Below are 72089 nucleotides of genomic sequence, written 5' to 3' on the forward strand. Positions count from 1 at the left end.
TCTGGTGACAATGTAGTTTTTTTTGTCAATTACCATTTTAATAATAGGGTAAAGAAAATTAAGTGGATTTTTGAAAGAAAACTATACTGTCAATATACTATTAAAACAAATTAAAATGGTAAAAGTTATTGTACTTTAAGTAAAAATAAAAGAGCAAAAATATCAATCCCAGTTTTGATTACTTAAATTAACAAAAAAAAATGCATATAGCAAAGGATAGTTTCAATCTGCCTACCTCTGGGTTATGGGCCCAGCATGCTTCCATTGCAGTACTCTGCTGCACATGTAAGTTCAAGAGATCCTGAAGCACTCACTCATCATGGGAAAGTACCAATGTGTTTCTTCGTTGGTTGATGGAAGAAACATCTTACAAAAACTCTCCAGATTATTGACTTTTTAAAGTTTTTCTAGGAAACGTTTTAGATGAATGCTTATTAGCCTTTGTCAGTACGGACTTTTGCAAAGTGTCTCTGTGGCGCAATCAGTTAGTATGTACGGCTATTAACCAAAAGGTTGGTGGTTCAATCCCACCCAGGGACCTAATTGACCTTGTTATCAGATTTTGGTGATCTTTAAGTAGACAAGTCAAATTTCATACCCCCTGTTATGGTGTAGGGTACCTGGCCTTCTCTGATGTAATCAGAGTTAGATTTGATTCAGTGATTTTATAAAAACATCTAGGAAGCACAATTTAGCAGTGGGTTGCAGAGAAAAAGAAATATGCTGGCAAAAAAATCAAATTGCGTGATTAAACAGCTCTTTATTTTCTGGCTTTATTTTTATGCTAACAAATTTGTTCTCTGAAAAGTGTCCACAAAGCCAAGTCTCTGATTAACACCTTTGTAGGGATGGTTTTTCACCTATTACTAAATTAAACTTGCTTCATTGGAAAGGCAGCAAGATGCATCCTCATTTCAATGTCTACTGAAATAATACAGGTTGACACCAGGAAACATTAACGCCACTGCATCCTTGCTGCTTTCTCATGTGGAAGTCTGTTTAATGTGAAAACAAGGTGATATCTAATTAGCACACAGGTAAGGAATTAAGAAAATCTTTATTTAAGGGTGAAGATGTTTCTCACAAAATTGTTGACCCAATGCATCATTGAAATTCAAGCTGGAAAGATGATTTTAATATATCACTTGTACATTTTGTATTGCTCTTCTGGTGACAATGTAGTTTTTTTTGTCAATTACCATTTTAATAATAGGGTAAAGAAAATTAAGTGGATTTTTGAAAGAAAACTATACTGTCAATATACTATTAAAACAAATTAAAATGGTAAAAGTTATTGTACTTTAAGTAAAAATAAAAGAGCAAAAATATCAATCCCAGTTTTGATTACTTAAATTAACAAAAAAAAATGCATATAGCAAAGGATAGTTTCAATCTGCCTACCTCTGGGTTATGGGTCCAGCATGCTTCCATTGCAGTACTCTGCTGCACATGTAAGTGCAAGAGATCCTGAAGCACTCACTCATCATGGGAAAGTACCAATGTGTTTATTCATTGGTTGATGGAAGAAACATCTTACAAAAACTCTCCAGATTATTGATTATTTAATGTTTTTCTAGGAAACGTTCTAGATGTATGCTTATTAGCCTTTGTCAGTATGTACTGTTTGCAAAGTGTCTCGGTGGCGCAATCGGTTAGTGTGTTCGGCTATTAACCAAAAGGTTGGTGGTTCAATACCACCCAGGGACATAATTGACCTTGTGATCACATTTTGGTGATATTTAAGTAGACAAGTCAAAATTTCAAACCCCCTCTTATTGTGTAGGGTACCTGGCCTTCTCTGATGTAATCAGAGTTAGATTTGATTCAGTGATTTTATAAAAAACAGCTAGGAAGCACAATTTAGCAGTGGGTTGCAGAGAAAAAAAATATGCTGGCAGAAAAATCCAATTGAGTGATTAAACAGCTCTTCATTTTCTGGCTTTATTTTTATGCTAACAAATTTGTTCTCTGAAATGTGTCCACAAAGCCAAGTCTCTGATTAACACCTTTGTAAGGATGGTTTTTCACCTATTACTAAATTAAACTTGCTTCATTGGAAAGGCAGCAAGATGCATCCTCATTTCAATGTCTACTGAAATAATACAGGTTGACACCAGGAAACATTAACGCCACTGCATGCTTGCTGCTTTCTCATGTGGAAGTCTGTTTAATGTGAAAACAAGGTGATATCTAATTAGCACACAGGTAAGGAATTACGAAAATCTTTATTTAAGGGTGAAGATGTTTCTCACAAAATTGTTGCCCCAATGCATCATTGAAATTCAAGCTGGAAAGATGATTTTAATATATCACTTGTACATTTTGTATTGCTCTTCTGGTGACAATGTAGTTTTTTTGTCAATTACCATTTTAATAACAGGGTAAAGAAAATTAAGTGGATTTTTGAAAGAAAACTATACTGTCAATATACTATTAAAACAAATTAAAATGGTAAAAGTTATTGTACTTTAAGTAAAAATAAAAGAGCAAAATATCAATCCCAGTTTTGATTACTTAAATTAACAAAAAAAATGCATATAGCAAAGGATAGTTTCAATCTGCCTACCTCTGGGTTATGGGTCCAGCATGCTTCCATTGCAGTACTCTGCTGCCCATGTAAGTGCAAGAGATCCTGAAGCACTCACTCATCATGGGAAAGTACCAATGTGTTTATTCGTTGGTTGATGGAAGAAACATCTTACAAAAACTCTCCAGATTATTGATTTTTTAATGTTTTTCTAGGAAACGTTCTAGATGTATGCTTATTAGCCTTTGTCAGTATATACTTTTCGCAAAGTGTCTCTGTGTCGCAATCGGTTAGTGTGTTTGGCTATTAACCAAAAGGTTGGTGGTTCAATCCCACCCAGGGACGTAATTAACCTTGTGATCAGATTTTGGTGATATTTAAGTAGACAAGTCAAAATTTCAAACCTCCTCTTATGGTTTAGGGTACATGGCCTTCTCTGATGTAATCAGAGTTAGATTTGATTCAGTGATTTTATAAAAAACAGCTAGGAAGCACAATTTAGCAGTGGGTTGCAGAGAAAAAAAATATGCTGGCAAAAAAAATCCAATTGAGTGATTAAACAGCTCTTCATTTTCTGGCTTTATTTTTATGCTAACAAATTTGTTCTCTGAAAAGTGTCCACAAAGCCAAGTCTCTGATTAACACCTTTGTAAGGATGGTTTTTCACCTATTACTAAATTAAACTTGCTTCATTGGAAAGGCAGCAAGATGCATCCTCATTTCAATGTCTACTGAAATAATACAGGTTGACACCAGGAAACATTAACGCCACTGCATCCTTGCTGCTTTCTCATGTGGAAGTCTGTTTAATGTGAAAACAAGGTGATATCTAATTAGCACACAGGTAAGGAATTACGAAAATCTTTATTTAAGGGTGAAGATGTTTCTCACAAAATCGTTGCCCCAATGCATCATTGAAATTCAAGCTGGAAAGATGATTTTAATATATCACTTGTACATTTTGTATTGCTCTTCTGGTGACAATGTAGTTTGTTTTTGTCAATTACCATTTTAATAATAGGGTAAAGAAAATGAAGTGGATTTTTGAAAGAAAACAATACTGTCAATATACTATTAAAACAAATTAAAATGGTAAAAGTTATTGTACTTTAAGTTAAAATAAAAGAGACAAAATATCAATCCCAGTTTTGGATTACTTTAATTAACAAAAAAAAATGCATATAGCAGAGGATAGTTTCAATCTGCCTACCTCTGGGTTATGGGCCCAGCATGCTTCCATTGCAGTACTCTGCTGCACATGTAAGTGCAAGAGATCCTGAAGCACTCACTCATCATGGGAAAGTACCAATGTGTTTCTTCGTTGGTTGATGGAAGAAACATCTTACAAAAACTCTCCAGATTATTGACTTTTTAAAGTTTTGCTAGGAAACGTTTTAGATGAATGCTTATTAGCCTTTGCAGTATGAACTTTTGCATAGTGTCTCTGTGGCGCAATCAGTTAGTATGTACAGCTATTAACCAAAAGGTTGGTGGTTCAATCCCACCCAGGGACCTAATTGACCTTGTTATCAGATTTTGGTGATCTTTAAGTAGACAAGTCAAATTTCATACCCCCTGTTATGGTGTAGGGTACCTGGCCTTCTCTGATGTAATCAGAGTTAGATTTGATTCAGTGATTTTATAAAAACATCTAGGAAGCACAATTTAGCAGTGGGTTGCAGAGAAAAAGAAATATGCTGGCAAAAAAATCAAATTGCGTGATTAAACAGCTCTTTATTTTCTGGCTTTATTTTTATGCTAACAAATTTGTTCTCTGAAAAGTGTCCACAAAGCCAAGTCTCTGATTAACACCTTTGTAGGGATGGTTTTTCACCTATTACTAAATTAAACTTGCTTCATTGGAAAGGCAGCAAGATGCATCCTCATTTCAATGTCTTCTGAAATAATACAGGTTGACACCAGGAAACATTAACGCCACTGCATCCTTGCTGCTTTCTCATGTGGAAGTCTGTTTAATGTGAAAACAAGGTGATATCTAATTAGCACACAGGTAAGGAATTAAGAAAATCTTTATTTAAGGGTGAAGATGTTTCTCACAAAATTGTTGACCCAATGCATCATTGAAATTCAAGCTGGAAAGATGATTTTAATATATCACTTGTACATTTTGTATTGCTCTTCTGGTGACAATGTAGTTTTTTTTGTCAATTACCATTTTAATAATAGGGTAAAGAAAATTAAGTGGATTTTTGAAAGAAAACTATACTGTCAATATACTATTAAAACAAATTAAAATGGTAAAAGTTATTGTACTTTAAGTAAAAATAAAAGAGCAAAAATATCAATCCCAGTTTTGATTACTTAAATTAACAAAAAAAAAATGCATATAGCAAAGGATAGTTTCAATCTGCCTACCTCTGGGTTATGGGCCCAGCATGCTTCCATTGCAGTACTCTGCTGCACATGTAAGTTCAAGAGATCCTGAAGCACTCACTCATCATGGGAAAGTACCAATGTGTTTCTTCGTTGGTTGATGGAAGAAACATCTTACAAAAACTCTCCAGATTATTGACTTTTTAAAGTTTTTCTAGGAAACGTTTTAGATGAATGCTTATTAGCCTTTGTCAGTACGGACTTTTGCAAAGTGTCTCTGTGGCGCAATCAGTTAGTATGTACGGCTAGTAACCAAAAGGTTGGTGGTTCAATCCCACCCAGGGACCTAATTGACCTTGTTATCAGATTTTGGTGATCTTTAAGTAGACAAGTCAAAATTTCAAACCCCCTGTTATGGTGTAGGGTACCTGGCCTTCTCTGATGTAATCAGAGTTAGATTTGATTCAGTGATTTTATAAAAACAGCTAGGAAGCACAATTTAGCAGTGGGTTGCAGAGAAAAAAAATATGCTGGCAGAAAAATCCTATTGAGTGATTAAACAGCTCTTTATTTTCTGGCTTTATTTTTATGCTAACAAATTTGTTCTCTGAAAAGTGTCCACAAAGCCAAGTCTCTGATTAACACCTTTGTAAGGATGGTTTTTCACCTATTACTAAATTAAACTTGCTTCATTGGAAAGGCAGCAAGATGCATCCTCATTTCAATGTCTACTGAAATAATACAGGTTGACACCAGGAAACATTAACGCCACTGCATCCTTGCTGCTTTCTCATGTGGAAGTCTGTTTAATGTGAAAACAAGGTGATATCTAATTAGCACACAGGTAAGGAATTAAGAAAATCTTTATTTAAGGGTGAAGATGTTTCTCACAAAATCGTTGCCCCAATGCATCATTGAAATTCAAGCTGGAAAGATGATTTTAATATATCACTTGTACATTTTGTATTGCTCTTCTGGTGACAATGTAGTTTGTTTTTGTCAATTACAATTTTAATAATAGGGTAAAGAAAATGAAGTGGATTTTTGAAAGAAAACAATACTGTCAATATACTATTAAAACAAATTAAAATGGTAAAAGTTATTGTACTTTAAGTAAAAATAAAAGAGACAAAATATCAATCCCAGTTTTGGATTACTTTAATTAACAAAAAAAATGCATATAGCAGAGGATAGTTTCAATCTGCCTACCTCTGGGTTATGGGCCCAGCATGCTTCCATTGCAGTACTCTGCTGCACATGTAAGTGCAAGAGATCCTGAAGCACTCACTCATCATGGGAAAGTACCAATGTGTTTCTTCGTTGGTTGATGGAAGAAACATCTTACAAAAACTCTCCAGATTATTGATTTTTTAATGTTTTTCTAGGAAACGTTCTAGATGTATGCTTATTAGCCTTTGTCAGTATGGACTTTTCGCAAAGTGTCTCTGTGGCGCAATCGGTTAGTGTGTTTGGCTATTAACCAAAAGTTTGGTGGTTCAATCCCACCCAGGGACCTAATTGACCTTGTTATCAGATTTTGGTGATCTTTAAGTAGACAAGTCAAAATTTCAAACCCCCTGTTATGGTGTAGGGTACCTGGCCTTCTCTGATGTAATCAGAGTTAGATTTGATTCAGTGATTTTATAAAAATAGCTAGGAAGCACAATTTAGCAGTGGGTTGCAGAGAAAAAAAATATGCTGGCAGAAAAATCCAATTGAGTGATTAAACAGCTCTTTATTTTCTGGCTTTATTTTTATGCTAACAAATTTGTTCTCTGAAAAGTGTCCACAAAGCCAAGTCTCTGATTAACACCTTTGTAAGGATGGTTTTTCACCTATTACTAAATTAAACTTGCTTCATTGGAAAGGCAGCAAGATGCATCCTCATTTCAATGTCTACTGAAATAATACAAGTTGACACCAGGAAACATTAACGCCACTGCATCCTTGCTGCTTTCTCATGTGGAAGTCTGTTTAATGTGAAAACAAGGTGATATCTAATTAGCACACATGTAAGGAATTAAGAAAATCTTTATTTAAGGGTGAAGATGTTTCTCACAAAATCGTTGCCCCAATGCATCATTGAAATTCAAGCTGGAAAGATGATTTTAATATATCACTTGTACATTTTGTATTGCTCTTCTGGTGACAATGTAGTTTGTTTTTGTCAATTACCATTTAATAATAGGGTAAAGAAAATTAAGTGGATTTTTGAAAGAAAACAATACTGTCAATATACTATTAAAACAAATTAAAATGGTAAAAGTTATTGTACTTTAAGTAAAAATAAAAGAGACAAAATATCAATCCCAGTTTTGGATTACTTTAATTAACAAAAAAAAAAAGCATACAGCAGAGGATAGTTTCAATCTGCCTACCTCTGGGTTATGGGTCCAGCATGCTTCCATTGCTGTACTCTGCTGCACATGTAAGTGCAAGAGATCCTGAAGCACTCACTCATCATGGGAAAGTACCAATGTGTTTCTTCGTTGGTTGATGGAAGAAACATCTTACAAAAACTCTCCAGATTATTGACTTTTTAAAGTTTTGCTAGGAAACGTTTTAGATGAATGCTTATTAGCCTTTGTCAGTATGGACTTTTGCAAAGTGTCTCTGTGGCGCAATCAGTTAGTATGTACGGCTATTAACCAAAAGGTTGGTGGTTCAATCCCACCCAGGGACCTAATTGACCTTGTTATCAGATTTTGCTGATCTTTAAGTAGACAAGTCAAAATTTCAAACCCCCTGTTATGGTGTAGGGTACTTGGCCTTCTCTGATGTAATCAGAGTTAGATTTGATTCAGTGATTTTATAAAAACAGCTAGGAAGCACAATTTAGCAGTGGGTTGCAGAGAAAAAAAATATGCTGGCAGAAAAATCCAATTGAGTGATTAAACAGCTCTTTATTTTCTGGCTTTATTTTTATGCTAACAAATTTGTTCTCTGAAAAGTGTCCACAAAGCCAAGTCTCTGATTAACACCTTTGTAAGGATGGTTTTTCACCTATTACTAAATTAAACTTGCTTCATTGGAAAGGCAGCAAGATGCATCCTCATTTCAATGTCTACTGAAATAATACAGGTTGACACCAGGAAACATTAACGCCACTGCATCCTTGCTGCTTTCTCATGTGGAAGTCTGTTTAATATGAAAACAAGGTGATATCTAATTAGCACACAGGTAAGGAATTAAGAAAATCTTTATTTAAGGGTGAAGATGTTTCTCACAAAATTGTTGCCCCAATGCATCATTGAAATTCAAGCTGAAAGGTGATTTTAATATATCACTTGTACATTTTGTATTGCTCTTCTGGTGACAATGTAGTTTGTTTTTGTCAATTACCATTTTAATAATAGGGTAAAGAAAATGAAGTGGATTTTTGAAAGAAAACAATACTGTCAATATACTATTAAAACAAATTAAAATGGTAAAAGTTATTGTACTTTAAGTAAAAATAAAAGAGACAAAATATCAATCCCAGTTTTGGATTACTTTAATTAACAAAAAAAAAATGCATATAGCAGAGGATAGTTTCAATCTGCCTACCTCTGGGTTATGGGCCCAGCATGCTTCCATTGCAGTACTCTGCTGCACATGTAAGTGCAAGAGATCCTGAAGCACTCACTCATCATGGGAAAGTACCAATGTGTTTCTTCGTTGGTTGATGGAAGAAACATCTTACAAAAACTCTCCAGATTATTGACTTTTTAAAGTTTTTCTAGGAAACGTTTTAGATGAATGCTAATTAGCCTTTGCAGTATGAACTTTTGCAAAGTGTCTCTGTGGCGCAATCAGTTAGTATGTACGGCTATTAACCAAAAGGTTGGTGGTTCAATCCCACCCAGGGACCTAATTGACCTTTTTATCAGATTTTGGTGATCTTTAAGTAGACAAGTCAAATTTCATACCCCCTGTTATGGTGTAGGGTACCTGGCCTTCTCTGATGTAATCAGAGTTAGATTTGATTCAGTGATTTTATAAAAACATCTAGGAAGCACAATTTAGCAGTGGGTTGCAGAGAAAAAGAAATATGCTGGCAAAAAAATCAAATTGCGTGATTAAACAGCTCTTTATTTTCTGGCTTTATTTTTATGCTAACAAATTTGTTCTCTGAAAAGTGTCCACAAAGCCAAGTCTCTGATTAACACCTTTGTAGGGATGGTTTTTCACCTATTACTAAATTAAACTTGCTTCATTGGAAAGGCAGCAAGATGCATCCTCATTTCAATGTCTACTGAAATAATACAGGTTGACACCAGGAAACATTAACGCCACTGCATCCTTGCTGCTTTCTCATGTGGAAGTCTGTTTAATGTGAAAACAAGGTGATATCTAATTAGCACCCAGGTAAGGAATTAAGAAAATCTTTATTTAAGGGTGAAGATGTTTCTCACAAAATTGTTGACCCAATGCATCATTGAAATTCAAGCTGGAAAGATGATTTTAATATATCACTTGTACATTTTGTATTGCTCTTCTGGTGACAATGTAGTTTTTTTTGTCAATTACCATTTTAATAATAGGGTAAAGAAAATTAAGTGGATTTTTGAAAGAAAACTATACTGTCAATATACTATTAAAACAAATTAAAAATGGTAAAAGTTATTGTACTTTAAGTAAAAATAAAAGAGAAAAAATATCAATCCCAGTTTTGATTACTTAAATTAACAAAAAAAAATGCATATAGCAAAGGATAGTTTCAATCTGCCTACCTCTGGGTTATGGGTCCAGCATGCTTCCATTGCAGTACTCTGCTGCACATGTAAGTGCAAGAGATCCTGAAGCACTCACTCATCATGGGAAAGTACCAATGTGTTTATTCATTGGTTGATGGAAGAAACATCTTACAAAAACTCTCCAGATTATTGATTTTTTAATGTTTTTCTAGGAAACGTTCTAGATGTATGCTTATTAGCCTTTGTCAGTATGTACTGTTTGCAAAGTGTCTCGGTGGCGCAATCGGTTAGTGTGTTCGGCTATTAACCAAAAGTTTGGTGGTTCAATCCCACCCAGGGACATAATTGACCTTGTGATCACATTTTGGTGATATTTAAGTAGACAAGTCAAAATTTCAAACCCCCTCTTATTGTGTAGGGTACCTGGCCTTCTCTGATGTAATCAGAGTTAGATTTGATTCAGTGATTTTATAAAAAACAGCTAGGAAGCACAATTTTACAGTGGGTTGCAGAGAAAAAAAATATGCTGGCAGAAAAATCCAATTGAGTGATTAAACAGCTCTTCATTTTCTGGCTTTATTTTTATGCTAACAAATTTGTTCTCTGAAAAGTGTCCACAAAGCCAAGTCTCTGATTAACACCTTTGTAAGGATGGTTTTTCACCTATTACTAAATTAAACTTGCTTCATTGGAAAGGCAGCAAGATGCATCCTCATTTCAATGTCTACTGAAATAATACAGGTTGACACCAGGAAACATTAACGCCACTGCATCCTTGCTGCTTTCTCGTGTGGAAGTCTGTTTAATGTGAAAACAAGGTGATATCTAATTAGCACACAGGTAAGGAATTACGAAAATCTTTATTTAAGGGTGAAGATGTTTCTCACAAAATTGTTGCCCCAATGCATCATTGAAATTCAAGCTGGAAAGATGATTTTAATATATCACTTGTACATTTTGTATTGCTCTTCTGGTGACAATGTAGTTTTTTTGTCAATTACCATTTTAATAACAGGGTAAAGAAAATTAAGTGGATTTTTGAAAGAAAACTATACTGTCAATATACTATTAAAACAAATTAAAATGGTAAAAGTTATTGTACTTTAAGTAAAAATAAAAGAGCAAAAATATCAATCCCAGTTTTGATTACTTAAATTAACAAAAAAAAATGCATATAGCAAAGGATAGTTTCAATCTGCCTACCTCTGGGTTATGGGTCCAGCATGCTTCCATTGCAGTACTCTGCTGCACATGTAAGTGCATGAGATCCTGAAGCACTCACTCATCATGGGAAAGTACCAATGTGTTTCTTCGTTGGTTGATGGAAGAAACATCTTACAAAAACTCTCCAGATTATTGACTTTTTAAAGTTTTGCTAGGAAACGTTTTAGATGAATGCTTATTAGCCTTTGTCAGTATGGACTTTTGCAAAGTGTCTCTGTGGCGCAATCAGTTAGTATGTACGGCTATTAACCAAAAGCACTGTTTGCAAAGTGTCTCGGTGGCGCAATCGGTTAGTGTGTTCGGCTATTAACCAAAAGGTTGGTGGTTCAATCCCACCCAGGGACGTAATTGACCTTGTGATCAGATTTTGGTGATATTAAAGTAGACAAGTCAAAATTTCAAACCCCCTCTTATTGTGTAGGGTACCTGGCCTTCTCTGATGTAATCAGAGTTAGATTTGATTCAGTGATTTTATAAAAAACAGCTAGGAAGCACAATTTAGCAGTGGGTTGCAGAGAAAAAAAATATGCTGGCAGAAAAATCCAATTGAGTGATTAAACAGCTCTTCATTTTCTGGCTTTATTTTTATGCTAACAAATTTGTTCTCTGAAAAGTGTCCACAAAGCCAAGTCTCTGATTAACACCTTTGTAAGGATGGTTTTTCACCTATTACTAAATTAAACTTGCTTCATTGGAAAGGCAGCAAGATGCATCCTCATTTCAATGTCTACTGAAATAATACAAGTTGACACCAGGAAACATTAACGCCACTGCATCCTTGCTGCTTTCTCATGTGGAAGTCTGTTTAATGTGAAAACAAGGTGATATATAATTAGCACACAGGTAAGGAATTAAGAAAATCTTTATTTAAGGGTGAAGATGTTTCTCACAAAATTGTTGACCCAATGCATCATTGAAATTCAAGCTGGAAAGATGATTTTAATATATCACTTGTACATTTTGTATTGCTCTTCTGGTGACAATGTAGTTTGTTTTTGTCAATTACCATTTTAATAATAGGGTAAAGAAAATGAAGTGGATTTTTGAAAGAAAACAATACTGTCAATATACTATTAAAACAAATTAAAATGGTAAAAGTTATTGTACTTTAAGTAAAAATAAAAGAGACAAAATATCAATCCCAGTTTTGGATTACTTTAATTAACAAAAAAAAAATGCATATAGCAGAGGATAGTTTCAATCTGCTTACCTCTGGGTTATGGGCCCAGCATGCTTCCATTGCAGTACTCTGCTGCACATGTAAGTTCAAGAGATCCTGAAGCACTCACTCATCATGGGAAAGTACCAATGTGTTTCTTCGTTGGTTGATGGAAGAAACATCTTACAAAAACTCTCCAGATTATTGACTTTTTAAAGTTTTTCTAGGAAACGTTTTAGATGAATGCTAATTAGCCTTTGCAGTATGAACTTTTGCAAAGTGTCTCTGTGGCGCAATCAGTTAGTATGTACGGCTATTAACCAAAAGGTTGGTGGTTCAATCCTACCCAGGGACCTAATTGACCTTGTTATCAGATTTTGGTGATCTTTAAGTAGACAAGTCAAATTTCATACCCCCTGTTATGGTGTAGGGTACCTGGCCTTCTCTGATGTAATCAGAGTTAGATTTGATTCAGAGATTTTATAAAAACATCTAGGAAGCACAATTTAGCAGTGGGTTGCAGAGAAAAAGAAATATGCTGGCAAAAAAATCAAATTGCGTGATTAAACAGCTCTTTATTTTCTGGCTTTATTTTTATGCTAACAAATTTGTTCTCTGAAAAGTGTCCACAAAGCCAAGTCTCTGATTAACACCTTTGTAGGGATGGTTTTTCACCTATTACTAAATTAAACTTGCTTCATTGGAAAGGCAGCAAGATGCATCCTCATTTCAATGTCTACTGAAATAATACAGGTTGACACCAGGAAACATTAACGCCACTGCATCCTTGCTGCTTTCTCATGTGGAAGTCTGTTTAATGTGAAAACAAGGTGATATCTAATTAGCACACAGGTAAGGAATTAAGAAAATCTTTATTTAAGGGTGAAGATGTTTCTCACAAAATTGTTGACCCAATGCATCATTGAAATTCAAGCTGGAAAGATGATTTTAATATATCACTTGTACATTTTGTATTGCTCTTCTGGTGACAATGTAGTTTTTTTTGTCAATTACCATTTTAATAATAGGGTAAAGAAAATTAAGTGGATTTTTGAAAGAAAACTATACTGTCAATATACTATTAAAACAAATTAAAAATGGTAAAAGTTATTGTACTTTAAGTAAAAATAAAAGAGAAAAAATATCAATCCCAGTTTTGATTACTTAAATTAACAAAAAAAAATGCATATAGCAAAGGATAGTTTCAATCTGCCTACCTCTGGGTTATGGGTCCAGCATGCTTCCATTGCAGTACTCTGCTGCACATGTAAGTGCAAGAGATCCTGAAGCACTCACTCATCATGGGAAAGTACCAATGTGTTTATTCATTGGTTGATGGAAGAAACATCTTACAAAAACTCTCCAGATTATTGATTTTTTAATGTTTTTCTAGGAAACGTTCTAGATGTATGCTTATTAGCCTTTGTCAGTATGTACTGTTTGCAAAGTGTCTCGGTGGCGCAATCGGTTAGTGTGTTCGGCTAATAACCAAAAGTTTGGTGGTTCAATCCCACCCAGGGACATAATTAACCTTGTGATCACATTTTGGTGATATTTAAGTAGACAAGTCAAAATTTCAAACCCCCTCTTATTGTGTAGGGTACCTGGCCTTCTCTGATGTAATCAGAGTTAGATTTGATTCAGTGATTTTATAAAAAACAGCTAGGAAGCACAATTTAGCAGTGGGTTGCAGAGAAAAAAAAATATGCTGGCAGAAAAATCCAATTGAGTGATTAAACAGCTCTTCATTTTCTGGCTTTATTTTTATGCTAACAAATTTGTTCTCTGAAAAGTGTCCACAAAGCCAAGTCTCTGATTAACACCTTTGTAAGGATGGTTTTTCACCTATTACTAAATTAAACTTGCTTCATTGGAAAGGCAGCAAGATGCATCCTCATTTCAATGTCTACTGAAATAATACAGGTTGACACCAGGAAACATTAACGCCACTGCATCCTTGCTGCTTTCTCGTGTGGAAGTCTGTTTAATGTGAAAACAAGGTGATATCTAATTAGCACACAGGTAAGGAATTACGAAAATCTTTATTTAAGGGTGAAGATGTTTCTCACAAAATTGTTGCCCCAATGCATCATTGAAATTCAAGCTGGAAAGATGATTTTAATATATCACTTGTACATTTTGTATTGCTCTTCTGGTGACAATGTAGTTTTTTTGTCAATTACCATTTTAATAACAGGGTAAAGAAAATTAAGTGGATTTTTGAAAGAAAACTATACTGTCAATATACTATTAAAACAAATTAAAATGGTAAAAGTTATTGTACTTTAAGTAAAAATAAAAGAGCAAAAATATCAATCCCAGTTTTGATTACTTAAATTAACAAAAAAAATGCATATAGCAAAGGATAGTTTCAATCTGCCTACCTCTGGGTTATGGGTCCAGCATGCTTCCATTGCAGTACTCTGCTGCCCATGTAAGTGCAAGAGATCCTGAAGCACTCACTCATCATGGGAAAGTACCAATGTGTTTATTCGTTGGTTGATGGAAGAAACATCTTACAAAAACTCTCCAGATTATTGATTTTTTAATGTTTTTCTAGGAAACGTTCTAGATGTATGCTTATTAGCCTTTGTCAGGATGTACTTTTTGCAAAGTGTCTCTGTGGCGCAATCGGTTAGTGTGTTTGGCTATTAACCAAAAGGTTGGTGGTTCAATCCCACCCAGGGATGTAATTAACTTTGTGATCAGATTTTGGTGATATTTAAGTAGACAAGTCAAAATTTCAAACCTCCTCTTATGGTGTAGGGTACATGGCCTTCTCTGATGTAATCAGAGTTAGATTTGATTCAGTGATTTTATAAAAAACAGCTAGGAAGCACAATTTAGCAGTGGGTTGCAGAGAAAAAAAATATGCTGGCAGAAAAATCCAATCGAGTGATTAAACAGCTCATCATTTTCTGGCTTTATTTTTATGCTAACAAATTTGTTCTCTGAAAAGTGTCCACAAAGCCAAGTCTCTGATTAACACCTTTGTAAGGATGGTTTTTCACCTATTACTAAATTAAACTTGCTTCATTGGAAAGGCAGCAAGATGCATCCTCATTTCAATGTCTACTGAAATAATACAAGTTGACACCAGGAAACATTAACGCCACTGCATCCTTGCTGCTTTCTCATGTGGAAGTCTGTTTAATGTGAAAACAAGGTGATATATTATTAGCACACAGGTAAGGAATTAAGAAAATCTTTATTTAAGGGTGAAGATGTTTCTCACAAAATTGTTGACCCAATGCATCATTGAAATTCAAGCTGGAAAGATGATTTTAATATATCACTTGTACATTTTGTATTGCTCTTCTGGTGACAATGTAGTTTGTTTTTGTCAATTACCATTTTAATAATAGGGTAAAGAAAATTAAGTGGATTTTTGAAAGAAAACAATACTGTCAATATACTATTAAAACAAATTAAAATGGTAAAAGTTATTGTACTTTAAGTAAAAATAAAAGAGACAAAATATCAATCCCAGTTTTGGATTACTTTAATTAACAAAAAAAAATGCATATAGCAGAGGATAGTTTCAATCTGCTTACCTCTGGGTTATGGGCCCAGCATGCTTCCATTGCAGTACTCTGCTGCACATGTAAGTTCAAGAGATCCTGAAGCACTCACTCATCATGGGAAAGTACCAATGTGTTTCTTCGTTGGTTGATGGAAGAAACATCTTACAAAAACTCTCCAGATTATTGACTTTTTAAAGTTTTTCTAGGAAACGTTTTAGATGAATGCTTATTAGCCTTTGTCAGTATGGACTTTTGCAAAGTGTCTCTGTGGCGCAATCAGTTAGTATGTACGGCTATTAACCAAAAGGTTGGTGGTTCAATCCCACCCAGGGACCTAATTGACCTTGTTATCAGATTTTGGTGATCTTTAAGTAGACAAGTCAAAATTTCAAACCCCCTGTTATGGTGTAGGGTACCTGGCCTTCTCTGATGTAATCAGAGTTAGATTTGATTCAGTGATTTTATAAAAACAGCTAGGAAGCACAATTTAGCAGTGGGTTGCAGAGAAAAAAAATATGCTGGCAGAAAAATCCAATTGAGTGATTAAACAGCTCTTTATTTTCTGGCTTTATTTTTATGCTAACAAATTTGTTCTCTGAAAAGTGTCCACAAAGCCAAGTCTCTGATTAACACCTTTGTAAGGATGGTTTTTCACCTATTACTAAATTAAACTTGCTTCATTGGAAAGGCAGCAAGATGCATCCTCATTTCAATGTCTACTGAAATAATACAGGTTGACACCAGGAAACATTAACGCCACTGCATCCTTGCTGCTTTCTCATGTGGAAGTCTGTTTAATGTGAAAACAAGGTGATATCTAATTAGCACACAGGTAAGGAATTAAGAAAATCTTTATTTAAGGGTGAAGGTGTTTCTCACAAAATCGTTGCCCCAATGCATCATTGAAATTCAAGCTGGAAAGATGATTTTAATATATCACTTGTACATTTTGTATTGCTCTTCTGGTGACAATGTAGTTTGTTTTTGTCAATTACCATTTTAATAATAGGGTAAAGAAAATTAAGTGGATTTTTGAAAGAAAACAATACTGTCAATATACTATTAAAACAAATTAAAATGGTAAAAGTTATTGTACTTTAAGTAAAAATAAAAGAGCCAAAATATCAATCCCAGTTTTGGATTACTTTAATTAACAAACAAAAAAATGCATATAGCAGAGGATAGTTTCAATCTGCCTACCTCTGGGTTATGGGCCCAGCATGCTTCCATTGCTGTACTCTGCTGCACATGTAAGTGCAAGAGATCCTGAAGCACTCACTCATCATGGGAAAGTACCAATGTGTTTCTTCATTGGTTGATAGAAGAAACATCTTACAAAAACTCTCCAGATTATTGACTTTTTTAAGTTTTTCTAGGAAACGTTTTAGATGAATGCTTATTAGCATTTGTCAGTATGTACTTTTAGCAAAGTGTCTCTGTGGCGCAATCAGTTAGTGTGTACGGCTATTAACCAAAAGGTTGGTGGTTCAATCCCACCCAGGGACGTAATTGACCTTGTTATCAGATTTTGGTGATCTTTAAGTAGACAAGTCAAATTTCATACCCCCTGTTATGGTGTAGGGTACCTGGCCTTCTCTGATGTAATCAGAGTTAGATTTGATTCAGTGATTTTATAAAAACATCTAGGAAGCACAATTTAGCAGTGGGTTGCAGAGAAAAAGAAATATGCTGGCAAAAAAACCAAATTGCGTGATTAAACAGCTCTTCATTTTCTTGCTTTATTTTTATGCTAACAAATTTGTTCTCTGAAAAGTGTCCACAAAGCCAAGTCTCTGATTAACACCTTTGTAAGGATGGTTTTTCACCTATTACTAAATTAAACTTGCTTCATTGGAAAGGCAGCAAGATGCATCCTCATTTCAATGTCTACTGAAATAATACAAGTTGACACCAGGAAACATTAACGCCACTGCATCCTTGCTGCTTTCTCATGTGGAAGTCTGTTTAATATGAAAACAAGGTGATATCTAATTAGCACACAGGTAAGGAATTAAGAAAATCTTTATTTAAGGGTGAAGATGTTTCTCACAAAATCGTTGCCCCAATGCATCATTGAAATTCAAGCTGGAAAGATGATTTTAATATATCACTTGTACATTTTGTATTGCTCTTCTGGTGACAATGTAGTTTGTTTTTGTCAATTACCATTTTAATAATAGGGTAAAGAAAATGAAGTGGATTTTTGAAAGAAAACAATACTGTCAATATACTATTAAAACAAATTAAAATGGTAAAAGTTATTGTACTTTAAGTAAAAATAAAAGAGACAAAATATCAATCCCAGTTTTGGATTACTTTAATTAACAAAAAAAATGCATATAGCAGAGGATAGTTTCAATCTGCCTACCTCTGGGTTATGGGCCCAGCATGCTTCCATTGCAGTACTCTGCTGCACATGTAAGTGCAAGAGATCCTGAAGCACTCACTCATCATGGGAAAGTACCAATGTGTTTCTTCGTTGGTTGATGGAAGAAACATCTTACAAAAACTCTCCAGATTATTGACTTTTTAAAGTTTTTCTAGGAAACGTTTTAGATGAATGCTTATTAGCCTTTGTCAGTATGGACTTTTGCAAAGTGTCTCTGTGGCGCAATCAGTTAGTATGTACGGCTATTAACCATAAGGTTGGTGGTTCAATCCCACCCAGGGACCTAATTGACCTTGTTATCAGATTTTGGTGATCTTTAAGTAGACAAGTCAAAATTTCAAACTCCCTGTTATGGTGTAGGGTACCTGGCCTTCTCTGATGTAATCAGAGTTAGATTTGATTCAGTGATTTCATAAAAACAGCTAGGAAGCACAATTTAGCAGTGGGTTGCAGAGAAAAAAAATATGCTGGCAGAAAAATCCAATCGAGTGATTAAACAGCTCTTCATTTTCTGGCTTTATTTTTATGCTAACAAATTTGTTCTCTGAAAAGTGTCCACAAAGCCAAGTCTCTGATTAACACCTTTGTAAGGATGGTTTTTCACCTATTACTAAATTAAACTTGCTTCATTGGAAAGGCAGCAAGATGCATCCTCATTTCAATGTCTACTGAAATAATACAGGTTGACACCAGGAAACATTAACGCCACTGCATCCTTGCTGCTTTCTCATGTGGAAGTCTGTTTAATATGAAAACAAGGTGATATCTAATTAGCACACAGGTAAGGAATTAAGAAAATCTTTATTTAAGGGTGAAGATGTTTCTCACAAAATCGTTGCCCCAATGCATCATTGAAATTCAAGCTGGAAAGATGATTTTAATATATCACTTGTACATTTTGTATTGCTCTTCTGGTGACAATGTCGTTTTTTTGTCAATTACCATTTTAATAACAGGGTAAAGAAAATTAAGTGGATTTTTGAAAGAAAACTATACTGTCAATATACTATTAAAACAAATTAAAATGGTAAAAGTTATTGTACTTTAAGTAAAAATAAAAGAGCAAAAATATCAATCCCAGTTTTGATTACTTAAATTAACAAAAAAAATGCATATAGCAAAGGATAGTTTCAATCTGCCTACCTCTGGGTTATGGGTCCAGCATGCTTCCATTGCAGTACTCTGCTGCCCATGTAAGTGCAAGAGATCCTGAAGCACTCACTCATCATGGGAAAGTACCAATGTGTTTATTCGTTGGTTGATGGAAGAAACATCTTACAAAAACTCTCCAGATTATTGATTTTTTAATGTTTTTCTAGGAAACGTTCTAGATGTATGCTTATTAGCCTTTGTCAGTATGTACTTTTTGCAAAGTGTCTCTGTGGCGCAATCGGTTAGTGTGTTTGGCTATTAACCAAAAGGTTGGTGGTTCAATCCCACCCAGGGACGTAATTAACCTTGTGATCAGATTTTGGTGATATTTAAGTAGACAAGTCAAAATTTCAAACCTCCTCTTATGGTGTAGGGTACATGGCCTTCTCTGATGTAATCAGAGTTAGATTTGATTCAGTGATTTTATAAAAAACAGCTAGGAAGCACAATTTAGCAGTGGGTTGCAGAGAAAAAAAATATGCTGGCAGAAAAATCCAATTGAGTGATTAAACAGCTCTTCATTTTCTGGCTTTATTTTTATGCTAACAAATTTGTTCTCTGAAAAGTGTCCACAAAGCCAAGTCTCTGATTAACACCTTTGTAAGGATGGTTTTTCACCTATTACTAAATTAAACTTGCTTCATTGGAAAGGCAGCAAGATGCATCCTCATTTCAATGTCTACTGAAATAATACAAGTTGACACCAGGAAACATTAACGCCACTGCATCCTTGCTGCTTTCTCATGTGGAAGTCTGTTTAATGTGAAAACAAGGTGATATCTAATTAGCACACAGGTAAGGAATTAAGAAAATCTTTATTTAAGGGTGAAGATGTTTCTCACAAAATCGTTGCCCCAATGCATCATTGAAATTCAAGCTGGAAAGATGATTTTAATATATCACTTGTACATTTTGTATTGCTCTTCTGGTGACAATGTAGTTTGTTTTTGTCAATTACCATTTAATAATAGGGTAAAGAAAATTAAGTGGATTTTTGAAAGACAACAATACTGTCAATATACTATTAAAACAAATTAAAATGGTAAAAGTTATTGTACTTTAAGTAAAAATAAAAGAGCCAAAATATCAATCCCAGTTTTGGATTACTTTAATTAACAAAAAAAAAAAGCATACAGCAGAGGATAGTTTCAATCTGCCTACCTCTGGGTTATGGGTCCAGCATGCTTCCATTGCTGTACTCTGCTGCACATGTAAGTGCAAGAGATCCTGAAGCACTCACTCATCACGGGAAAGTACCAATGTGTTTCTTCGTTGGTTGATGGAAGAAACATCTTACAAAAATTCTCCAGATTATTGACTTTTTAAAGTTTTGCTAGGAAACGTTTTAGATGAATGCTTATTAGCCTTTGTCAGTATGGACTTTTGCAAAGTGTCTCTGTGGCGCAATCAGTTAGTATGTACGGCTATTAACCAAAAGGTTGGTGGTTCAATCCCACCCAGGGACCTAATTGACCTTGTTATCAGATTTTGGTGATCTTTAAGTAGACAAGTCAAAATTTCAAACCCCCTGTTATGGTGTAGGGTACTTGGCCTTCTCTGATGTAAACAGAGTTAGATTTGATTCAGTGATTTTATAAAAACATCTAGGAAGCACAATTTAGCAGTGGGTTGCAGAGAAAAAAAATATGCTGGCAGAAAAATCCAATTGAGTGATTAAACAGCTCTTTATTTTCTGGCTTTATTTTTATGCTAACAAATTTGTTCTCTGAAAAGTGTCCACAAAGCCAAGTCTCTGATTAACACCTTTGTAAGGATGGTTTTTCACCTATTACTAAATTAAACTTGCTTCATTGGAAAGGCAGCAAGATGCATCCTCATTTCAATGTCTACTGAAATAATACAGGTTGACACCAGGAAACATTAACGCCACTGCATCCTTGCTGCTTTCTCATGTGGAAGTCTGTTTAATATGAAAACAAGGTGATATCTAATTAGCACACAGGTAAGGAATTAAGAAAATCTTTATTTAAGGGTGAAGATGTTTCTCACAAAATCGTTGCCCCAATGCATCATTGAAATTCAAGCTGGAAAGATGATTTTAATATATCACTTGTACATTTTGTATTGCTCTTCTGGTGACAATGTAGTTTGTTTTTGTCAATTACCATTTTAATAATAGGGTAAAGAAAATGAAGTGGATTTTTGAAAGAAAACAATACTGTCAATATACTATTAAAACAAATTAAAATGGTAAAAGTTATTGTACTTTAAGTAAAAATAAAAGAGACAAAATATCAATCCCAGTTTTGGATTACTTTAATTAACAAAAAAAAAATGCATATAGCAGAGGATAGTTTCAATCTGCTTACCTCTGGGTTATGGGCCCAGCATGCTTCCATTGCAGTACTCTGCTGCACATGTAAGTTCAAGAGATCCTGAAGCACTCACTCATCATGGGAAAGTACCAATGTGTTTCTTCGTTGGTTGATGGAAGAAACATCTTACAAAAACTCTCCAGATTATTGACTTTTTAAAGTTTTTCTAGGAAACGTTTTAGATGAATGCTTATTAGCCTTTGTCAGTATGGACTTTTGCAAAGTGTCTCTGTGGCGCAATCAGTTAGTATGTACGGCTATTAACCAAAAGGTTGGTGGTTCAATCCCACCCAGGGACCTAATTGACCTTGTTATCAGATTTTGGTGATCTTTAAGTAGACAAGTCAAAATTTCAAACCCCCTGTTATGGTGTAGGGTACCTGGCCTTCTCTGATGTAATCAGAGTTAGATTTGATTCAGTGATTTTATAAAAACAGCTAGGAAGCACAATTTAGCAGTGGGTTGCAGAGAAAAAAAATATGCTGGCAGAAAAATCCAATTGAGTGATTAAACAGCTCTTTATTTTCTGGCTTTATTTTTATGCTAACAAATTTGTTCTCTGAAAAGTGTCCACAAAGCCAAGTCTCTGATTAACACCTTTGTAAGGATGGTTTTTCACCTATTACTAAATTAAACTTGCTTCATTGGAAAGGCAGCAAGATGCATCCTCATTTCAATGTTTACTGAAATAATACAGGTTGACACCAGGAAACATTAACGCCACTGCATCCTTGCTGCTTTCTCATGTGGAAGTCTGTTTAATGTGAAAACAAGGTGATATCTAATTAGCACACAGGTAAGGAATTAAGAAAATCTTTATTTAAGGGTGAAGGTGTTTCTCACAAAATCGTTGCCCCAATGCATCATTGAAATTCAAGCTGGAAAGATGATTTTAATATATCACTTGTACATTTTGTATTGCTCTTCTGGTGACAATGTAGTTTGTTTTTGTCAATTACCATTTTAATAATAGGGTAAAGAAAATTAAGTGGATTTTTGAAAGAAAACAATACTGTCAATATACTATTAAAACAAATTAAAATGGTAAAAGTTATTGTACTTTAAGTAAAAATAAAAGAGCCAAAATATCAATCCCAGTTTTGGATTACTTTAATTAACAAACAAAAAAATGCATATAGCAGAGGATAGTTTCAATCTGCCTACCTCTGGGTTATGGGCCCAGCATGCTTCCATTGCTGTACTCTGCTGCCCATGTAAGTGCAAGAGATCCTGAAGCACTCACTCATCATGGGAAAGTACCAATGTGTTTCTTCGTTGGTTGATAGAAGAAACATCTTACAAAAACTCTCCAGATTATTGACTTTTTTAAGTTTTTCTAGGAAACGTTTTAGATGAATGCTTATTAGCATTTGTCAGTATGTACTTTTAGCAAAGTGTCTCTGTGGCGCAATCAGTTAGTGTGTACGGCTATTAACCAAAAGGTTGGTGGTTCAATCCCACCCAGGGACGTAATTGACCTTGTTATCAGATTTTGGTGATCTTTAAGTAGACAAGTTAAATTTCATACCCCCTGTTATGGTGTAGGGTACCTGGCCTTCTCTGATGTAATCAGAGTTAGATTTGATTCAGTGATTTTATAAAAACATCTAGGAAGCACAATTTAGCAGTGGGTTGCAGAGAAAAAGAAATATGCTGGCAAAAAAACCAAATTGCGTGATTAAACAGCTCTTCATTTTCTGGCTTTATTTTTATGCTAACAAATTTGTTCTCTGAAAAGTGTCCACAAAGCCAAGTCTCTGATTAACACCTTTGTAGGGATGGTTTTTCACCTATTACTAAATTAAACTTGCTTCATTGGAAAGGCAGCAAGATGTATCCTCATTTCAATGTCTACAGAAATAATACAGGTTGACACCAGGAAACATTAATGCCACTGCACCCTTGCTGCTTTCTCATGTGGAAGTCTGTTTAATGTGAAAACAAGGTGATATCTAATTAGCACACAGGTAAGGAATTAAGAAAATCTTTATTTAAGGGTGAAGATGTTTCTCACAAAATCGTTGCCCCAATGCATCATTGAAATTCAAGCTGGAAAGATGATTTTAATATATCACTTGTACATTTTGTATTGCTCTTCTGGTGACAATGTAGTTTGTTTTTGTCAATTACCATTTTAATAATAGGGTAAAGAAAATGAAGTGGATTTTTGAAAGAAAACAATACTGTCAATATACTATTAAAACAAATTAAAATGGTAAAAGTTATTGTACTTTAAGTAAAAATAAAATAGACAAAATATCAATCCCAGTTTTGGATTACTTTAATTAACAAAAAAAAATGCATATAGCAGAGGATAGTTTCAATCTGCCTACCTCTGGGTTATGGGCCCAGCATGCTTCCATTGTAGTACTCTGCTGCACATGTAAGTGCAAGAGATCCTGAAGCACTCACTCATCATGGGAAAGTACCAATGTGTTTCTTCGTTGGTTGATGGAAGAAACATCTTACAAAAACTCTCCAGATTATTGACTTTTTAAAGTTTTTCTAGGAAACGTTTTAGATGAATGCTTATTAGCCTTTGTCAGTATGGACTTTTGCAAAGTGTTTCTGTGGCGCAATCAGTTAGTATGTACGGCTATTAACCATAAGGTTGGTGGTTCAATCCCACCCAGGGACCTAATTGACCTTGTTATCAGATTTTGGTGATCTTTAAGTAGACAAGTCAAAATTTCAAACCCCCTGTTATGGTGTAGGGTACCTGGCCTTCTCTGATGTAATCAGAGTTAGATTTGATTCAGTGATTTTATAAAAACAGCTAGGAAGCACAATTTAGCAGTGGGTTGCAGAGAAAAAAAATATGCTGGCAGAAAAATCCAATTGAGTGATTAAATAGCTCTTCATTTTCTGGCTTTATTTTTATGCTAACAAATTTGTTCTCTGAAAAGTGTCCACAAAGCCAAGTCTCTGATTAACACCTTTGTAAGGATGGTTTTTCACCTATTACTAAATTAAACTTGCTTCATTGGAAAGGCAGCAAGATGCATCCTCATTTCAATGTCTACTGAAATAATACAGGTTGACACCAGGAAACATTAACGCCACTGCATCCTTGCTGCTTTCTCATGTGGAAGTCTGTTTAATATGAAAACAAGGTGATATCTAATTAGCACACAGGTAAGGAATTAAGAAAATCTTTATTTAAGGGTGAAGGTGTTTCTCACAAAATCGTTGCCCCAATGCATCATTGAAATTCAAGCTGGAAAGATGATTTTAATATATCACTTGTACATTTTGTATTGCTCTTCTGGTGACAATGTAGTTTGTTTTTGTCAATTACCATTTTAATAATAGGGTAAAGAAAATGAAGTGGATTTTTGAAAGAAAACAATACTGTCAATATACTATTAAAACAAATTAAAATGGTAAAAGTTATTGTACTTTAAGTAAAAATAAAAGAGACAAAATATCAATCCCAGTTTTGGATTACTTTAATTAACAAAAAAAAAATGCATATAGCAGAGGATAGTTTCAATCTGCTTACCTCTGGGTTATGGGCCCAGCATGCTTCCATTGCAGTACTCTGCTGCACATGTAAGTTCAAGAGATCCTGAAGCACTCACTCATCATGGGAAAGTACCAATGTGTTTCTTCGTTGGTTGATGGAAGAAACATCTTACAAAAACTCTCCAGATTATTGACTTTTTAAAGTTTTTCTAGGAAACGTTTTAGATGAATGCTTATTAGCCTTTGTCAGTATGGACTTTTGTAAAGTGTCTCTGTGGCGCAATCAGTTAGTATGTAAGGCTATTAACCAAAAGGTTGGTGGTTCAATCCCACCCAGGGACCTAATTGACCTTGTTATCAGATTTTGGTGATCTTTAAGTAGACAAGTCAAAATTTCAAACCCCCTGTTATGGTGTAGGGTACCTGGCCTTCTCTGATGTAATCAGAGTTAGATTTGATTCAGTGATTTTATAAAAACAGCTAGGAAGCACAATTTAGCAGTGGGTTGCAGAGAAAAAAAATATGCTGGCAGAAAAATCCAATTGAGTGATTAAACAGCTCTTTATTTTCTGGCTTTATTTTTATGCTAACAAATTTGTTCTCTGAAAAGTGTCCACAAAGCCAAGTCTCTGATTAACACCTTTGTAAGGATGGTTTTTCACCTATTACTAAATTAAACTTGCTTCATTGGAAAGGCAGCAAGATGCATCCTCATTTCAATGTCTACTGAAATAATACAAGTTGACACCAGGAAACATTAACGCCACTGCATCCTTGCTGCTTTCTCATGTGGAAGTCTGTTTAATATGAAAACAAGGTGATATCTAATTAGCACACAGGTAAGGAATTAAGAAAATCTTTATTTAAGGGTGAAGGTGTTTCTCACAAAATCGTTGCCCCAATGCATCATTGAAATTCAAGATGGAAAGATGATTTTAATATATCACTTGTACATTTTGTATTGCTCTTCTGGTGACAATGTAGTTTGTTTTTGTCAATTACCATTTTAATAATAGGGTAAAGAAAATGAAGTGGATTTTTGAAAGAAAACAATACTGTCAATATACTATTAAAACAAATTAAAATGGTAAAAGTTATTGTACTTTAAGTAAAAATAAAAGAGCCAAAATATCAATCCCAGTTTTGGATTACTTAAATTAACAAAAAAAAAATGCATATAGCAGAGGATAGTTTCAATCTGCTTACCTCTGGGTTATGGGCCCAGCATGCTTCCATTGCAGTACTCTGCTGCACATGTAAGTTCAAGAGATCCTGAAGCACTCACTCATCATGGGAAAGTACCAATGTGTTTCTTCGTTGGTTGATAGAAGAAACATCTTACAAAAACTCTCCAGATTATTGACTTTTTTAAGTTTTTCTAGGAAACGTTTTAGATGAATGCTTATTAGCATTTGTCAGTATGTACTTTTAGCAAAGTGTCTCTGTGGCGCAATCAGTTAGTGTGTACGGCTATTAACCAAAAGGTTGGTGGTTCAATCCCACCCAGGGACGTAATTGACCTTGTTATCAGATTTTGGTGATCTTTAAGTAGACAAGTCAAATTTCATACCCCCTGTTATGGTGTAGGGTACCTGGCCTTCTCTGATGTAATCAGAGTTAGATTTGATTCAGTGATTTTATAAAAAACAGCTAGGAAGCACAATTTTACAGTGGGTTGCAGAGAAAAAAAATATGCTGGCAGAAAAATCCAATTGAGTGATTAAACAGCTCTTCATTTTCTGGCTTTATTTTTATGCTAACAAATTTGTTCTCTGAAAAGTGTCCACAAAGCCAAGTCTCTGATTAACACCTTTGTAAGGATGGTTTTTCACCTATTACTAAATTAAACTTGCTTCATTGGAAAGGCAGCAAGATGCATCCTCATTTCAATGTCTACTGAAATAATACAGGTTGACACCAGGAAACATTAACGCCACTGCATCCTTGCTGCTTTCTCGTGTGGAAGTCTGTTTAATGTGAAAACAAGGTGATATCTAATTAGCACACAGGTAAGGAATTACGAAAATCTTTATTTAAGGGTGAAGATGTTTCTCACAAAATTGTTGCCCCAATGCATCATTGAAATTCAAGCTGGAAAGATGATTTTAATATATCACTTGTACATTTTGTATTGCTCTTCTGGTGACAATGTAGTTTTTTTGTCAATTACCATTTTAATAACAGGGTAAAGAAAATTAAGTGGATTTTTGAAAGAAAACTATACTGTCAATATACTATTAAAACAAATTAAAATGGTAAAAGTTATTGTACTTTAAGTAAAAATAAAAGAGCAAAAATATCAATCCCAGTTTTGATTACTTAAATTAACAAAAAAAATGCATATAGCAAAGGATAGTTTCAATCTGCCTACCTCTGGGTTATGGGTCCAGCATGCTTCCATTGCAGTACTCTGCTGCCCATGTAAGTGCAAGAGATCCTGAAGCACTCACTCATCATGGGAAAGTACCAATGTGTTTATTCGTTGGTTGATGGAAGAAACATCTTACAAAAACTCTCCAGATTATTGATTTTTTAATGTTTTTCTAGGAAACGTTCTAGATGTATGCTTATTAGCCTTTGTCAGGATGTACTTTTTGCAAAGTGTCTCTGTGGCGCAATCGGTTAGTGTGTTTGGCTATTAACCAAAAGGTTGGTGGTTCAATCCCACCCAGGGATGTAATTAACCTTGTGATCAGATTTTGGTGATATTTAAGTAGACAAGTCAAAATTTCAAACCTCCTCTTATGGTGTAGGGTACATGGCCTTCTCTGATGTAATCAGAGTTAGATTTGATTCAGTGATTTTATAAAAAACAGCTAGGAAGCACAATTTAGCAGTGGGTTGCAGAGAAAAAAAATATGCTGGCAGAAAAATCCAATCGAGTGATTAAACAGCTCATCATTTTCTGGCTTTATTTTTATGCTAACAAATTTGTTCTCTGAAAAGTGTCCACAAAGCCAAGTCTCTGATTAACACCTTTGTAAGGATGGTTTTTCACCTATTACTAAATTAAACTTGCTTCATTGGAAAGGCAGCAAGATGCATCCTCATTTCAATGTCTACTGAAATAATACAAGTTGACACCAGGAAACATTAACGCCACTGCATCCTTGCTGCTTTCTCATGTGGAAGTCTGTTTAATGTGAAAACAAGGTGATATATAATTAGCACACAGGTAAGGAATTAAGAAAATCTTTATTTAAGGGTGAAGATGTTTCTCACAAAATTGTTGACCCAATGCATCATTGAAATTCAAGCTGGAAAGATGATTTTAATATATCACTTGTACATTTTGTATTGCTCTTCTGGTGACAATGTAGTTTGTTTTTGTCAATTACCATTTTAATAATAGGGTAAAGAAAATTAAGTGGATTTTTGAAAGAAAACAATACTGTCAATATACTATTAAAACAAATTAAAATGGTAAAAGTTATTGTACTTTAAGTAAAAATAAAAGAGACAAAATATCAATCCCAGTTTTGGATTACTTTAATTAACAAAAAAAAATGCATATAGCAGAGGATAGTTTCAATCTGCTTACCTCTGGGTTATGGGCCCAGCATGCTTCCATTGCAGTACTCTGCTGCACATGTAAGTTCAAGAGATCCTGAAGCACTCACTCATCATGGGAAAGTACCAATGTGTTTCTTCGTTGGTTGATGGAAGAAACATCTTACAAAAACTCTCCAGATTATTGACTTTTTAAAGTTTTTCTAGGAAACGTTTTAGATGAATGCTTATTAGCCTTTGTCAGTATGGACTTTTGCAAAGTGTCTCTGTGGCGCAATCAGTTAGTATGTACGGCTATTAACCAAAAGGTTGGTGGTTCAATCCCACCCAGGGACCTAATTGACCTTGTTATCAGATTTTGGTGATCTTTAAGTAGACAAGTCAAAATTTCAAACCCCCTGTTATGGTGTAGGGTACCTGGCCTTCTCTGATGTAATCAGAGTTAGATTTGATTCAGTGATTTTATAAAAACAGCTAGGAAGCACAATTTAGCAGTGGGTTGCAGAGAAAAAAAATATGCTGGCAGAAAAATCCAATTGAGTGATTAAACAGCTCTTTATTTTCTGGCTTTATTTTTATGCTAACAAATTTGTTCTCTGAAAAGTGTCCACAAAGCCAAGTCTCTGATTAACACCTTTGTAAGGATGGTTTTTCACCTATTACTAAATTAAACTTGCTTCATTGGAAAGGCAGCAAGATGCATCCTCATTTCAATGTCTACTGAAATAATACAGGTTGACACCAGGAAACATTAACGCCACTGCATCCTTGCTGCTTTCTCATGTGGAAGTCTGTTTAATGTGAAAACAAGGTGATATCTAATTAGCACACAGGTAAGGAATTAAGAAAATCTTTATTTAAGGGTGAAGGTGTTTCTCACAAAATCGTTGCCCCAATGCATCATTGAAATTCAAGCTGGAAAGATGATTTTAATATATCACTTGTACATTTTGTATTGCTCTTCTGGTGACAATGTAGTTTGTTTTTGTCAATTACCATTTTAATAATAGGGTAAAGAAAATTAAGTGGATTTTTGAAAGAAAACAATACTGTCAATATACTATTAAAACAAATTAAAATGGTAAAAGTTATTGTACTTTAAGTAAAAATAAAAGAGCCAAAATATCAATCCCAGTTTTGGATTACTTTAATTAACAAACAAAAAAATGCATATAGCAGAGGATAGTTTCAATCTGCCTACCTCTGGGTTATGGGCCCAGCATGCTTCCATTGCTGTACTCTGCTGCACATGTAAGTGCAAGAGATCCTGAAGCACTCACTCATCATGGGAAAGTACCAATGTGTTTCTTCGTTGGTTGATAGAAGAAACATCTTACAAAAACTCTCCAGATTATTGACTTTTTTAAGTTTTTCTAGGAAACGTTTTAGATGAATGCTTATTAGCATTTGTCAGTATGTACTTTTAGCAAAGTGTCTCTGTGGCGCAATCAGTTAGTGTGTACGGCTATTAACCAAAAGGTTGGTGGTTCAATCCCACCCAGGGACGTAATTGACCTTGTTATCAGATTTTGGTGATCTTTAAGTAGACAAGTCAAATTTCATACCCCCTGTTATGGTGTAGGGTACCTGGCCTTCTCTGATGTAATCAGAGTTAGATTTGATTCAGTGATTTTATAAAAACATCTAGGAAGCACAATTTAGCAGTGGGTTGCAGAGAAAAAGAAATATGCTGGCAAAAAAACAAAATTGCGTGATTAAACAGCTCTTCATTTTCTGGCTTTATTTTTATGCTAACAAATTTGTTCTCTGAAAAGTGTCCACAAAGCCAAGTCTCTGATTAACACCTTTGTAAGGATGGTTTTTCACCTATTACTAAATTAAACTTGCTTCATTGGAAAGGCAGCAAGATGCATCCTCATTTCAATGTCTACTGAAATAATACAAGTTGACACCAGGAAACATTAACGCCACTGCATCCTTGCTGCTTTCTCATGTGGAAGTCTGTTTAATATGAAAACAAGGTGATATCTAATTAGCACACAGGTAAGGAATTAAGAAAATCTTTATTTAAGGGTGAAGATGTTTCTCACAAAATCGTTGCCCCAATGCATCATTGAAATTCAAGCTGGAAAGATGATTTTAATATATCACTTGTACATTTTGTATTGCTCTTCTGGTGACAATGTAGTTTGTTTTTGTCAATTACCATTTTAATAATAGGGTAAAGAAAATGAAGTGGATTTTTGAAAGAAAACAATACTGTCAATATACTATTAAAACAAATTAAAATGGTAAAAGTTATTGTACTTTAAGTAAAAATAAAAGAGACAAAATATCAATCCCAGTTTTGGATTACTTTAATTAACAAAAAAAATGCATATAGCAGAGGATAGTTTCAATCTGCCTACCTCTGGGTTATGGGCCCAGCATGCTTCCATTGCAGTACTCTGCTGCACATGTAAGTGCAAGAGATCCTGAAGCACTCACTCATCATGGGAAAGTACCAATGTGTTTCTTCGTTGGTTGATGGAAGAAACATCTTACAAAAACTCTCCAGATTATTGACTTTTTAAAGTTTTTCTAGGAAACGTTTTAGATGAATGCTTATTAGCCTTTGTCAGTATGGACTTTTGCAAAGTGTCTCTGTGGCGCAATCAGTTAGTTTGTACGGCTATTAACCATAAGGTTGGTGGTTCAATCCCACCCAGGGACCTAATTGACCTTGTTATCAGATTTTGGTGATCTTTAAGTAGACAAGTCAAAATTTCAAACTCCCTGTTATGGTGTAGGGTACCTGGCCTTCTCTGATGTAATCAGAGTTAGATTTGATTCAGTGATTTCATAAAAACAGCTAGGAAGCACAATTTAGCAGTGGGTTGCAGAGAAAAAAAATATGCTGGCAGAAAAATCCAATCGAGTGATTAAACAGCTCTTCATTTTCTGGCTTTATTTTTATGCTAACAAATTTGTTCTCTGAAAAGTGTCCACAAAGCCAAGTCTCTGATTAACACCTTTGTAAGGATGGTTTTTCACCTATTACTAAATTAAACTTGCTTCATTGGAAAGGCAGCAAGATGCATCCTCATTTCAATGTCTACTGAAATAATACAAGTTGACACCAGGAAACATTAACGCCACTGCATCCTTGCTGCTTTCTCATGTGGAAGTCTGTTTAATGTGAAAACAAGGTGATATATAATTAGCACACAGGTAAGGAATAAAGAAAATCTTTATTTAAGGGTGAAGATGTTTCTCACAAAATTGTTGACCCAATGCATCATTGAAATTCAAGCTGGAAAGATGATTTTAATATATCACTTGTACATTTTGTATTGCTCTTCTGGTGACAATGTAGTTTGTTTTTGTCAATTACCATTTTAATAATAGGGTAAAGAAAATGAAGTGGATTTTTGAAAGAAAACAATACTGTCAATATACTATTAAAACAAATTAAAATGGTAAAAGTTATTGTACTTTAAGTAAAAATAAAAGAGACAACATATCAATCCCAGTTTTGGATTACTTTAATTAACAAAAAAAAATGCATATAGCAGAGGATAGTTTCAATCTGCTTACCTCTGGGTTATGGGTCCAGCATGCTTCCATTGCAGTACTCTGCTGCACATGTAAGTGCAAGAGATCCTGAAGCACTCACTCATCATGGGAAAGTACCAATGTGTTTATTCATTGGTTGATGGAAGAAACATCTTACAAAAACTCTCCAGATTATTGATTTTTTAATGTTTTTCTAGGAAACGTTCTAGATGTATGCTTATTAGCCTTTGTCAGTATGTACTGTTTGCAAAGTGTCTCGGTGGCGCAATCGGTTAGTGTGTTCGGCTATTAACCAAAAGTTTGGTGGTTCAATCCCACACAGGGACATAATTGACCTTGTGATCACATTTTGGTGATATTTAAGTAGACAAGTCAAAATTTCAAACCCCCTCTTATTGTGTAGGGTACCTGGCCTTCTCTGATGTAATCAGAGTTAGATTTGATTCAGTGATTTTATAAAAAACAGCTAGGAAGCACAATTTAGCAGTGGGTTGCAGAGAAAAAAAATATGCTGGCAGAAAAATCCAATTGAGTGATTAAACAGCTCTTCATTTTCTGGCTTTATTTTTATGCTAACAAATTTGTTCTCTGAAAAGTGTCCACAAAGCCAAGTCTCTGATTAACACCTTTGTAAGGATGGTTTTTCACCTATTACTAAATTAAACTTGCTTCATTGGAAAGGCAGCAAGATGCATCCTCATTTCAATGTCTACTGAAATAATACAGGTTGACACCAGGAAACATTAACGCCACTGCATCCTTGCTGCTTTCTCGTGTGGAAGTCTGTTTAATGTGAAAACAAGGTGATATCTAATTAGCACACAGGTAAGGAATTACGAAAATCTTTATTTAAGGGTGAAGATGTTTCTCACAAAATTGTTGCCCCAATGCATCATTGAAATTCAAGCTGGAAAGATGATTTTAATATATCACTTGTACATTTTGTATTGCTCTTCTGGTGACAATGTAGTTTTTTTGTCAATTACCATTTTAATAACAGGGTAAAGAAAATTAAGTGGATTTTTGAAAGAAAACTATACTGTCAATATACTATTAAAACAAATTAAAATGGTAAAAGTTATTGTACTTTAAGTAAAAATAAAAGAGCAAAAATATCAATCCCAGTTTTGATTACTTAAATTAACAAAAAAAATGCATATAGCAAAGGATAGTTTCAATCTGCCTACCTCTGGGTTATGGGTCCAGCATGCTTCCATTGCAGTACTCTGCTGCCCATGTAAGTGCAAGAGATCCTGAAGCACTCACTCATCATGGGAAAGTACCAATGTGTTTATTCGTTGGTTGATGGAAGAAACATCTTACAAAAACTCTCCAGATTATTGATTTTTTAATGTTTTTCTAGGAAACGTTCTAGATGTATGCTTATTAGCCTTTGTCAGGATGTACTTTTTGCAAAGTGTCTCTGTGGCGCAATCGGTTAGTGTGTTTGGCTATTAACCAAAAGGTTGGTGGTTCAATCCCACCAAGGGATGTAATTAACCTTGTGATCAGATTTTGGTGATATTTAAGTAGACAAGTCAAAATTTCAAACCTCCTCTTATGGTGTAGGGTACATGGCCTTCTCTGATGTAATCAGAGTTAGATTTGATTCAGTGATTTTATAAAAAACAGCTAGGAAGCACAATTTAGCAGTGGGTTGCAGAGAAAAAAAATATGCTGGCAGAAAAATCCAATCGAGTGATTAAACAGCTCATCATTTTCTGGCTTTATTTTTATGCTAACAAATTTGTTCTCTGAAAAGTGTCCACAAAGCCAAGTCTCTGATTAACACCTTTGTAAGGATGGTTTTTCACCTATTACTAAATTAAACTTGCTTCATTGGAAAGGCAGCAAGATGCATCCTCATTTCAATGTCTACTGAAATAATACAAGTTGACACCAGGAAACATTAACGCCACTGCATCCTTGCTGCTTTCTCATGTGGAAGTCTGTTTAATGTGAAAACAAGGTGATATATAATTAGCACACAGGTAAGGAATTAAGAAAATCTTTATTTAAGGGTGAAGATGTTTCTCACAAAATTGTTGACCCAATGCATCATTGAAATTCAAGCTGGAAAGATGATTTTAATATATCACTTGTACATTTTGTATTGCTCTTCTGGTGACAATGTAGTTTGTTTTTGTCAATTACCATTTTAATAATAGGGTAAAGAAAATGAAGTGGATTTTTGAAAGAAAACAATACTGTCAATATACTATTAAAACAAATTAAAATGGTAAAAGTTATTGTACTTTAAGTAAAAATAAAAGAGACAAAATATCAATCCCAGTTTTGGATTACTTTAATTAACAAAAAAAAAATGCATATAGCAGAGGATAGTTTCAATCTGCTTACCTCTGGGTTATGGGCCCAGCATGCTTCCATTGCAGTACTCTGCTGCACATGTAAGTTCAAGAGATCCTGAAGCACTCACTCATCATGGGAAAGTACCAATGTGTTTCTTCGTTGGTTGATGGAAGAAACATCTTACAAAAACTCTCCAGATTATTGACTTTTTAAAGTTTTTCTAGGAAACGTTTTAGATGAATGCTTATTAGCCTTTGTCAGTATGGACTTTTGCAAAGTGTCTCTGTGGCGCAATCAGTTAGTATGTACGGCTATTAACCAAAAGGTTGGTGGTTCAATCCCACCCAGGGACCTAATTGACCTTGTTATCAGATTTTGGTGATCTTTAAGTAGACAAGTCAAAATTTCAAACCCCCTGTTATGGTGTAGGGTACCTGGCCTTCTCTGATGTAATCAGAGTTAGATTTGATTCAGTGATTTTATAAAAACAGCTAGGAAGCACAATTTAGCAGTGGGTTGCAGAGAAAAAAAATATGCTGGCAGAAAAATCCAATTGAGTGATTAAACAGCTCTTTATTTTCTGGCTTTATTTTTATGCTAACAAATTTGTTCTCTGAAAAGTGTCCACAAAGCCAAGTCTCTGATTAACGCCTTTGTAAGGATGGTTTTTCACCTATTACTAAATTAAACTTGCTTCATTGGAAAGGCAGCAAGATGCATCCTCATTTCAATGTCTACTGAAATAATACAGGTTGACACCAGGAAACATTAACGCCACTGCATCCTTGCTGCTTTCTCATGTGGAAGTCTGTTTAATGTGAAAACAAGGTGATATCTAATTAGCACACAGGTAAGGAATTAAGAAAATCTTTATTTAAGGGTGAAGGTGTTTCTCACAAAATCGTTGCCCCAATGCATCATTGAAATTCAAGCTGGAAAGATGATTTTAATATATCACTTGTACATTTTGTATTGCTCTTCTGGTGACAATGTAGTTTGTTTTTGTCAATTACCATTTTAATAATAGGGTAAAGAAAATTAAGTGGATTTTTGAAAGAAAACAATACTGTCAATATACTATTAAAACAAATTAAAATGGTAAAAGTTATTGTACTTTAAGTAAAAATAAAAGAGACAAAATATCAATCCCAGTTTTGGATTACTTTAATTAACAAAAAAAATGCATATAGCAGAGGATAGTTTCAATCTGCCTACCTCTGGGTTATGGGCCCAGCATGCTTCCATTGCAGTACTCTGCTGCACATGTAAGTGCAAGAGATCCTGAAGCACTCACTCATCATGGGAAAGTACCAATGTGTTTCTTCGTTGGTTGATGGAAGAAACATCTTACAAAAACTCTCCAGATTATTGACTTTTTAAAGTTTTTCTAGGAAACGTTTTAGATGAATGCTTATTAGCCTTTGTCAGTATGGACTTTTGCAAAGTGTCTCTGTGGCGCAATCAGTTAGTTTGTACGGCTATTAACCATAAGGTTGGTGGTTCAATCCCACCCAGGGACCTAATTGACCTTGTTATCAGATTTTGGTGATCTTTAAGTAGACAAGTCAAAATTTCAAACTCCCTGTTATGGTGTAGGGTACCTGGCCTTCTCTGATGTAATCAGAGTTAGATTTGATTCAGTGATTTCATAAAAACAGCTAGGAAGCACAATTTAGCAGTGGGTTGCAGAGAAAAAAAATATGCTGGCAGAAAAATCCAATCGAGTGATTAAACAGCTCTTCATTTTCTGGCTTTATTTTTATGCTAACAAATTTGTTCTCTGAAAAGTGTCCACAAAGCCAAGTCTCTGATTAACACCTTTGTAAGGATGGTTTTTCACCTATTACTAAATTAAACTTGCTTCATTGGAAAGGCAGCAAGATGCATCCTCATTTCAATGTCTACTGAAATAATACAGGTTGACACCAGGAAACATTAACGCCACTGCATCCTTGCTGCTTTCTCATGTGGAAGTCTGTTTAATATGAAAACAAGGTGATATCTAATTAGCACACAGGTAAGGAATTAAGAAAATCTTTATTTAAGGGTGAAGATGTTTCTCACAAAATCGTTGCCCCAATGCATCATTGAAATTCAAGCTGGAAAGATGATTTTAATATATCACTTGTACATTTTGTATTGCTCTTCTGGTGACAATGTAGTTTGTTTTTGTCAATTACCATTTTAATAATAGGGTAAAGAAAATGAAGTGGATTTTTGAAAGAAAACAATACTGTCAATATACTATTAAAACAAATTAAAATGGTAAAAGTTATTGTACTTTAAGTAAAAATAAAAGAGACAAAATATCAATCCCAGTTTTGGATTACTTTAACAAAAAAAAAATGCATATAGCAGAGGATAGTTTCAATCTGCTTACCTCTGGGTTATGGGTCCAGCATACTTCCATTGCAGTACTCTGCTGCACATGTAAGTTCAAGAGATCCTGAAGCACTCACTCATCATGGGAAAGTACCAATGTGTTTCTTCGTTGGTTGATGGAAGAAACATCTTACAAAAACTCTCCAGATTATTGATTTTTTAAAGTTTTTCTAGGAAACGTTTTAGATGAATGCTTATTAGCCTTTGTCAGTATGGACTTTTGCAAAGTGTCTCTGTGGCGCAATCAGTTAGTATGTATGGCTATTAACCAAAAGGTTGGTGGTTCAATCCCACCCAGGGACCTAATTGACCTTGTTATCAGATTTTGGTGATCTTTAAGTAGACAAGTCAAAATTTCAAACCCCCTGTTATGGTGTAGGGTACCTGGCCTTCTCTGATGTAATCAGAGTTAGATTTGATTCAGTTATTTTATAAAAACAGCTAGGAAGCACAATTTAGCAGTGGGTTGCAGAGAAAAAAAATATGCTGTCAGAAAAATCCAATTGAGTGATTAAACAGCTCTTTATTTTCTGGCTTTATTTTTATGCTAACAAATTTGTTCTCTGAAAAGTGTCCACAAAGCCTAGTCTCTGATTAACACCTTTGTAAGGATGGTTTTTCACCTATTACTAAATTAAACTTGCTTCATTGGAAAGGCAGCAAGATGCATCCTCATTTCAATGTTTACTGAAATAATACAGGTTGACACCAGGAAACATTAACGCCACTGCATCCTTGCTGCTTTCTCATGTGGAAGTCTGTTTAATGTGAAAACAAGGTGATATCTAATTAGCACACAGGTAAGGAATTAAGAAAATCTTTATTTAAGGGTGAAGGTGTTTCTCACAAAATCGTTGCCCCAATGCATCATTGAAATTCAAGCTGGAAAGATGATTTTAATATATCACTTGTACATTTTGTATTGCTCTTCTGGTGACAATGTAGTTTGTTTTTGTCAATTACCATTTTAATAATAGGGTAAAGAAAATGAAGTGGATTTTTGAAAGAAAACAATACTGTCAATATACTATTAAAACAAATTAAAATGGTAAAAGTTATTGTACTTTAAGTAAAAATAAAAGAGCCAAAATATCAATCCCAGTTTTGGATTACTTTAATTAACAAAAAAAAAAAGCATACAGCAGAGGATAGTTTCAATCTGCCTACCTCTGGGTTATGGGTCCAGCATGCTTCCATTGCTGTACTCTGCTGCACATGTAAGTGCAAGAGATCCTGAAGCACTCACTCATCACGGGAAAGTACCAATGTGTTTCTTCGTTGGTTGATGGAAGAAACATCTTACAAAAATTCTCCAGATTATTGACTTTTTAAAGTTTTGCTAGGAAACGTTTTAGATGAATGCTTATTAGCCTTTGTCAGTATGGACTTTTGCAAAGTGTCTCTGTGGCGCAATCAGTTAGTATGTACGGCTATTAACCAAAAGGTTGGTGGTTCAATCCCACCCAGGGACCTAATTGACCTTGTTATCAGATTTTGGTGATCTTTAAGTAGACAAGTCAAAATTTCAAACCCCCTGTTATGGTGTAGGGTACTTGGCCTTCTCTGATGTAAACAGAGTTAGATTTGATTCAGTGATTTTATAAAAACATCTAGGAAGCACAATTTAGCAGTGGGTTGCAGAGAAAAAAAATATGCTGGCAGAAAAATCCAATTGAGTGATTAAACAGCTCTTTATTTTCTGGCTTTATTTTTATGCTAACAAATTTGTTCTCTGAAAAGTGTCCACAAAGCCAAGTCTCTGATTAACACCTTTGTAAGGATGGTTTTTCACCTATTACTAAATTAAACTTGCTTCATTGGAAAGGCAGCAAGATGCATCCTCATTTCAATGTCTACTGAAATAATACAGGTTGACACCAGGAAACATTAACACCACTGCATCCTTGCTGCTTTCTCATGTGGAAGTCTGTTTAATATGAAAACAAGGTGATATCTAATTAGCACACAGGTAAGGAATTAAGAAAATCTTTATTTAAGGGTGAAGATGTTTCTCACAAAATCGTTGCCCCAATGCATCATTGAAATTCAAGCTGGAAAGATGATTTTAATATATCACTTGTACATTTTGTATTGCTCTTCTGGTGACAATGTAGTTTGTTTTTGTCAATTACCATTTTAATAATAGGGTAAAGAAAATGAAGTGGATTTTTGAAAGAAAACAATACTGTCAATATACTATTAAAACAAATTAAAATGGTAAAAGTTATTGTACTTTAAGTAAAAATAAAAGAGACAAAATATCAATCCCAGTTTTGGATTACTTTAACAAAAAAAAAATGCATATAGCAGAGGATAGTTTCAATCTGCTTACCTCTGGGTTATGGGTCCAGCATACTTCCATTGCAGTACTCTGCTGCACATGTAAGTTCAAGAGATCCTGAAGCACTCACTCATCATGGGAAAGTACCAATGTGTTTCTTCGTTGGTTGATGGAAGAAACATCTTACAAAAACTCTCCAGATTATTGATTTTTTAAAGTTTTTCTAGGAAACGTTTTAGATGAATGCTTATTAGCCTTTGTCAGTATGGACTTTTGCAAAGTGTCTCTGTGGCGCAATCAGTTAGTATGTATGGCTATTAACCAAAAGGTTGGTGGTTCAATCCCACCCAGGGACCTAATTGACCTTGTTATCAGATTTTGGTGATCTTTAAGTAGACAAGTCAAAATTTCAAACCCCCTGTTATGGTGTAGGGTACCTGGCCTTCTCTGATGTAATCAGAGTTAGATTTGATTCAGTTATTTTATAAAAACAGCTAGGAAGCACAATTTAGCAGTGGGTTGCAGAGAAAAAAAATATGCTGTCAGAAAAATCCAATTGAGTGATTAAACAGCTCTTTATTTTCTGGCTTTATTTTTATGCTAACAAATTTGTTCTCTGAAAAGTGTCCACAAAGCCTAGTCTCTGATTAACACCTTTGTAAGGATGGTTTTTCACCTATTACTAAATTAAACTTGCTTCATTGGAAAGGCAGCAAGATGCATCCTCATTTCAATGTTTACTGAAATAATACAGGTTGACACCAGGAAACATTAACGCCACTGCATCCTTGCTGCTTTCTCATGTGGAAGTCTGTTTAATGTGAAAACAAGGTGATATCTAATTAGCACACAGGTAAGGAATTAAGAAAATCTTTATTTAAGGGTGAAGGTGTTTCTCACAAAATCGTTGCCCCAATGCATCATTGAAATTCAAGCTGGAAAGATGATTTTAATATATCACTTGTACATTTTGTATTGCTCTTCTGGTGACAATGTAGTTTGTTTTTGTCAATTACCATTTTAATAATAGGGTAAAGAAAATTAAGTGGATTTTTGAAAGAAAACAATACTGTCAATATACTATTAAAACAAATTAAAATGGTAAAAGTTATTGTACTTTAAGTAAAAATAAAAGAGCCAAAATATCAATCCCAGTTTTGGATTACTTTAATTAACAAACAAAAAAATGCATATAGCAGAGGATAGTTTCAATCTGCCTACCTCTGGGTTATGGGCCCAGCATGCTTCCATTGCTGTACTCTGCTGCACATGTAAGTGCAAGAGATCCTGAAGCACTCACTCATCATGGGAAAGTACCAATGTGTTTCTTCGTTGGTTGATAGAAGAAACATCTTACAAAAACTCTCCAGATTATTGACTTTTTTAAGTTTTTCTAGGAAACGTTTTAGATGAATGCTTATTAGCATTTGTCAGTATGTACTTTTAGCAAAGTGTCTCTGTGGCGCAATCAGTTAGTGTGTACGGCTATTAACCAAAAGGTTGGTGGTTCAATCCCACCCAGGGACGTAATTGACCTTGTTATCAGATTTTGGTGATCTTTAAGTAGACAAGTCAAATTTCATACCCCCTGTTATGGTGTAGGGTACCTGGCCTTCTCTGATGTAATCAGAGTTAGATTTGATTCAGTGATTTTATAAAAACATCTAGGAAGCACAATTTAGCAGTGGGTTGCAGAGAAAAAGAAATATGCTGGCAAAAAAACCAAATTGCGTGATTAAACAGCTCTTCATTTTCTGGCTTTATTTTTATGCTAACAAATTTGTTCTCTGAAAAGTGTCCACAAAGCCAAGTCTCTGATTAACACCTTTGTAGGGATGGTTTTTCACCTATTACTAAATTAAACTTGCTTCATTGGAAAGGCAGCAAGATGTATCCTCATTTCAATGTCTACAGAAATAATACAGGTTGACACCAGGAAACATTAATGCCACTGCACCCTTGCTGCTTTCTCATGTGGAAGTCTGTTTAATGTGAAAACAAGGTGATATCTAATTAGCACACAGGTAAGGAATTAAGAAAATCTTTATTTAAGGGTGAAGATGTTTCTCACAAAATCGTTGCCCCAATGCATCATTGAAATTCAAGCTGGAAAGATGATTTTAATATATCACTTGTACATTTTGTATTGCTCTTCTGGTGACAATGTAGTTTGTTTTTGTCAATTACCATTTTAATAATAGGGTAAAGAAAATGAAGTGGATTTTTGAAAGAAAACAATACTGTCAATATACTATTAAAACAAATTAAAATGGTAAAAGTTATTGTACTTTAAGTAAAAATAAAAGAGACAAAATATCAATCCCAGTTTTGGATTACTTTAATTAACAAAAAAAAATGCATATAGCAGAGGATAGTTTCAATCTGCCTACCTCTGGGTTATGGGCCCAGCATGCTTCCATTGTAGTACTCTGCTGCACATGTAAGTGCAAGAGATCCTGAAGCACTCACTCATCATGGGAAAGTACCAATGTGTTTCTTCGTTGGTTGATGGAAGAAACATCTTACAAAAACTCTCCAGATTATTGACTTTTTAAAGTTTTTCTAGGAAACGTTTTAGATGAATGCTTATTAGCCTTTGTCAGTATGGACTTTTGCAAAGTGTCTCTGTGGCGCAATCAGTTAGTATGTACGGCTATTAACCATAAGGTTGGTGGTTCAATCCCACCCAGGGACCTAATTGACCTTGTTATCAGATTTTGGTGATCTTTAAGTAGACAAGTCAAAATTTCAAACCCCCTGTTATGGTGTAGGGTACCTGGCCTTCTCTGATGTAATCAGAGTTAGATTTGATTCAGTGATTTTATAAAAACAGCTAGGAAGCACAATTTAGCAGTGGGTTGCAGAGAAAAAAAATATGCTGGCAGAAAAATCCAATTGAGTGATTAAATAGCTCTTCATTTTCTGGCTTTATTTTTATGCTAACAAATTTGTTCTCTGAAAAGTGTCCACAAAGCCAAGTCTCTGATTAACACCTTTGTAAGGATGGTTTTTCACCTATTACTAAATTAAACTTGCTTCATTGGAAAGGCAGCAAGATGCATCCTCATTTCAATGTCTACTGAAATAATACAGGTTGACACCAGGAAACATTAACGCCACTGCATCCTTGCTGCTTTCTCATGTGGAAGTCTGTTTAATATGAAAACAAGGTGATATCTAATTAGCACACAGGTAAGGAATTAAGAAAATCTTTATTTAAGGGTGAAGATGTTTCTCACAAAATCGTTGCCCCAATGCATCATTGAAATTCAAGCTGGAAAGATGATTTTAATATATCACTTGTACATTTTGTATTGCTCTTCTGGTGACAATGTAGTTTGTTTTTGTCAATTACCATTTTAATAATAGGGTAAAGAAAATGAAGTGGATTTTTGAAAGAAAACAATACTGTCAATATACTATTAAAACAAATTAAAATGGTAAAAGTTATTGTACTTTAAGTAAAAATAAAAGAGCCAAAATATCAATCCCAGTTTTGGATTACTTTAATTAACAAACAAAAAAATGCATATAGCAGAGGATAGTTTCAATCTGCCTACCTCTGGGTTATGGGCCCAGCATGCTTCCATTGCTGTACTCTGCTGCACATGTAAGTGCAAGAGATCCTGAAGCACTCACTCATCATGGGAAAGTACCAATGTGTTTCTTCGTTGGTTGATAGAAGAAACATCTTACAAAAACTCTCCAGATTATTGACTTTTTTAAGTTTTTCTAGGAAACGTTTTAGATGAATGCTTATTAGCATTTGTCAGTATGTACTTTTAGCAAAGTGTCTCTGTGGCGCAATCAGTTAGTGTGTACGGCTATTAACCAAAAGGTTGGTGGTTCAATCCCACCCAGGGACGTAATTGACCTTGTTATCAGATTTTGGTGATCTTTAAGTAGACAAGTCAAAATTTCAAACCCCCTGTTATGGTGTAGGGTACCTGGCCTTCTCTGATGTAATCAGAGTTAGATTTGATTCAGTGATTTTATAAAAACAGCTAGGAAGCACAATTTAGCAGTGGGTTGCAGAGAAAAAAAATATGCTGGCAGAAAAATCCAATTGAGTGATTAAATAGCTCTTCATTTTCTGGCTTTATTTTTATGCTAACAAATTTGTTCTCTGAAAAGTGTCCACAAAGCCAAGTCTCTGATTAACACCTTTGTAAGGATGGTTTTTCACCTATTACTAAATTAAACTTGCTTCATTGGAAAGGCAGCAAGATGCATCCTCATTTCAATGTCTACTGAAATAATACAAGTTGACACCAGGAAACATTAACGCCACTGCATCCTTGCTGCTTTCTCATGTGGAAGTCTGTTTAATATGAAAACAAGGTGATATCTAATTAGCACACAGGTAAGGAATTAAGAAAATCTTTATTTAAGGGTGAAGATGTTTCTCACAAAATCGTTGCCCCAATGCATCATTGAAATTCAAGCTGGAAAGATGATTTTAATATATCACTTGTACATTTTGTATTGCTCTTCTGGTGACAATGTAGTTTGTTTTTGTCAATTACCATTTTAATAATAGGGTAAAGAAAATGAAGTGGATTTTTGAAAGAAAACAATACTGTCAATATACTATTAAAACAAATTAAAATGGTAAAAGTTATTGTACTTTAAGTAAAAATAAAAGAGCAATAATATCAATCCCAGTTTTGGATTACTTTAATTAACAAAAAAAATGCATATAGCAGAGGATAGTTTCAATCTGCCTACCTCTGGGTTATGGGCCCAGCATGCTTCCATTGCAGTACTCTGCTGCCCATGTAAGTGCAAGAGATCCTGAAGCACTCACTCATCATGGGAAAGTACCAATGTGTTTATTCGTTGGTTGATGGAAGAAACATCTTACAAAAACTCTCCAGATTATTGATTTTTTAATGTTTTTCTAGGAAACGTTCTAGATGTATGCTTATTAGCCTTTGTCAGTATGTACTTTTTGCAAAGTGTCTCTGTGGCGCAATCGGTTAGTGTGTTTGGCTATTAACCAAAAGGTTGGTGGTTCAATCCCACCCAGGGACGTAATTAACCTTGTGATCAGATTTTGGTGATATTTAAGTAGACAAGTCAAAATTTCAAACCTCCTCTTATGGTGTAGGGTACATGGCCTTCTCTGATGTAATCAGAGTTAGATTTGATTCAGTGATTTTATAAAAAACAGCTAGGAAGCACAATTTAGCAGTGGGTTGCAGAGAAAAAAAATATGCTGGCAGAAAAATCCAATTGAGTGATTAAACAGCTCTTCATTTTCTGGCTTTATTTTTATGCTAACAAATTTGTTCTCTGAAAAGTGTCCACAAAGCCAAGTCTCTGATTAACACCTTTGTAAGGATGGTTTTTCACCTATTACTAAATTAAACTTGCTTCATTGGAAAGGCAGCAAGATGCATCCTCATTTCAATGTCTACTGAAATAATACAAGTTGACACCAGGAAACATTAACGCCACTGCATCCTTGCTGCTTTCTCATGTGGAAGTCTGTTTAATGTGAAAACAAGGTGATATCTAATTAGCACACAGGTAAGGAATTAAGAAAATCTTTATTTAAGGGTGAAGATGTTTCTCACAAAATCGTTGCCCCAATGCATCATTGAAATTCAAGCTGGAAAGATGATTTTAATATATCACTTGTACATTTTGTATTGCTCTTCTGGTGACAATGTAGTTTGTTTTTGTCAATTACCATTTAATAATAGGGTAAAGAAAATTAAGTGGATTTTTGAAAGACAACAATACTGTCAATATACTATTAAAACAAATTAAAATGGTAAAAGTTATTGTACTTTAAGTAAAAATAAAAGAGCCAAAATATCAATCCCAGTTTTGGATTACTTTAATTAACAACAAAAAAAGCATACAGCAGAGGATAGTTTCAATCTGTCTACCTCTGGGTTATGGGTCCAGCATGCTTCCATTGCTGTACTCTGCTGCACATGTAAGTGCAAGAGATCCTGAAGCACTCACTCATCACGGGAAAGTACCAATGTGTTTCTTCGTTGGTTGATGGAAGAAACATCTTACAAAAACTCTCCAGATTATTGACTTTTTAAAGTTTTGCTAGGAAACGTTTTAGATGAATGCTTATTAGCCTTTGTCAGTATGGACTTTTGCAAAGTGTCTCTGTGGCGCAATCAGTTAGTATGTACGGCTATTAACCAAAAGGTTGGTGGTTCAATCCCACCCAGGGACCTAATTGACCTTGTTATCAGATTTTGGTGATCTTTAAGTAGACAAGTCAAAATTTCAAACCCCCTGTTATGGTGTAGGGTACTTGGCCTTCTCTGATGTAATCAGAGTTAGATTTGATTCAGTGATTTTATAAAAACAGCTAGGAAGCACAATTTAGCAGTGGGTTGCAGAGAAAAAAAACATGCTGGCAGAAAAATCCAATTGAGTGATTAAACAGCTCTTTATTTTCTGGCTTTATTTTTATGCTAACAAATTTGTTCTCTGAAAAGTGTCCACAAAGCCAAGTCTCTGATTAACACCTTTGTAAGGATGGTTTTTCACCTATTACTAAATTAAACTTGCTTCATTGGAAAGGCAGCAAGATGCATCCTCATTTCAATGTCTACTGAAATAATACAGGTTGACACCAGGAAACATTAACGCCACTGCATCCTTGCTGCTTTCTCATGTGGAAGTCTGTTTAATATGAAAACAAGGTGATATCTAATTAGCACACAGGTAAGGAATTAAGAAAATCTTTATTTAAGGGTGAAGATGTTTCTCACAAAATCGTTGCCCCAATGCATCATTGAAATTCAAGCTGGAAAGATGATTTTAATATATCACTTGTACATTTTGTATTGCTCTTCTGGTGACAATGTAGTTTGTTTTTGTCAATTACCATTTTAATAATAGGGTAAAGAAAATGAAGTGGATTTTTGAAAGAAAACAATACTGTCAATATACTATTAAAACAAATTAAAATGGTAAAAGTTATTGTACTTTAAGTAAAAATAAAAGAGCCAAAATATCAATCCCAGTTTTGGATTACTTTAATTAACAAAAAAAAATGCATATAGCAGAGGATAGTTTCAATCTGCCTACCTCTGGGTTATGGGCCCAGCATGCTTCCATTGCAGTACTCTGCTGCACATGTAAGTGCAAGAGATCCTGAAGCACTCACTCATCATGGGAAAGTACCAATGTGTTTCTTCGTTGGTTGATGGAAGAAACATCTTACAAAAACTCTCCAGATTATTGACTTTTTAAAGTTTTTCTAGGAAACGTTTTAGATGAATGCTTATTAGCCTTTGTCAGTATGAACTTTTGCAAAGTGTCTCTGTGGCGCAATCAGTTAGTATGTACGGCTATTAACTAAAAGGTTGGTGGTTCAATCCCACCCAGGGACCTAATTGACCTTGTTATCAGATTTTGGTGATCTTTAAGTAGACAAGTCAAATTTCATACCCCCTGTTATGGTGTAGGGTACCTGGCCTTCTCTGATGTAATCAGAGTTAGATTTGATTCAGTGATTTTATAAAAACATCTAGGAAGCACAATTTAGCAGTGGGTTGCAGAGAAAAAGAAATATGCTGGCAAAAAAATCAAATTGCGTGATTAAACAGCTCTTTATTTTCTGGCTTTATTTTTATGCTAACAAATTTGTTCTCTGAAAAGTGTCCACAAAGCCAAGTCTCTGATTAACACCTTTGTAGGGATGGTTTTTCACCTATTACTAAATTAAACTTGCTTCATTGGAAAGGCAGCAAGATGCATCCTCATTTCAATGTCTACTGAAATAATACAGGTTGACACCAGGAAACATTAACGCCACTGCATCCTTGCTGCTTTCTCATGTGGAAGTCTGTTTAATGTGAAAACAAGGTGATATCTAATTAGCACACAGGTAAGGAATTAAGAAAATCTTTATTTAAGGGTGAAGATGTTTCTCACAAAATTGTTGACCCAATGCATCATTGAAATTCAAGCTGGAAAGATGATTTTAATATATCACTTGTACATTTTGTATTGCTCTTCTGGTGACAATGTAGTTTTTTTTGTCAATTACCATTTTAATAATAGGGTAAAGAAAATTAAGTGGATTTTTGAAAGAAAACTATACTGTCAATATACTATTAAAACAAATTAAAATGGTAAAAGTTATTGTACTTTAAGTAAAAATAAAAGAGCAAAAATATCAATCCCAGTTTTGATTACTTAAATTAACAAAAAAAAATGCATATAGCAAAGGATAGTTTCAATCTGCCTACCTCTGGGTTATGGGTCCAGCATGCTTCCATTGCAGTACTCTGCTGCACATGTAAGTGCAAGAGATCCTGAAGCACTCACTCATCATGGGAAAGTACCAATGTGTTTATTCATTGGTTGATGGAAGAAACATCTTACAAAAACTCTCCAGATTATTGATTTTTTAATGTTTTTCTAGGAAACGTTCTAGATGTATGCTTATTAGCCTTTGTCAGTATGTACTGTTTGCAAAGTGTCTCGGTGGCGCAATCGGTTAGTGTGTTCGGCTATTAACCAAAAGGTTGGTGGTTCAATCCCACCCAGGGACATAATTGACCTTGTGATCACATTTTGGTGATATTTAAGTAGACAAGTCAAAATTTCAAACCCCCTCTTATTGTGTAGGGTACCTGGCCTTCTCTGATGTAATCAGAGTTAGATTTGATTCAGTGATTTTATAAAAAACAGCTAGGAAGCACAATTTAGCAGTGGGTTGCAGAGAAAAAAAATATGCTGGCAGAAAAATCCAATTGAGTGATTAAACAGCTCTTCATTTTCTGGCTTTATTTTTATGCTAACAAATTTGTTCTCTGAAAAGTGTCCACAAAGCCAAGTCTCTGATTAACACCTTTGTAAGGATGGTTTTTCACCTATTACTAAATTAAACTTGCTTCATTGGAAAGGCAGCAAGATGCATCCTCATTTCAATGTCTACTGAAATAATACAGGTTGACACCAGGAAACATAAACGCCACTGCATCCTTGCTGCTTTCTCATGTGGAAGTCTGTTTAATGTGAAAACAAGGTGATATCTAATTAGCACACAGGTAAGGAATTACGAAAATCTTTATTTAAGGGTGAAGATGTTTCTCACAAAATTGTTGCCCCAATGCATCATTGAAATTCAAGCTGGAAAGATGATTTTAATATATCACTTGTACATTTTGTATTGCTCTTCTGGTGACAATGTAGTTTTTTTGTCAATTACCATTTTAATAACAGGGTAAAGAAAATTAAGTGGATTTTTGAAAGAAAACTATACTGTCAATATACTATTAAAACAAATTAAAATGGTAAAAGTTATTGTACTTTAAGTAAAAATAAAAGAGCCAAAATATCAATCCCAGTTTTGGATTACTTTAATTAACAAACAAAAAAATGCATATAGCAGAGGATAGTTTCAATCTGCCTACCTCTGGGTTATGGGCCCAGCATGCTTCCATTGCTGTACTCTGCTGCACATGTAAGTGCAAGAGATCCTGAAGCACTCACTCATCATGGGAAAGTACCAATGTGTTTCTTCGTTGGTTGATAGAAGAAACATCTTACAAAAACTCTCCAGATTATTGACTTTTTTAAGTTTTTCTAGGAAACGTTTTAGATGAATGCTTATTAGCATTTGTCAGTATGTACTTTTAGCAAAGTGTCTCTGTGGCGCAATCAGTTAGTGTGTACGGCTATTAACCAAAAGGTTGGTGGTTCAATCCCACCCAGGGACGTAATTGACCTTGTTATCAGATTTTGGTGATCTTTAAGTAGACAAGTCAAAATTTCAAACCCCCTGTTATGGTGTAGGGTACCTGGCCTTCTCTGATGTAATCAGAGTTAGATTTGATTCAGTGATTTTATAAAAACAGCTAGGAAGCACAATTTAGCAGTGGGTTGCAGAGAAAAAAAATATGCTGGCAGAAAAATCCAATTGAGTGATTAAATAGCTCTTCATTTTCTGGCTTTATTTTTATGCTAACAAATTTGTTCTCTGAAAAGTGTCCACAAAGCCAAGTCTCTGATTAACACCTTTGTAAGGATGGTTTTTCACCTATTACTAAATTAAACTTGCTTCATTGGAAAGGCAGCAAGATGCATCCTCATTTCAATGTCTACTGAAATAATACAAGTTGACACCAGGAAACATTAACGCCACTGCATCCTTGCTGCTTTCTCATGTGGAAGTCTGTTTAATATGAAAACAAGGTGATATCTAATTAGCACACAGGTAAGGAATTAAGAAAATCTTTATTTAAGGGTGAAGATGTTTCTCACAAAATCGTTGCCCCAATGCATCATTGAAATTCAAGCTGGAAAGATGATTTTAATATATCACTTGTACATTTTGTATTGCTCTTCTGGTGACAATGTAGTTTGTTTTTGTCAATTACCATTTTAATAATAGGGTAAAGAAAATGAAGTGGATTTTTGAAAGAAAACAATACTGTCAATATACTATTAAAACAAATTAAAATGGTAAAAGTTATTGTACTTTAAGTAAAAATAAAAGAGCAATAATATCAATCCCAGTTTTGGATTACTTTAATTAACAAAAAAAATGCATATAGCAGAGGATAGTTTCAATCTGCCTACCTCTGGGTTATGGGCCCAGCATGCTTCCATTGCAGTACTCTGCTGCCCATGTAAGTGCAAGAGATCCTGAAGCACTCACTCATCATGGGAAAGTACCAATGTGTTTATTCGTTGGTTGATGGAAGAAACATCTTACAAAAACTCTCCAGATTATTGATTTTTTAATGTTTTTCTAGGAAACGTTCTAGATGTATGCTTATTAGCCTTTGTCAGTATGTACTTTTTGCAAAGTGTCTCTGTGGCGCAATCGGTTAGTGTGTTTGGCTATTAACCAAAAGGTTGGTGGTTCAATCCCACCCAGGGACGTAATTAACCTTGTGATCAGATTTTGGTGATATTTAAGTAGACAAGTCAAAATTTCAAACCTCCTCTTATGGTGTAGGGTACATGGCCTTCTCTGATGTAATCAGAGTTAGATTTGATTCAGTGATTTTATAAAAAACAGCTAGGAAGCACAATTTAGCAGTGGGTTGCAGAGAAAAAAAATATGCTGGCAGAAAAATCCAATTGAGTGATTAAACAGCTCTTCATTTTCTGGCTTTATTTTTATGCTAACAAATTTGTTCTCTGAAAAGTGTCCACAAAGCCAAGTCTCTGATTAACACCTTTGTAAGGATGGTTTTTCACCTATTACTAAATTAAACTTGCTTCATTGGAAAGGCAGCAAGATGCATCCTCATTTCAATGTCTACTGAAATAATACAAGTTGACACCAGGAAACATTAACGCCACTGCATCCTTGCTGCTTTCTCATGTGGAAGTCTGTTTAATGTGAAAACAAGGTGATATCTAATTAGCACACAGGTAAGGAATTAAGAAAATCTTTATTTAAGGGTGAAGATGTTTCTCACAAAATCGTTGCCCCAATGCATCATTGAAATTCAAGCTGGAAAGATGATTTTAATATATCACTTGTACATTTTGTATTGCTCTTCTGGTGACAATGTAGTTTGTTTTTGTCAATTACCATTTAATAATAGGGTAAAGAAAATTAAGTGGATTTTTGAAAGACAACAATACTGTCAATATACTATTAAAACAAATTAAAATGGTAAAAGTTATTGTACTTTAAGTAAAAATAAAAGAGCCAAAATATCAATCCCAGTTTTGGATTACTTTAATTAACAACAAAAAAAGCATACAGCAGAGGATAGTTTCAATCTGTCTACCTCTGGGTTATGGGTCCAGCATGCTTCCATTGCTGTACTCTGCTGCACATGTAAGTGCAAGAGATCCTGAAGCACTCACTCATCACGGGAAAGTACCAATGTGTTTCTTCGTTGGTTGATGGAAGAAACATCTTACAAAAACTCTCCAGATTATTGACTTTTTAAAGTTTTGCTAGGAAACGTTTTAGATGAATGCTTATTAGCCTTTGTCAGTATGGACTTTTGCAAAGTGTCTCTGTGGCGCAATCAGTTAGTATGTACGGCTATTAACCAAAAGGTTGGTGGTTCAATCCCACCCAGGGACCTAATTGACCTTGTTATCAGATTTTGGTGATCTTTAAGTAGACAAGTCAAAATTTCAAACCCCCTGTTATGGTGTAGGGTACTTGGCCTTCTCTGATGTAATCAGAGTTAGATTTGATTCAGTGATTTTATAAAAACAGCTAGGAAGCACAATTTAGCAGTGGGTTGCAGAGAAAAAAAACATGCTGGCAGAAAAATCCAATTGAGTGATTAAACAGCTCTTTATTTTCTGGCTTTATTTTTATGCTAACAAATTTGTTCTCTGAAAAGTGTCCACAAAGCCAAGTCTCTGATTAACACCTTTGTAAGGATGGTTTTTCACCTATTACTAAATTAAACTTGCTTCATTGGAAAGGCAGCAAGATGCATCCTCATTTCAATGTCTACTGAAATAATACAGGTTGACACCAGGAAACATTAACGCCACTGCATCCTTGCTGCTTTCTCATGTGGAAGTCTGTTTAATATGAAAACAAGGTGATATCTAATTAGCACACAGGTAAGGAATTAAGAAAATCTTTATTTAAGGGTGAAGATGTTTCTCACAAAATCGTTGCCCCAATGCATCATTGAAATTCAAGCTGGAAAGATGATTTTAATATATCACTTGTACATTTTGTATTGCTCTTCTGGTGACAATGTAGTTTGTTTTTGTCAATTACCATTTTAATAATAGGGTAAAGAAAATGAAGTGGATTTTTGAAAGAAAACAATACTGTCAATATACTATTAAAACAAATTAAAATGGTAAAAGTTATTGTACTTTAAGTAAAAATAAAAGAGCCAAAATATCAATCCCAGTTTTGGATTACTTTAATTAACAAAAAAAAATGCATATAGCAGAGGATAGTTTCAATCTGCCTACCTCTGGGTTATGGGCCCAGCATGCTTCCATTGCAGTACTCTGCTGCACATGTAAGTGCAAGAGATCCTGAAGCACTCACTCATCATGGGAAAGTACCAATGTGTTTCTTCGTTGGTTGATGGAAGAAACATCTTACAAAAACTCTCCAGATTATTGACTTTTTAAAGTTTTTCTAGGAAACGTTTTAGATGAATGCTTATTAGCCTTTGTCAGTATGAACTTTTGCAAAGTGTCTCTGTGGCGCAATCAGTTAGTATGTACGGCTATTAACTAAAAGGTTGGTGGTTCAATCCCACCCAGGGACCTAATTGACCTTGTTATCAGATTTTGGTGATCTTTAAGTAGACAAGTCAAATTTCATACCCCCTGTTATGGTGTAGGGTACCTGGCCTTCTCTGATGTAATCAGAGTTAGATTTGATTCAGTGATTTTATAAAAACATCTAGGAAGCACAATTTAGCAGTGGGTTGCAGAGAAAAAGAAATATGCTGGCAAAAAAATCAAATTGCGTGATTAAACAGCTCTTTATTTTCTGGCTTTATTTTTATGCTAACAAATTTGTTCTCTGAAAAGTGTCCACAAAGCCAAGTCTCTGATTAACACCTTTGTAGGGATGGTTTTTCACCTATTACTAAATTAAACTTGCTTCATTGGAAAGGCAGCAAGATGCATCCTCATTTCAATGTCTACTGAAATAATACAGGTTGACACCAGGAAACATTAACGCCACTGCATCCTTGCTGCTTTCTCATGTGGAAGTCTGTTTAATGTGAAAACAAGGTGATATCTAATTAGCACACAGGTAAGGAATTAAGAAAATCTTTATTTAAGGGTGAAGATGTTTCTCACAAAATTGTTGACCCAATGCATCATTGAAATTCAAGCTGGAAAGATGATTTTAATATATCACTTGTACATTTTGTATTGCTCTTCTGGTGACAATGTAGTTTTTTTTGTCAATTACCATTTTAATAATAGGGTAAAGAAAATTAAGTGGATTTTTGAAAGAAAACTATACTGTCAATATACTATTAAAACAAATTAAAATGGTAAAAGTTATTGTACTTTAAGTAAAAATAAAAGAGCAAAAATATCAATCCCAGTTTTGATTACTTAAATTAACAAAAAAAAATGCATATAGCAAAGGATAGTTTCAATCTGCCTACCTCTGGGTTATGGGTCCAGCATGCTTCCATTGCAGTACTCTGCTGCACATGTAAGTGCAAGAGATCCTGAAGCACTCACTCATCATGGGAAAGTACCAATGTGTTTATTCATTGGTTGATGGAAGAAACATCTTACAAAAACTCTCCAGATTATTGATTTTTTAATGTTTTTCTAGGAAACGTTCTAGATGTATGCTTATTAGCCTTTGTCAGTATGTACTGTTTGCAAAGTGTCTCGGTGGCGCAATCGGTTAGTGTGTTCGGCTATTAACCAAAAGGTTGGTGGTTCAATCCCACCCAGGGACATAATTGACCTTGTGATCACATTTTGGTGATATTTAAGTAGACAAGTCAAAATTTCAAACCCCCTCTTATTGTGTAGGGTACCTGGCCTTCTCTGATGTAATCAGAGTTAGATTTGATTCAGTGATTTTATAAAAAACAGCTAGGAAGCACAATTTAGCAGTGGGTTGCAGAGAAAAAAAATATGCTGGCAGAAAAATCCAATTGAGTGATTAAACAGCTCTTCATTTTCTGGCTTTATTTTTATGCTAACAAATTTGTTCTCTGAAAAGTGTCCACAAAGCCAAGTCTCTGATTAACACCTTTGTAAGGATGGTTTTTCACCTATTACTAAATTAAACTTGCTTCATTGGAAAGGCAGCAAGATGCATCCTCATTTCAATGTCTACTGAAATAATACAGGTTGACACCAGGAAACATAAACGCCACTGCATCCTTGCTGCTTTCTCATGTGGAAGTCTGTTTAATGTGAAAACAAGGTGATATCTAATTAGCACACAGGTAAGGAATTACGAAAATCTTTATTTAAGGGTGAAGATGTTTCTCACAAAATTGTTGCCCCAATGCATCATTGAAATTCAAGCTGGAAAGATGATTTTAATATATCACTTGTACATTTTGTATTGCTCTTCTGGTGACAATGTAGTTTTTTTGTCAATTACCATTTTAATAACAGGGTAAAGAAAATTAAGTGGATTTTTGAAAGAAAACTATACTGTCAATATACTATTAAAACAAATTAAAATGGTAAAAGTTATTGTACTTTAAGTAAAAATAAAAGAGCAAAAATATCAATCCCAGTTTTGATTACTTAAATTAACAAAAAAAATGCATATAGCAAAGGATAGTTTCAATCTGCCTACCTCTGGGTTATGGGTCCAGCATGCTTCCATTGCAGTACTCTGCTGCCCATGTCAGTGCAAGAGATCCTGAAGCACTCACTCATCATGGGAAAGTACCAATGTGTTTATTCGTTGGTTGATGGAAGAAACATCTTACAAAAACTCTCCAGATTATTGATTTTTTAATGTTTTTCTAGGAAACGTTCTAGATGTATGCTTATTAGCCTTTGTCAGTATGTACTTTTTGCAAAGTGTCTCTGTGGCGCAATCGGTTAGTGTGTTTGGCTATTAACCAAAAGGTTGGTGGTTCAATCCCACCCAGGGACGTAATTAACCTTGTGATCAGATTTTGGTGATATTTAAGTAGACAAGTCAAAATTTCAAACCCCTTGTGATGGTGTAGGGTACCTGGCCTTCTCTGATGTAATCAGAGTTAGATTTGATTCAGTGATTTTATAAAAACAGCTAGGAAGCACAATTTAGCAGTGGGTTGCAGAGAAAAAAAATATGCTGGCAGAAAAATCCAATTGAGTGATTAAACAGCTCTTTATTTTCTGGCTTTATTTTTATGCTAACAAATTTGTTCTCTGAAAAGTGTCCACAAAGCCAAGTCTCTGATTAACACCTTTGTAAGGATGGTTTTTCACCTATTACTAAATTAAACTTGCTTCATTGGAAAGGCAGCAAGATGCATCCTCATTTCAATGTCTACTGAAATAATACAGGTTGACACCAGGAAACATTAACGCCACTGCATCCTTGCTGCTTTCTCATGTGGAAGTCTGTTTAATGTGAAAACAAGGTGATATCTAATTAGCACACAGGTAAGGAATTAAGAAAATCTTTATTTAAGGGTGAAGATGTTTCTCACAAAATCGTTGCCCCACTGCATCATTGAAATTCAAGCTGGAAAGATGATTTTAATATATCACTTGTACATTTTGTATTGCTCTTCTGGTGACAATGTAGTTTGTTTTTGTCAATTACCATTTTAATAATAGGGTAAAGAAAATGAAGTGGATTTTTGAAAGAAAACAATACTGTCAATATACTATTAAAACAAATTAAAATGGTAAAAGTTATTGTACTTTAAGTAAAAATAAAAGAGCCAAAATATCAATCCCAGTTTTGGATTACTTTAATTAACAAAAAAAAATGCATATAGCAGAGGATAGTTTCAATCTGCCTACCTCTGGGTTATGGGCCCAGCATGCTTCCATTGCAGTACTCTGCTGCACATGTAAGTGCAAGAGATCCTGAAGCACTCACTCATCATGGGAAAGTACCAATGTGTTTCTTCGTTGGTTGATGGAAGAAACATCTTACAAAAACTCTCCAGATTATTGACTTTTTAAAGTTTTTCTAGGAAACGTTTTAGATGAATGCTTATTAGCCTTTGTCAGTATGAACTTTTGCAAAGTGTCTCTGTGGCGCAATCAGTTAGTATGTACGGCTATTAACTAAAAGGTTGGTGGTTCAATCCCACCCAGGGACCTAATTGACCTTGTTATCAGATTTTGGTGATCTTTAAGTAGACAAGTCAAATTTCATACCCCCTGTTATGGTGTAGGGTACCTGGCCTTCTCTGATGTAATCAGAGTTAGATTTGATTCAGTGATTTTATAAAAACATCTAGGAAGCACAATTTAGCAGTGGGTTGCAGAGAAAAAGAAATATGCTGGCAAAAAAATCAAATTGCGTGATTAAACAGCTCTTTATTTTCTGGCTTTATTTTTATGCTAACAAATTTGTTCTCTGAAAAGTGTCCACAAAGCCAAGTCTCTGATTAACACCTTTGTAGGGATGGTTTTTCACCTATTACTAAATTAAACTTGCTTCATTGGAAAGGCAGCAAGATGCATCCTCATTTCAATGTCTACTGAAATAATACAGGTTGACACCAGGAAACATTAACGCCAATGCATCCTTGCTGCTTTCTCATGTGGAAGTCTGTTTAATGTGAAAACAAGGTGATATCTAATTAGCACACAGGTAAGGAATTAAGAAAATCTTTATTTAAGGGTGAAGATGTTTCTCACAAAATTGTTGACCCAATGCATCATTGAAATTCAAGCTGGAAAGATGATTTTAATATATCACTTGTACATTTTGTATTGCTCTTCTGGTGACAATGTAGTTTTTTTTGTCAATTACCATTTTAATAATAGGGTAAAGAAAATTAAGTGGATTTTTGAAAGAAAACTATACTGTCAATATACTATTAAAACAAATTAAAATGGTAAAAGTTATTGTACTTTAAGTAAAAATAAAAGAGCAAAAATATCAATCCCAGTTTTGATTACTTAAATTAACAAAAAAAATGCATATAGCAAAGGATAGTTTCAATCTGCCTACCTCTGGGTTATGGGTCCAGCATGCTTCCATTGCAGTACTCTGCTGCACATGTAAGTGCAAGAGATCCTGAAGCACTCACTCATCATGGGAAAGTACCAATGTGTTTATTCATTGGTTGATGGAAGAAACATCTTACAAAAACTCTCCAGATTATTGATTTTTTAATGTTTTTCTAGGAAACGTTCTAGATGTATGCTTATTAGCCTTTGTCAGTATGTACTGTTTGCAAAGTGTCTCGGTGGCGCAATCGGTTAGTGTGTTCGGCTATTAACCAAAAGGTTGGTGGTTCAATCCCACCCAGGGACATAATTGACCTTGTGATCACATTTTGGTGATATTTAAGTAGACAAGTCAAAATTTCAAACCCCCTCTTATTGTGTAGGGTACCTGGCCTTCTCTGATGTAATCAGAGTTAGATTTGATTCAGTGATTTTATAAAAAACAGCTAGGAAGCACAATTTAGCAGTGGGTTGCAGAGAAAAAAAATATGCTGGCAGAAAAATCCAATTGAGTGATTAAACAGCTCTTCATTTTCTGGCTTTATTTTTATGCTAACAAATTTGTACTCTGAAAAGTGTCCACAAAGCCAAGTCTCTGATTAACACCTTTGTAAGGATGGTTTTTCACCTATTACTAAATTAAACTTGCTTCATTGGAAAGGCAGCAAGATGCATCCTCATTTCAATGTCTACTGAAATAATACAGGTTGACACCAGGAAACATAAACGCCACTGCATCCTTGCTGCTTTCTCATGTGGAAGTCTGTTTAATGTGAAAACAAGGTGATATCTAATTAGCACACAGGTAAGGAATTACGAAAATCTTTATTTAAGGGTGAAGATGTTTCTCACAAAATTGTTGCCCCAATGCATCATTGAAATTCAAGCTGGAAAGATGATTTTAATATATCACTTGTACATTTTGTATTGCTCTTCTGGTGACAATGTAGTTTTTTTGTCAATTACCATTTTAATAACAGGGTAAAGAAAATTAAGTGGATTTTTGAAAGAAAACTATACTGTCAATATACTATTAAAACAAATTAAAATGGTAAAAGTTTTTGTACTTTAAGTAAAAATAAAAGAGCAAAAATATCAATCCCAGTTTTGATTACTTAAATTAACAAAAAAAATGCATATAGCAAAGGATAGTTTCAATCTGCCTACCTCTGGGTTATGGGTCCAGCATGCTTCCATTGCAGTACTCTGCTGCCCATGTCAGTGCAAGAGATCCTGAAGCACTCACTCATCATGGGAAAGTACCAATGTGTTTATTCGTTGGTTGATGGAAGAAACATCTTACAAAAACTCTCCAGATTATTGATTTTTTAATGTTTTTCTAGGAAACGTTCTAGATGTATGCTTATTAGCCTTTGTCAGTATGTACTTTTTGCAAAGTGTCTCTGTGGCGCAATCGGTTAGTGTGTTTGGCTATTAACCAAAAGGTTGGTGGTTCAATCCCACCCAGGGACGTAATTAACCTTGTGATCAGATTTTGGTGATATTTAAGTAGACAAGTCAAAATTTCAAACCCCCTGTGATGGTGTAGGGTACCTGGCCTTCTCTGATGTAATCAGAGTTAGATTTGATTCAGTGATTTTATAAAAACAGCTAGGAAGCACAATTTAGCAGTGGGTTGCAGAGAAAAAAAATATGCTGGCAGAAAAATCCAATTGAGTGATTAAACAGCTCTTTATTTTCTGGCTTTATTTTTATGCTAACAAATTTGTTCTCTGAAAAGTGTCCACAAAGCCAAGTCTCTGATTAACACCTTTGTAAGGATGGTTTTTCACCTATTACTAAATTAAACTTGCTTCATTGGAAAGGCAGCAAGATGCATCCTCATTTCAATGTCTACTGAAATAATACAGGTTGACACCAGGAAACATTAACGCCACTGCATCCTTGCTGCTTTCTCATGTGGAAGTCTGTTTAATGTGAAAACAAGGTGATATCTAATTAGCACACAGGTAAGGAATTAAGAAAATCTTTATTTAAGGGTGAAGATGTTTCTCACAAAATCGTTGCCCCACTGCATCATTGAAATTCAAGCTGGAAAGATGATTTTAATATATCACTTGTACATTTTGTATTGCTCTTCTGGTGACAATGTAGTTTGTTTTTGTCAATTACCATTTTAATAATAGGGTAAAGAAAATGAAGTGGATTTTTGAAAGAAAACAATACTGTCAATATACTATTAAAACAAATTAAAATGGTAAAAGTTATTGTACTTTAAGTAAAAATAAAAGAGCCAAAATATCAATCCCAGTTTTGGATTACTTTAATTAACAAAAAAAAAATGCATATAGCAGAGGATAGTTTCAATCTGCCTACCTCTGGGTTATGGGCCCAGCATGCTTCCATTGCAGTACTCTGCTGCACATGTAAGTGCAAGAGATCCTGAAGCACTCACTCATCATGGGAAAGTACCAATGTGTTTCTTCGTTGGTTGATGGAAGAAACATCTTACAAAAACTCTCCAGATTATTGACTTTTTAAAGTTTTTCTAGGAAACGTTTTAGATGAATGCTTATTAGCCTTTGTCAGTATGAACTTTTGCAAAGTGTCTCTGTGGCGCAATCAGTTAGTATGTACGGCTATTAACTAAAAGGTTGGTGGTTCAATCCCACCCAGGGACCTAATTGACCTTGTTATCAGATTTTGGTGATCTTTAAGTAGACAAGTCAAATTTCATACCCCCTGTTATGGTGTAGGGTACCTGGCCTTCTCTGATGTAATCAGAGTTAGATTTGATTCAGTGATTTTATAAAAACATCTAGGAAGCACAATTTAGCAGTGGGTTGCAGAGAAAAAGAAATATGCTGGCAAAAAAATCAAATTGCGTGATTAAACAGCTCTTTATTTTCTGGCTTTATTTTTATGCTAACAAATTTGTTCTCTGAAAAGTGTCCACAAAGCCAAGTCTCTGATTAACACCTTTGTAGGGATGGTTTTTCACCTATTACTAAATTAAACTTGCTTCATTGGAAAGGCAGCAAGATGCATCCTCATTTCAATGTCTACTGAAATAATACAGGTTGACACCAGGAAACATTAACGCCACTGCATCCTTGCTGCTTTCTCATGTGGAAGTCTGTTTAATGTGAAAACAAGGTGATATCTAATTAGCACACAGGTAAGGAATTAAGAAAATCTTTATTTAAGGGTGAAGATGTTTCTCACAAAATCGTTGCCCCAATGCATCATTGAAATTCAAGCTGGAAAGATGATTTTAATATATCACTTGTACATTTTGTATTGCTCTTCTGGTGACAATGTAGTTTGTTTTTGTCAATTACCATTTTAATAATAGGGTAAAGAAAATGAAGTGGATTTTTGAAAGAAAACAATACTGTCAATATACTATTAAAACAAATTAAAATGGTAAAAGTTATTGTACTTTAAGTAAAAATAAAAGAGACAAAATATCAATCCCAGTTTTGGATTACTTTAATTAACAAAAAAAAATGCATATAGCAGAGGATAGTTTCAATCTGCCTACCTCTGGGTTATGGGCCCAGCATGCTTCCATTGCAGTACTCTGCTGCACATGTAAGTGCAAGAGATCCTGAAGCACTCACTCATCATGGGAAAGTACCAATGTGTTTCTTCGTTGGTTGATGGAAGAAACATCTTACAAAAACTCTCTAGATTATTGACTTTTTAAAGTTTTTCTAGGAAACGTTTTAGATGAATGCTTATTAGCCTTTGTCAGTATGGACTTTTGCAAAGTGTCTCTGTGGCGCAATCAGTTAGTATGTACGGCTATTAACAATAAGGTTGGGGGTTCAATCCCACCCAGGGACCTAATTAACCTTGTTATCAGATTTTGGTGATCTTTAAGTAGACAAGTCAAAATTTCAAACCCCCTGTTATGGTGTAGGGTACCTGGCCTTCTCTGATGTAATCAGAGTTAGATTTGATTCAGTGATTTTATAAAAACAGCTAGGAAGCACAATTTAGCAGTGGGTTGCAGAGAAAAAAAATATGCTGGCAGAAAAATCCAATTGAGTGATTAAACAGCTCTTCATTTTCTGGCTTTATTTTTATGCTTACAAATTTGTTCTCTGAAAAGTGTCCACAAAGCCAAGTCTCTGATTAACACCTTTGTAAGGATGGTTTTTCACCTATTACTAAATTAAACTTGCTTCATTGGAAAGGCAGCAAGATGCATCCTCATTTCAATGTCTACTGAAATAATACAAGTTGACACCAGGAAACATTAACGCCACCACATCCTTGCTGATTTCTCATGTGGAAGTCTGTTTAATGTGAAAACAAGGTGATATCTAATTAGCACACAGGTAAGGAATTAAGAAAATCTTTATTTAAGGGTGAAGATGTTTCTCACAAAATTGTTGACCCAATGCAACATTGAAATTCAAGCTGGAAAGATGATTTTAATATATCACTTGTACATTTTGTATTGCTCTTCTGGTGACAATGTAGTTTGTTTTTGTCAATTACCATTTTAATAATAGGGTAAAGAAAATGAAGTGGATTTTTGAAAGAAAACAATACTGTCAATATACTATTAAAACAAATTAAAATGGTAAAAGTTATAGTACTTTAAGTAAAAATAAAAGAGACAAAATATCAATCCCAGTTTTGGATTACTTTAATTAACAAAAAAAAAATGCATATAGCAGAGGATAGTTTCAATCTGCCTACCTCTGGGTTATGGGCCCAGCATGCTTCCATTGCAGTACTCTGCTGCACATGTAAGTTCAAGAGATCCTGAAGCACTCACTCATCATGGGAAAGTACTAATGTGTTTCTTCGTTGGTTGATGGAAGAAACATCTTACAAAAACTCTCCAGATTATTGACTTTTTAAAGTTTTTCTAGGAAACGTTTTAGATGAATGCTTATTAGCCTTTGTCAGTATGGACTTTTGCAAAGTGTCTCTGTGGCGCAATCAGTTAGTATGTACGGCTATTAACCAAAAGGTTGGTGGTTCAATCCCACCCAGGGACCTAATTGACCTTGTTATCAGATTTTGGTGATCTTTAAGTAGACAAGTCAAAATTTCAAACCCCCTGTTATGGTGTAGGGTACCTGGCCTTCTCTGATGTAATCAGAGTTAGATTTGATTCAGTGATTTTATAAAAACAGCTAGGAAGCACAATTTAGCAGTGGGTTGCAGAGAAAAAAAATATGCTGGCAGAAAAATCCAATTGAGTGATTAAACAGCTCTTTATTTTCTGGCTTTATTTTTATGCTAACAAATTTGTTCTCTGAAAAGTGTCCACAAAGCCAAGTCTCTTATTAACACCTTTGTAAGGATGGTTTTTCACCTATTACTAAATTAAACTTGCTTCATTGGAAAGGCAGCAAGATGCATCCTCATTTCAATGTCTACTGAAATAATACAGGTTGACACCAGGAAACATTAACGCCACTGCATCCTTGCTGCTTTCTCATGTGGAAGTCTGTTTAATGTGAAAACAAGGTGATATCTAATTAGCACACAGGTAAGGAATTAAGAAAATCTTTATTTAAGGGTGAAGATGTTTCTCACAAAATCGTTGCCCCAATGCATCATTGAAATTCAAGCTGGAAAGATGATTTTAATATATCACTTGTACATTTTGTATTGCTCTTCTGGTGACAATGTAGTTTGTTTTTGTCAATTACCATTTTAATAATAGGGTAAAGAAAATTAAGTGGATTTTTGAAAGAAAACAATACTGTCAATATACTATTAAAACAAATTAAAATGGTAAAAGTTATTGTACTTTAAGTAAAAATAAAAGAGCCAAAATATCAATCCCAGTTTTGGATTACTTTAATTAACAAACAAAAAAATGCATATAGCAGAGGATAGTTTCAATCTGCCTACCTCTGGGTTATGGGCCCAGCATGCTTCCATTGCTGTACTCTGCTGCACATGTAAGTGCAAGAGATCCTGAAGCACTCACTCATCATGGGAAAGTACCAATGTGTTTCTTCGTTGGTTGATAGAAGAAACATCTTACAAAAACTCTCCAGATTATTGACTTTTTTAAGTTTTTCTAGGAAACGTTTTAGATGAATGCTTATTAGCATTTGTCAGTATGTACGTTTAGCAAAGTGTCTCTGTGGCGCAATCAGTTAGTGTGTACGGCTATTAACCAAAAGGTTGGTGGTTCAATCCCACCCAGGGACGTAATTGACCTTGTTATCAGATTTTGGTGATCTTTAAGTAGACAAGTCAAATTTCATACCCCCTGTTATGGTGTAGGGTACCTGGCCTTCTCTGATGTAATCAGAGTTAGATTTGATTCAGTGATTTTATAAAAACATCTAGGAAGCACAATTTAGCAGTGGGTTGCAGAGAAAAAGAAATATGCTGGCAAAAAAAACAAATTGCGTGATTAAACAGCTCTTCATTTTCTGGCTTTATTTTTATGCTAACAAATTTGTTCTCTGAAAAGTGTCCACAAAGCCAAGTCTCTGATTAACACCTTTGTAGGGATGGTTTTTCACCTATTACTAAATTAAACTTGCTTCATTGGAAAGGCAGCAAGATGTATCCTCATTTCAATGTCTACTGAAATAATACAGGTTGAACCCAGGAAACATTAACGCCACTGCATCCTTGCTGCTTTCTAATGTGGAAGTCTGTTTAATGTGAAAACAAGGTGATATCTAATTAGCACACAGGTAAGGAATTAAGAAAATCTTTATTTAAGGGTGAAGATGTTTCTCACAAAATCGTTGCCCCAATGCATCATTGAAATTCAAGCTGGAAAGATGATTTTAATATATCACTTGTACATTTTGTATTGCTCTTCTGGTGACAATGTAGTTTGTTTTTGTCAATTACCATTTTAATAATAGGGTAAAGAAAATGAAGTGGATTTTTGAAAGAAAACAATACTGTCAATATACTATTAAAACAAATTAAAATGGTAAAAGTTATTGTACTTTAAGTAAAAATAAAAGAGACAAAATATCAATCCCAGTTTTGGATTACTTTAATTAACAAAAAAAATGCATATAGCAGAGGATAGTTTCAATCTGCCTACCTCTGGGTTATGGGCCCAGCATGCTTCCATTGCAGTACTCTGCTGCACATGTAAGTGCAAGAGATCCTGAAGCACTCACTCATCATGGGAAAGTACCAATGTGTTTCTTCGTTGGTTGATGGAAGAAACATCTTACAAAAACTCTCCAGATTATTGACTTTTTAAAGTTTTTCTAGGAAACGTTTTAGATGAATGCTTATTAGCCTTTGTCAGTATGGACTTTTGCAAAGTGTCTCTGTGGCGCAATCAGTTAGTATGTACTGCTATTAACCATAAGGTTGGTGGTTCAATCCCACCCAGGGACCTAATTGACCTTGTTATCAGATTTTGGTGATCTTTAAGTAGACAAGTCAAAATTTCAAACCCCCTGTTATGGTGTAGGGTACCTGGCCTTCTCTGATGTAATCAGAGTTAGATTTGATTCAGTGATTTTATAAAAACATCTAGGAAGCACAATTTAGCAGTGGGTTGCAGAGAAAAAGAAATATGCTGGCAAAAAAAACAAATTGCGTGATTAAACAGCTCTTCATTTTCTGGCTTTATTTTTATGCTAACAAATTTGTTCTCTGAAAAGTGTCCACAAAGCCAAGTCTCTGATTAACACCTTTGTAGGGATGGTTTTTCACCTATTACTAAATTAAACTTGCTTCATTGGAAAGGCAGCAAGATGTATCCTCATTTCAATGTCTACTGAAATAATACAGGTTGACACCAGGAAACATTAACGCCACTGCATCCTTGCTGCTTTCTAATGTGGAAGTCTGTTTAATGTGAAAACAAGGTGATATCTAATTAGCACACAGGTAAGGAATTAAGAAAATCTTTATTTAAGGGTGAAGATGTTTCTCACAAAATCGTTGCCCCAATGCATCATTGAAATTCAAGCTGGAAAGATGATTTTAATATATCACTTGTACATTTTGTATTGCTCTTCTGGTGACAATGTAGTTTGTTTTTGTCAATTACCATTTTAATAATAGGGTAAAGAAAATGAAGTGGATTTTTGAAAGAAAACAATACTGTCAATATACTATTAAAACAAATTAAAATGGTAAAAGTTATTGTACTTTAAGTAAAAATAAAAGAGACAAAATATCAATCCCAGTTTTGGATTACTTTAATTAACAAAAAAAAATGCATATAGCAGAGGATAGTTTCAATCTGCCTACCTCTGGGTTATGGGCCCAGCATGCTTCCATTGCAGTACTCTGCTGCACATGTAAGTGCAAGAGATCCTGAAGCACTCACTCATCATGGGAAAGTACCAATGTGTTTCTTCGTTGGTTGATGGAAGAAACATCTTACAAAAACTCTCCAGATTATTGACTTTTTAAAGTTTTTCTAGGAAACGTTTTAGATGAATGCTTATTAGCCTTTGTCAGTACGTACTTTTGCAAAGTGTCTCTGTGGCGCAATCAGTTAGTATGTATGGCTATTAACCAAAAGGTTGGTGGTTCAATCCCACCCAGGGACCTAATTGACCTTGTTATCAGATTTTGGTGATCTTTAAGTAGACAAGTCAAAATTTCAAACCCCCTGTTATGGTGTAGGGTACCTGGCCTTCTCTGATGTAATCAGAGTTAGATTTGATTCAGTGATTTTATAAAAACATCTAGGAAGCACAATTTAGCAGTGGGTTGCAGAGAAAAAGAAATATGCTGGCAAAAAAAACAAATTGCGTGATTAAACAGCTCTTCATTTTCTGGCTTTATTTTTATGCTAACAAATTTGTTCTCTGAAAAGTGTCCACAAAGCCAAGTCTCTGATTAACACCTTTGTAGGGATGGTTTTTCACCTATTACTAAATTAAACTTGCTTCATTGGAAAGGCAGCAAGATGTATCCTCATTTCAATGTCTACTGAAATAATACAGGTTGACACCAGGAAACATTAACGCCACTGCATCCTTGCTGCTTTCTAATGTGGAAGTCTGTTTAATGTGAAAACAAGGTGATATCTAATTAGCACACAGGTAAGGAATTAAGAAAATCTTTATTTAAGGGTGAAGATGTTTCTCACAAAATCGTTGCCCCAATGCATCATTGAAATTCAAGCTGGAAAGATGATTTTAATATATCACTTGTACATTTTGTATTGCTCTTCTGGTGACAATGTAGTTTGTTTTTGTCAATTACCATTTTAATAATAGGGTAAAGAAAATGAAGTGGATTTTTGAAAGAAAACAATACTGTCAATATACTATTAAAACAAATTAAAATGGTAAAAGTTATTGTACTTTAAGTAAAAATAAAAGAGACAAAATATCAATCCCAGTTTTGGATTACTTTAATTAACAAAAAAAAATGCATATAGCAGAGGATAGTTTCAATCTGCCTACCTCTGGGTTATGGGCCCAGCATGCTTCCATTGCAGTACTCTGCTGCACATGTAAGTGCAAGAGATCCTGAAGCACTCACTCATCATGGGAAAGTACCAATGTATTTCTTCGTTGGTTGATGGAAGAAACATCTTACAAAAACTCTCCAGATTATTGACTTTTTAAAGTTTTTCTAGGAAACGTTTTAGATGAATGCTTATTAGCCTTTGTCAGTACGTACTTTTGCAAAGTGTCTCTGTGGCGCAATAAGTTAGTATGTATGGCTATTAACCAAAAGGTTGGTGGTTCAATCCCACCCAGGGACCTAATTGACCTTGTTATCAGATTTTGGTGATCTTTAAGTAGACAAGTCAAAATTTCAAACCCCCTGTTATGGTGAAGGGTACCTGGCCTTCTCTGATGTTATCAGAGTTAGATTTGATTCAGTGATTTTATAAAAACAGCTAGGAAGCACAATTTAGCAGTGGGTTGCAGAGAAAAAAAATATGCTGGCAGAAAAATCCAATTGAGTGATTAAACAGCTCTTTATTTTCTGGCTTTATTTTTATGCTAACAAATTTGTTCTCTGAAAAGTGTCCACAAAGCCAAGTCTCTGATTAACACCTTTGTAAGGATGGTTTTTCACCTATTACTAAATTAAACTTGCTTCATTGGAAAGGCAGCAAGATGCATCCTCATTTCAATGTCTACTGAAATAATACAGGTTGACACCAGGAAACATTAACGCCACTGCATCCTTGCTGCTTTCTCATGTGGAAGTCTGTTTAATGTGAAAACAAGGTGATATCTAATTAGCACACAGGTAAGGAATTAAGAAAATCTTTATTTAAGGGTGAAGATGTTTCTCACAAAATCGTTGCCCCAATGCATCATTGAAATTCAAGCTGGAAAGATGATTTTAATATATCACTTGTACATTTTGTATTGCTCTTCTGGTGACAATGTAGTTTGTTTTTGTCAATTACCATTTTAATAATAGGGTAAAGAAAATTAAGTGGATTTTTGAAAGAAAACAATACTGTCAATATACTATTAAAACAAATTAAAATGGTAAAAGTTATTGTACTTTAAGTAAAAATAAAAGAGCCAAAATATCAATCCCAGTTTTGGATTACTTTAATTAACAAACAAAAAAATGCATATAGCAGAGGATAGTTTCAATCTGCCTACCTCTGGGTTATGGGCCCAGCATGCTTCCATTGCTGTACTCTGCTGCACATGTAAGTGCAAGAGATCCTGAAGCACTCACTCATCATGGGAAAGTACCAATGTGTTTCTTCGTTGGTTGATAGAAGAAACATCTTACAAAAACTCTCCAGATTATTGACTTTTTTAAGTTTTTCTAGGAAACGTTTTAGATGAATGCTTATTAGCATTTGTCAGTATGTACGTTTAGCAAAGTGTCTCTGTGGCGCAATCAGTTAGTGTGTACGGCTATTAACCAAAAGGTTGGTGGTTCAATCCCACCCAGGGACGTAATTGACCTTGTTATCAGATTTTGGTGATCTTTAAGTAGACAAGTCAAATTTCATACCCTCTGTTATGGTGTAGGGTACCTGGCCTTCTCTGATGTAATCAGAGTTAGATTTGATTCAGTGATTTTATAAAAACATCTAGGAAGCACAATTTAGCAGTGGGTTGCAGAGAAAAAGAAATATGCTGGCAAAAAAACCAAATTGCGTGATTAAACAGCTCTTCATTTTCTGGCTTTATTTTTATGCTAACAAATTTGTTCTCTGAAAAGTGTCCACAAAGCCAAGTCTCTGATTAACACCTTTGTAGGGATGGTTTTTCACCTATTACTAAATTAAACTTGCTTCATTGGAAAGGCAGCAAGATGTATCCTCATTTCAATGTCTACTGAAATAATACAGGTTGAACCCAGGAAACATTAACGCCACTGCATCCTTGCTGCTTTCTAATGTGGAAGTCTGTTTAATGTGAAAACAAGGTGATATCTAATTAGCACACAGGTAAGGAATTAAGAAAATCTTTATTTAAGGGTGAAGATGTTTCTCACAAAATCGTTGCCCCAATGCATCATTGAAATTCAAGCTGGAAAGATGATTTTAATATATCACTTGTACATTTTGTATTGCTCTTCTGGTGACAATGTAGTTTGTTTTTGTCAATTACCATTTTAATAATAGGGTAAAGAAAATGAAGTGGATTTTTGAAAGAAAACAATACTGTCAATATACTATTAAAACAAATTAAAATGGTAAAAGTTATTGTACTTTAAGTAAAAATAAAAGAGACAAAATATCAATCCCAGTTTTGGATTACTTTAATTAACAAAAAAAATGCATATAGCAGAGGATAGTTTCAATCTGCCTACCTCTGGGTTATGGGCCCAGCATGCTTCCATTGCAGTACTCTGCTGCACATGTAAGTGCAAGAGATCCTGAAGCACTCACTCATCATGGGAAAGTACCAATGTGTTTCTTCGTTGGTTGATGGAAGAAACATCTTACAAAAACTCTCCAGATTATTGACTTTTTAAAGTTTTTCTAGGAAACGTTTTAGATGAATGCTTATTAGCCTTTGTCAGTATGGACTTTTGCAAAGTGTCTCTGTGGCGCAATCAGTTAGTATGTACTGCTATTAACCATAAGGTTGGTGGTTCAATCCCACCCAGGGACCTAATTGACCTTGTTATCAGATTTTGGTGATCTTTAAGTAGACAAGTCAAAATTTCAAACCCCCTGTTATGGTGTAGGGTACCTGGCCTTCTCTGATGTAATCAGAGTTAGATTTGACTCAGTGATTTTATAAAAACATCTAGGAAGCACAATTTAGCAGTGGGTTGCAGAGAAAAAGAAATATGCTGGCAAAAAAAACAAATTGCGTGATTAAACAGCTCTTCATTTTCTGGCTTTATTTTTATGCTAACAAATTTGTTCTCTGAAAAGTGTCCACAAAGCCAAGTCTCTGATTAACACCTTTGTAGGGATGGTTTTTCACCTATTACTAAATTAAACTTGCTTCAATGGAAAGGCAGCAAGATGTATCCTCATTTCAATGTCTACTGAAATAATACAGGTTGACACCAGGAAACATTAACGCCACTGCATCCTTGCTGCTTTCTAATGTGGAAGTCTGTTTAATGTGAAAACAAGGTGATATCTAATTAGCACACAGGTAAGGAATTAAGAAAATCTTTATTTAAGGGTGAAGATGTTTCTCACAAAATCGTTGCCCCAATGCATCATTGAAATTCAAGCTGGAAAGATGATTTTAATATATCACTTGTACATTTTGTATTGCTCTTCTGGTGACAATGTAGTTTGTTTTTGTCAATTACCATTTTAATAATAGGGTAAAGAAAATGAAGTGGATTTTTGAAAGAAAACAATACTGTCAATATACTATTAAAACAAATTAAAATGGTAAAAGTTATTGTACTTTAAGTAAAAATAAAAGAGACAAAATATCAATCCCAGTTTTGGATTACTTTAATTAACAAAAAAAAATGCATATAGCAGAGGATAGTTTCAATCTGCCTACCTCTGGGTTATGGGCCCAGCATGCTTCCATTGCAGTACTCTGCTGCACATGTAAGTGCAAGAGATCCTGAAGCACTCACTCATCATGGGAAAGTACCAATGTGTTTCTTCGTTGGTTGATGGAAGAAACATCTTACAAAAACTCTCCAGATTATTGACTTTTTAAAGTTTTTCTAGGAAACGTTTTAGATGAATGCTTATTAGCCTTTGTCAGTATGGACTTTTGCAAAGTGTCTCTGTGGCGCAATCAGTTAGTATGTATGGCTATTAACCAAAAGGTTGGTGGTTCAATCCCACCCAGGGACCTAATTGACCTTGTTATCAGATTTTGGTGATCTTTAAGTAGACAAGTCAAAATTTCAAACCCCCTGTTATGGTGTAGGGTACCTGGCCTTCTCTGATGTTATCAGAGTTAGATTTGATTCAGTGATTTTATAAAAACAGCTAGGAAGCACAATTTAGCAGTGGGTTGCAGAGAAAAAAAATATGCTGGCAGAAAAATCCAATTGAGTGATTAAACAGCTCTTTATTTTCTGGCTTTATTTTTATGCTAACAAATTTGTTCTCTGAAAAGTGTCCACAAAGCCAAGTCTCTGATTAACACCTTTGTAAGGATGGTTTTTCACCTATTACTAAATTAAACTTGCTTCATTGGAAAGGCAGCAAGATGCATCCTCATTTCAATGTCTACTGAAATAATACAGGTTGACACCAGGAAACATTAACGCCACTGCATCCTTGCTGCTTTCTCATGTGGAAGTCTGTTTAATGTTAAAACAAGGTGATATCTAATTAGCACACAGGTAAGGAATTAAGAAAATCTTTATTTAAGGGTGAAGATGTTTCTCACAAAATCGTTGCCCCAATGCATCATTGAAATTCAAGCTGGAAAGATGATTTTAATATATCACTTGTACATTTTGTATTGCTCTTCTGGTGACAATGTAGTTTGTTTTTGTCAATTACCATTTTAATAATAGGGTAAAGAAAATTAAGTGGATTTTTGAAAGAAAACAATACTGTCAATATACTATTAAAACAAATTAAAATGGTAAAAGTTATTGTACTTTAAGTAAAAATAAAAGAGACAAAATATCAATCCCAGTTTTGGATTACTTTAATTAACAAAAAAAAATGCATATAGCAGAGGATAGTTTCAATCTGCCTACCTCTGGGTTATGGGCCCAGCATGCTTCCATTGCAGTACTCTGCTGCACATGTAAGTGCAAGAGATCCTGAAGCACTCACTCATCATGGGAAAGTACCAATGTGTTTCTTCGTTGGTTGATGGAAGAAACATCTTACAAAAACTCTCCAGATTATTGACTTTTTAAAGTTTTTCTAGGAAACGTTTTAGATGAATGCTTATTAGCCTTTGTCAGTATGGCCTTTTGCAAAGTGTCTCTGTGGCGCAATCAGTTAGTATGTACGGCTATTAACCAAAAGGTTGGTGGTTCAATCCCACCCAGGGACCTAATTGACCTTGTTATCAGATTTTGGTGATCTTTAAGTAGACAAGTCAAAATTTCAAACCCCCTGTTATGGTGTAGGGTACCTGGCCTTCTCTGATGTTATCAGAGTTAGATTTGATTCAGTGATTTTATAAAAACAGCTAGGAAGCACAATTTAGCAGTGGGTTGCAGAGAACAAAAATATGCTGGCAGAAAAATCCAATTGAGTGATTAAACAGCTCTTTATTTTCTGGCTTTATTTTTATGCTAACAAATTTGTTCTCTGAAAAGTGTCCACAAAGCCAAGTCTCTGATTAACACCTTTGTAAGGATGGTTTTTCACCTATTACTAAATTAAACTTGCTTCATTGGAAAGGCAGCAAGATGCATCCTCATTTCAATGTCTACTGAAATAATACAGGTTGACACCAGGAAACATTAACGCCACTGCATCCTTGCTGCTTTCTCATGTGGAAGTCTGTTTAATGTGAAAACAAGGGGGGTAATTCCAAGTTGATCGCAGCAGGATTTTTGTTAGCAATTGGGCAAAACCATGTGCACTGCAGGGGAGGCAGATATAACATGTGCAGAGAGAGTTAGATTTGGGTGTGGTGAGTTCAATCTGCAATCTAAATTGCAGTGTAAAAATAAAGCAGCCAGTATTTACCCTGCACAGAAATAAAATAACCCACCCAAATCTAACTCTTTCTGCACATGTTATATCTGCCTCCCCTGCAGTGCACATGGTTTTGCCCAATTGCTATCAAAAATCCTGCTGCGATCAACTTGGAATTACCCCCAAGGTGATATCTAATTAGCACACAGGTAAGGAATTAAGAAAATCTTTATTTAAGGGTGAAGATGTTTCTCACAAAATCGTTGCCCCAATGCATCATTGAAATTCAAGCTGGAAAGATGATTTTAATATATCACTTGTACATTTTGTATTGCTCTTCTGGTGACAATGTAGTTTGTTTTTGTCAATTACCATTTTAATAATAGGGTAAAGAAAATTAAGTGGATTTTTGAAAGAAAACTATACTGTCAATATACTATTAAAACAAATTAAAATGGTAAAAGTTATTGTACTTTAAGTAAAAATAAAAGAGCCAAAATATCAATCCCAGTTTTGGATTACTTTAATTAACAAACAAAAAAATGCATATAGCAGAGGATAGTTTCAATCTGCCTACCTCTGGGTTATGGGCCCAGCATGCTTCCATTGCTGTACTCTGCTGCACATGTAAGTGCAAGAGATCCTGAAGCACTCACTCATCATGGGAAAGTACCAATGTGTTTCTTCGTTGGTTGATAGAAGAAACATCTTACAAAAACGCTCCAGATTATTGACTTTTTTAAGTTTTTCTAGGAAACGTTTTAGATGAATGCTTATTAGCATTTGTCAGTATGTACTTTTGCAAAGTGT

The 72089-nt window shown here is 34.7% G+C and overlaps 7 non-coding genes across 7 annotated transcripts; all 7 read left to right on the top strand.

The window, feature by feature from the left end:
- Nucleotides 1-14536: 14536 nt before the first annotated feature.
- TRNAN-AUU (transfer RNA asparagine (anticodon AUU)) lies at nt 14537-14610 on the top strand. The gene has a single exon. It is a non-coding gene; the product is annotated as a tRNA-Asn (tRNA).
- A 4598-nt stretch (nt 14611-19208) lies between these two features.
- Nucleotides 19209-19282, top strand: TRNAN-AUU (transfer RNA asparagine (anticodon AUU)). The gene has a single exon. It is a non-coding gene; the product is annotated as a tRNA-Asn (tRNA).
- An 8107-nt stretch (nt 19283-27389) lies between these two features.
- On the top strand, nt 27390-27463 carry TRNAN-AUU (transfer RNA asparagine (anticodon AUU)). Its single transcript has one exon. It is a non-coding gene; the product is annotated as a tRNA-Asn (tRNA).
- A 16282-nt stretch (nt 27464-43745) lies between these two features.
- TRNAN-AUU (transfer RNA asparagine (anticodon AUU)) lies at nt 43746-43819 on the top strand. The gene has a single exon. It is a non-coding gene; the product is annotated as a tRNA-Asn (tRNA).
- A 5767-nt stretch (nt 43820-49586) lies between these two features.
- TRNAN-AUU (transfer RNA asparagine (anticodon AUU)) lies at nt 49587-49660 on the top strand. The gene has a single exon. It is a non-coding gene; the product is annotated as a tRNA-Asn (tRNA).
- A 4595-nt stretch (nt 49661-54255) lies between these two features.
- On the top strand, nt 54256-54329 carry TRNAN-AUU (transfer RNA asparagine (anticodon AUU)). Its single transcript has one exon. It is a non-coding gene; the product is annotated as a tRNA-Asn (tRNA).
- A 3426-nt stretch (nt 54330-57755) lies between these two features.
- TRNAN-AUU (transfer RNA asparagine (anticodon AUU)) lies at nt 57756-57829 on the top strand. Its single transcript has one exon. It is a non-coding gene; the product is annotated as a tRNA-Asn (tRNA).
- The last annotated feature ends 14260 nt before the right edge of the window (nt 57830-72089 follow it).

Source organism: Pseudophryne corroboree, unplaced genomic scaffold (assembly GCF_028390025.1).
Source record: "Pseudophryne corroboree isolate aPseCor3 unplaced genomic scaffold, aPseCor3.hap2 scaffold_647, whole genome shotgun sequence".
Classification (NCBI taxonomy): domain Eukaryota; kingdom Metazoa; phylum Chordata; class Amphibia; order Anura; family Myobatrachidae; genus Pseudophryne; species Pseudophryne corroboree.